Genomic DNA, 72089 nt, shown 5'->3' with positions numbered 1-72089 from the left:
AGCTGAGGTTGGCTAAAATTTCTTTTTGAAAAAAGCAGACTACCTGATCTGGGGGGCTGAGTGGATAAGGTAGCCGTAAAAACTGCTGCTCCCATGGGCCGCAATGGCCCACTGCAAGGAGAAACTGTGTGTCTCTCACAGCGTGCAGGGAGGCGGGGGAGCGGCAGGGGGCGTGGCCGGGGAGAGAGAGCTGCCCGATGGCAGCTGGGAAAACCCTGCAGGAACGCCCCTGGCAGGCATTTTAAACAGGGAATACCTCTCCCCTGCATTTACCTCCGCGATAGCGACAATTATTTCCGCTAATCAAGGGCCTAGCACAGTGATGGCTAACCTTGGCACTCCAGCTGTGACAAAACTACAAATCCCATCATGCCTCTGCCTCCCCGAGTTATGCTTAGAGTTTTCAGAGTATTGCAATGCCTCATGGGACTTGTAGTTCCACCACAGCTGGAGTGCCAAGGTTAGCCATCACTGGCCTAGCACATTCCTGGATCAGCTCTTACCTGTCTGGACGTTCCTTCATGGTCTCCTATGCCAATACCAACTCCTCTCCGCATATCTCCCAACTTTTTGAGATGAAAAAGAGGGACACTTAAGCCACGCCCCTGCCAGACCCCTGATCACACCCCTGTCACACCCCTAGTCACGCATTCCATAAAGACTTCATAAGAAAAATGTTGTTTTATAATTGAAACCACACTGGTCCTTTCTATCTTGGTTCATTTTCCTTCATAGTAACATTTTGCAATTAGTAATATATCAATTTAAAGGATGGGAGTCAATCAAACACATTTTTGGTATAGAAATATATATATATATATATATATATATATATATATATATATATATATATATACTATATATATATATATATTTACATAGAAAGAGGGATAAAGTCCTGAAAGAGGGACAAATGAGGAGGAAAAAGGGACAGAGGGACAGGGCTCCCAAAAAGGGACTGTCCCCACGAAAGAGGGACAGTTGGGAGCTATGTCTCGGTGCCCAATACAATACAATACAATAACATTTGTAAAGCGCTTTTCTCCCATAGGACTCAAAGCGCATACAAGATGTGGAGCAGCTTGAGAGAGCTGCAGCCCAGCTTGGGCGCGCTCAGTGAACCCACTGTCTGTGGGAGTACCACAAGGCTCTGTCCTTGGACCCCTCCTCTTTTCCATTTACACCCACGGCCTGGGACAAGTAAAAAGCTCTTTTGGTTTTCAATATCACCTCTATGCTGATGACACACAAATGTATTGTTCTGCCCCAGACCTCTCCACGCTACTATCAAAAGTCCCTGAATGTCTATCCACTGTATCTACATTTATGTCATCCCGCTTCCTTAAACTCAATATGAGCAAAACAGAGATTGTGATATTTCCACCTTCGCTCTCTGTTCCACTTCCCATAGTCACAATCAATGTAGATAACACCCCAATAGCATCAACCCTCAAAGGTCGTTGTTTGGGGGTAACTCTGGACTCTGAGCTCTCCTTTATACCACATCGTCAACACATTAACTACCTCCTGCTACTTCCATCTCAAAAATATTTCCAGAATCTGTCCCTTCCTCTCACAAAAAGCAACTAAAATGCTTGTGCATGCCCTAATCATCTCCCGTCTTGACTACTGTAACACCCTACTCTGTGGTCTACCAAAAATCAGACTGGTACCTCTCCAATCCCTACTAAACTCTGCTGCCCGTCTCATCCACCTCTCTTCTAGATCCTCTGAGGCAGCCCCTCTCTGCCAATCCCTCCATTGGTTACCAGTTGCCCAAAGGATCCAGTTAAAACTTCTCACGCTTGCATGCAAAGCTCTACACAAGCTATCGCCTCCATACATTTCCTCTTTAATCTCCAGATACCTCCCCGCCTGGACCCTCCGTTCCTCACAGGAGACCCTTTTATCCTCCAGCCTAGTCACCTCCTCTCACTCTCGCATCCAAGACTTCTCACGGGCTGTCCCTTTCCTTTGGAATTCTCTCCCTCAGCCGGTTTGTCATGCCTTGGGTCTGGAAACCTTCAAATGTACTCTGAAAACACACCTGTTCAGACAAGCATATAATTTGCTATAGGCAGCACTGAAGGCACACTGCCTTACTTACCCACCCTGTGTTTCCTCGCCACAACCCTCTAGATTGTAAGCTCGCAAGGTCAGGGTCCTCCTCCTAGTGTTTCTCATATTGCTGTAATTTTAACATCTGCACATGTACCAAATACACATCGACTATGTATGTATTTGTATTTATTCTATTCAATGTCATGACTGTACGGTGTCCTGTAGTTATTATGTATATTTGTTCCCCTTTATTTGTTCGAACTATGTACAGCGCCACGGAAAATGTTGGCGCTATATAAATAAAAAATAATAATAATAATACATGTTTTCTATCTATTTAGCATCACAACTGTTATTTGAATTTTTCTTGTTCTATTTGGATTTTCCTTTTCTGTGTAGACTTGGGCTTTAACAAAATTGTAGTTCTTTTAATAAGTGCCATCCTGTCGCCCCCCCCCTCCCCCCCCCCCCAGTGCTGCTTGTGGCTGCCGGGACTCTCCCTCCCGCCTGTCCTTCCTGCGCCGTGCTGACAGACATGCTCCGCGAAACGTCTGTTTTATCGGAGAGATTGTAATCTTTTAACAGATTCCGTCTCAGAATTCTAAGAATGGCCGGCGTGTACTTGTGTTGTGTCTCTGCGCTGCGTTGTCACGGCAACTGTCACATTGTACGTTTGGTGAGTGACACCCCGCACAAAGGCAGAGCGTCTGATTTAAAGGCACACAGACTGGATATTAAAAATAAGTTTTTGATTCTGAGCACCGATTCAGATTTCATCTGCGGCCTGTATCTGGGGGGAGGGGTCGGGGGATGGGTAGGAGAGGGGTTGTCAGCGACACACTCATGAAAAAAAGGCGCCTGAAGAAAAAAAGGACACGGGTTTACTGCTAGTAGAATATGGCTGAAATTAGCGATATTCTACTGCTGAGCCTAACCCTACTCTCATACAGAACCCTCCACTTTCAATGTCTAACCCCAACTCCCCCCTCCTGGTGGTGCCTACCCCTAACCACCACCACCATCCGCGGCAGGGCCGGATTTGTACTCTTTACCGGCCAAGGCCACTGTCACCAGCCCCCCCCCCGCCTTCACTATAGGCAGCCAGATGGCCCCTCCCTCCACTATAGGTAGCTAGATGACCCCTCCCTCTAGTATAGGTAGCCAGATGACCCCTCCCTCTAGTATAGGTAGCCAGATGACCCCTCCCTATTATAGATAGCTAGATAACCCTTCCCCCCGCTTCCAGCATAGATTGAGGAAACCGCCTTCCTTCCAGTAAAGGTAGCCTGATGACCCCTCCCCCCCTTTTCCTCTAGTAGTATAAGAAGCAATATGACCCTCCCCCTATAAATAGCGTGATGATTCCCTTGATCCTGTGGTGTCCTAGGCTATGGCCTATGTGGCCTTGGCTTAAATCCGGCCCTGCTTCCCGGTGCCTAAACCTTAACCCCCCCTCCCTGCCCCAGAGCGGCTATTTGTAACAAAGAAAGTAAATTTGGGCACCCAGAGGTACCAGCGCATAGCCGTGATTTCCGGCAAAGGAAGTCAACTTCACGCTCGGAGTGCTTTTCCCGTGGTCAGAATACAGTGTATTGTTGTTTGAAATTTTTATTGTAGTTTGCTTTATAAGACTCCTCTCTCCTCCTGGCCAACCTGCATTCCTCACTGAGGTCTCTTTTTGGAGCAGAACACAAGAATGGATATAAACACATTCTAACATATCCTAAAAAAATGTGGATAGGTTGACTGGCTACCCCCAGATGGGCCATAGAGTATGGCAGGGACATTAGACAGGGGTACTAGATGGTGAGTCTCTGTGACTGAGTGGGTTTCTAAAAGCCCCTAAAGGTGCCCGTACAGCCATCGATTTTGGCAGCCGATCTACCAATAGATCCCTGGAGCGGCTTATTAATATTTTACCTGTCCGGTCTCCTTGTTCATGATTATGGCATGCCGTTCCTGCCGCACACCCTAACTAGCATATCAGCCCAAGATTTTCCAGCATGACCGACAAATTCCGGTGCTTTTGGCGGCACCGATTTTCATCCGATTCAATAATAATCCAATTGGAGGGTCAATCAGCCGCCAAGTCTACAGATGTATGGCCAGCATTACATTGTTGCATCTGGTAGCAGATCGACCATTAGGTAGATGCTTCAATGATTGAATCTGATCAGAGAGGGATCTATGGCCTGCCCACCCACTGCATACCGATTTTAAACATGAAATCTATTGCAAATCCCCCTCCCAAGTCCCAAGGCATACGTGTGAAATCGACGCGGTAGACTTGGGCGCAGGATACAGCCAGTATACGGCTTACCCTGCTGCTGCACAAGTCCTGGCGGCGTTAATTACTATTCCCCCTCCAGGTCCACGTGGATGGTAGGAAATTATGTAATTCGGCTTCCAGCGATTGCTGGCGGCCCGAATCACAGCATTTTACAAGTAACTTCAGCTCCATCTTCTGACGCCATAGTTAATCATTGTGCGCCGTTTAGCCGTAATTCCTATTACGGTCTATGGGGGCGCCGGCTGCGCCCAAATCTCCTGTGCTGGATTCAATGTGCTCGCTCCCAAGTGTATACGTGTCCCCTCATGCTTGTGCTCAGTGGTTTTTAACTGACTCCTGGCCTCCAGTGTTACCGAGAGTGCTGGCACCACGTGACTTGGCACAGGATGTGACATCACACTTGCAGCAGTGGCACGTGGAAGTGGCGGTGGTGGTGGACACCGAGGGAGGCCAGGAGTCCCGCCGGTGCAGAGGAGAGAGTTTAAAACACTGAGTATGGGGCACCGGCTGGAGATTAGTCTGTCATCGTGATATTGATGGTGGTTACCGTCGTGCACCCAATCAAGCCCTTGCACCATTGATGCTTTTCACCGATTTCCACTAGAAATCTACTGAAGGTCGATTGGGTGTCCATATTGTGATATATCAATTCTCCTCCGATCTGATAAAATTATTGAATCAGAAGGTTGATCAGCACACAAAACCAGTTGTCTATGTATAGTTTTTCCGGGGATTATAATAATAATAATCCGAACATTTGTATAGCGCTTTTCTCCTGTTGGACTCAAAGCGCTCAAGAGCTGCAGTCACTGGGACGCGCTCAGGAGGCCACCCTGCAGTGTTAGGGAGTCTTGCCTTGAACTCCTTACTGAATAGGTACTGACCCTAGCCAGGATCGAACCCTGGTCTCCCATGTCAAAGGTAGTGCCCTTAACCAGTACTCCATTCAGCCACTCATTATGCAAGGAACCCAGTGAAAAGTAGACCTGAACTCAACTTCCTCTCTGCCCTAAAAGATAAGCAACAGCATAATAACCGAGAAACTTTTATTCATTGCATAATTGTGTTCCTTTCCTATAGTTTATAGGGCATTCCTCAAGCCAAATACTTTTTTTTATTTGTTTAAATACTCTAATTCCCTATAAACTAAACAAGCCTCGCCCACAGCTTCTCCAGTGCCTTGGCACTTTCAGACTCATGTAGCAAGGGCTTATGGGAGCTCAGTCTGAGCAGGAGGGGAAGGAGGTGTTACTAGCTAGAGATTGCAGAGGCAGAGGGGAGGAGGAGAGGGGAGTGAAGTTTTCACAGGTTGAGGGCTGGAGATGCAGATCAGCTTGCCTGTGTGTAAAGTGACAAACAGAACATAGCTGCCCTGTTGAAGCTGTTTGCAGCTAGATTTGCTGTGTAAACTATCTAAACTTTAGATAAGATATATAGACTTGTTATAGTTTTTCATCTCGGATCCACTTTAAAGAAAAAACATTTCTTTGTTGCAGCTGATAGAAATCCTGCAATAAATCTGCAGTGTGTCTACTTCCTGCTTTCATGGAAGCAGGCATAGGGTTTACATGCCGTGTTTACAAATTAGCTGCTCTGCCGAGGCAACCAGCTGATACAGCTGAGGGATTAAATTGCAACTTGTAATTAGTCACAGATGAGGGGGGGCTAGACAGGCTAAACTCTCTAAATACATACAGGGTGCATTTCTCTATGTTTTCCTTCTGTCCTGTGCAAGAGTTCAGGTCCACTTTAATGTTGTAAAACTATCACAGACTGCAGTGTGCTTTTGCATGGACTGTTGCTACCAAGGCTGTAGATAACACTATCAACCAATTAGTGATAAGGCTACAACCCATTCCTTTCTTTCTCAAAGCGCAATCTGAGTCACTGAGGGCATGTCCTCACCAGCGGTTCACGTACCGCGACTGGCACCGGCGTAACGTTCAGTGATTCGTATTTAAAGTATAACTGTCCTTTCCATCTTTGGCGAAACACACTATTGAAATGAAAGGCCTCGTGTACATGGAGGGCGGTTTGAACGCACTGCAAACACTATACGTGAGCGCATTATGCTTGCCCTATAATTGTATCGCCGTCACGGCTTTCAGGAACTAACAGGATTAGTGCATTGCGAGTACAGAAAGTGTAAATGCAAACGGGACTTATTCTTACACTCGCCCTCCCTCTACTGAATGCTTAACCCTAACAAACCCCGCCCCCATTGATGCCTATCCCTAACCGACCCCAAACCCATGCCTAATCCTAACTGTCCCTCCCCCAACTTCCTGTTTCAGCACAAACCCGTAAAGCCAACTTGAACTCAGAACTTCCTCTCTGCTCCAAAATATAAATAACAGCATAACCACCTTTAAAGAAAAACCTTTTTATTGTTGCAGCCGATACAAATCCTGCAATACATCTGCAGTGCGTCTACTTCCTGCTTTCATAGAAGCAGACAAAGGGCTAACATCCTGTGTTTACAAAACTAGCTGCTCTGCCAAGGCAGCCAGCTGACAAATCAAATTCCACTTGCGATTAGTCACAGATGAGAGGGAATTAGACAGGTTTAAACTCTCTGAATACATACAGGGTGGATTTCTTTCCGTTTTCTCTTTCTGTCCTGCACAAGAGGTCAGGTCCACTGGTGTTTCCTACATTATAATAGCCTTTTCACAGCGGTGCTGCCAGTTCTGCATTACTGTGGGCTTCAGTCCCTTGTTGTTTCATCATAAACGTAAGAAATTGCTCCACTGCAATTGCTCCACAGGAGACCAGTACACACTTACTGGATGAAACGATCAGGACCGATTGCTCAGGCCAAGGAATTAAGAATGTAGCCTTCAGGCTGGCTATAGGGTATCGAGGTGTCAGTAGAACAGTTAGGTGTCCAGCAAGCAAAGTTTTTGAAGTGTCTCTGTAGGGGGGAAAAAGTTCCCCTAATTGATACTCACCTTTAAGTGGAGCTGAACCCTTGCACAGGACAGAAGGAACAGAAAGAAATGCACCCTGCATGTATTTAGAGAGTTTAACCCGTCTAATTCCCCTTTATCTGACTAATCACAACTTTAATTTGATCTCTCTGCTGCAACAGCTCAGCAATCTAAGCAGCCTCGGCACAGCAGCTAATGTGCAAACACAGGATGTTAACCCTATGTCTGCTTCACAGGAAGTAGACACTGCAGAATTACTGCAGAATTTCAGCTGTAACAAATGTTTTATTTTAAAGTGGATCAGAGATATACTTTTACTCATTGCATAATTGTGTTCCTTTCATATAGTTTATAGGGCATTCCTCAAGCCAAATACTTTGTTTTGTTTTAATACTCTAATTCCCTATAAACTAAACAAGCCACGCCCACAGGTTTTTAGAGTGCCTTGGCACTGTAGCAAGGGCTTATGGGAGCTCAGTCTGGGCAGAAGGAGGGGGAGGTATTACTAGCCATTGATTTCAGAGGCAGAGGGGAGGAGGAGAGGAGACTGAATTTACACACAGGCAAGCTGACAGCATCTCCAGCCCTCAGGCCTGTGACAATGTGACAAACAGAACATGGCTGCCCTCATTGTATCACAGGAATAAATAATCAAACTATTGAAGCTGTTTGCAGCTAGATTTGCTGTGTAAATTATCTAAAATTTAGATAAGATATGTAGACAAGTTACTTGTCATAGTTAGTTTTTCATCTAGGATCCGCTTTAAATGTTATGCTGTTGCTTATCTTTTAGAGCAGAGAGGGAGTTCTGAGTTCAGGTCCACTTTAAGAAACGTTGGATAACTATGGATGATCCGAAGGCTTCCTCCGCTCCCTTCCGTCGCCCCTGTCCCCTCCGCAGAAAACACTCCACAAGGGCTTGACAGCTCACGCATGCGTGGTAGCCTGGACCCGATCAGGCTCGGCTTGTTCCATCGCTGCCCGAGTAGGTCCGTGCGACTGCGGCGAGCCTTCAGGAGGACAACGCTGGAATATCCTGATGGAGGAGGATGGGGGAAACCTCTGGGGTATTCGGGGGGGGGGGGGGATTATAGGCAAGGGAGCAGTGCACAAGAAGCACCACAGACCATGTGGTGTGGCATACACTTTGTATTACATTTTCATGCAAGCCAGAATTATTGGGTTTTCATTGAATAGCTCCAAAGGCCCTTTTCCAGGCTTGCATTTTATTTGTGATGATTCCCAGCTCAAAGCCTCAGTTATATAAATGACTGACACAGCATTATTTTAAATTCTGCATTAAAAAGTTTTGTAAAAAGATACCCAAGTAAACTACTGACTTCAGGTCATCAGTGAACGACAGTCGCCTGTTTCCCACTCTGTGCACCCAAACCACTCCCAGCTGAGGCCAAGCCTCCCCCTCCCCCTGCAAAAGAGCTTCTGTGAGCTCTGCGACTTTATAAAGTGGTGGACAGCACTGTCTGTTGAAGCATGTATCTCAACTGTCTCATTGTTTCTTATTGGGTAATGGTTTTTCTGCAGAGAAAAGTTCAAAAGGTCAGCAGCCTGCTCTGTGAAATCATTTAAAATGCTGAGAAAACTGCAATTATTAGAGAATTATATATATATATATATATATATATATATATATATATATATATATATATATATATATATATATATATATATATATATATATATATATATATATATATATATATGCTATGTACCTGAAAATAAAAAAATGACCATTTCCTTTGCTACTCTTAATATCTGTACTACACATACAATTAATTGTATCATGAGTTTTTTATTTTGCTTCAGAGTAAACTTTAAAAAGGTATTAAAGAGGAACTCCAGTGAAAATAATGTAATAAAAAAAAAAAGTGCTTCATTTTTACAATATTTATGTATAAATGATTTAGTCAGTGTTTGCCCATTGTAAAATCTTTCCTCCCCCGATTTACATTCTGACATTTATCACATGGTGACATTTATACTGCTGGCAGGTGATGTCACTAGAAGGAGATGCTGCTTGCTTTTTGTCAGCTGGAAACAGCCACTTCCCACAATGCACTGAAGTTCACAGACAGGAAACTGCCAGGACCATGGTCCTCACAGTTTCCTGTGGGAGGGGTTTCACCATAATATCAGCCATACAGACCCCCCCCCCCCCCCCCCCCCGATGACCCGTTTGTGAAAAGGAATACATTATTCATGTAAAAGGGGGTATCAGCTAGTGATTGGGATGAAGTTCATTTCTTGGTCACAGTTTCTCTTTAAAACGACTTTTGTTGCTTTCACATTTACAGGGGTAAAAAAATGGACACATGAAACAACTATTGCAAATAATATAGTATTCAAGGTAAAAAAAAAAAAAAAAAAAAAAAAAAAAAAAACACACTTCTGCAAAATTTGAATTCAATGAGCCGAATCTAGAAACCGTGACAAATTAAAAACCTCTTGCAGTACGTAAAGGACATCATATAATGAAAACAAGACAAGATTTAAATTTTTGATTTTTTTTTAATTTGGCATTTGTTATTTGCATTTATATTAAGCAAAGTGCATCTTTTTAATTTTTCTCGTTTATACACATTGCACAATACATAAATAATGAGGCTTATAAAACGTCTTTTATATTTACAAGTAATAATATATTTATATATAACATAAAATACATTTTTCTTTAATAAATCTCAGGGTTTTGTTTTTTTTCTTTTTCATTTTTTTTTTTAAAGGAGTCCGTTTGTGTTTCCGTTTTTTTTTTTCCTTTGAATTTTTTTTTTTTTTTTTAATTTCCAAAGCACTACATTGCTTTAAGTTCCAAAGAGTGCCCTCCCCACTCATCTCTTGTTCATCTAAACTTCGGTACTTAGAAAAATAGCTTATGATAAACATGCTCACTGAGCTATAACCAATGTTAATGTATCATACGCCATGTATGATATAGAGAAGAGAAGGTTCTCTGTGCATAACTTGTACCTTAGAAGGAGGAAAAAAATATTGAGCAAATACTGTATTGTTTCAGATATATCGTCTTTAGACGCATGGCTGAGTTCATAGGTCGCCCATTTTAGCCTGCACAGAAGACAGACAACCCTATTGGACCGATGCTCGTGAGAATGGGACCTGCAGGCTCACTACGGCCTATGGCAACCCTTCTTGTGGCCTACAATGTTTCGCGCCTTCGTGTTTTCTGCGGGAGCCCATTTTCACAAACCTGGGTTTTATTATTAAGAGGACTGCCCAAACAAAATGGAAATTTCAGTCATGCATAGCTAGTGACAAGCTGAACCTAGTCGGTCTTAGGAACCCCATTTGTGAAATAGATAGATATCCCCACCAAACTTCCCCTCCTTCCAAACAGGCGGACATTATGAAGGCCAACATGATGGTGCCACTCTCCTGCAACACTAAATGGTCATGTAGGCCGAAAACAGCCACAAAAAAAAGTGTTACATCTTCATAAGAGCCCAAAGGGAAGTAGGGGTAGGCTGGCAAGGATAGCTCACCACTGGGGCCTCCAAGACCAAAGATACAGCGGAATCAAGTAGGTGATTAGGCCCACCCGTGCATATCCAAAATTTAAAGCATCACTACCGTGTAGAGATTTTTTTTAAATTTAAAGGGCACATTCAGGAATTTATACACTGTGCAATGACATGTAATGTTAGACTTTCCATACGATCCCTCAAGCACACTTGGACAATATAATCTCAGAATATAATGATAAAGTACATAGACCTACAGTGAAAACTGCAATATCACATGTGCTGGGGTCATATTGTGCAAGGCTACTGTCAAAAATATATATACATACATACATACATACATACGCATATACATATATTTTATATATACACACACACACACACACACACACACACACACACACACACACACACACACACACACACACACACACACACACACACACACACGATAGTCTTACATATTCATGCCACTTGCTCCTTGTTTTGTTTTTTTTAAAAGAGCATGCACATTTTTTTTTTTTTTTTGCCAATTTATTGTAAAAATGTAATATATTACAATTGTTGATCTCTGCTTGCTGGTTTGACTGGCCGCTACTAAGCAAAAAAACTACATTTATTGCTGCAGTAAAAAGTTCTTTAATATTCCAGAGGCCAAATTCCCTATCGATGTATTTATCACACAGCAGTAAAAGGAGTAGGTCTTGTGCTTTGACCCGCCAGGCTAACCAGCAGGTGGAGCTCTTAATAAATAACATTAATATATTTTTGTAAATGCCCTTTGAAAAAAATAAAATAAAATAATGAGATGGAGCAGCAACAGTGCAAAACACCTTTTAGGCTCTGAATTTTACATGACTCATGGCAGTTACAAAATACAAAAAAAAGGTTTTGACGATATTCTGTGCATGGCATAGACACCTATTCATCGAAATATAAGTTAAACCATTGACCAACCAAGGCCCTTCAGCTTAAGGGCTTGAAATTTCATATATGTATTCATTTAAGTTAGGTTTACATATATCACATAAAGTGAAGTTGTCAGTTTGTGAACAAGGTTATTTACGTTTTTTTAAATATTAAAAAAAAAAGGGCAGCTGTAATCTATTTTTCTTGCAGCGGCTTATTTAAAACAATAAACCACATGCTCAGCCCCTTCTGGGAAAAAAAAAAAAAAAAAAGTCTGCATTATGGTGAAAAGGGGGGCCAGGAGGGTGAAATAGGCAGTTTGGCAGTTTTTGGTTTGGTCTTTTGTCATTGTGAAGCATGATCAATACACTCCAGACTCGAGCACGTATTTCTCTGTACAACTTGCCTGCAATTGAAAGTCAAATTGCATATCTACCGGTTGTGAAAACGGGGACTAAGGTTAACCATTCCATCCTGCACCAGAAATTCCTTCACTGTAGCCCTTGATCATCTGTTTGCAGCAATAAAAAACAAAAAACAAAAAAAAACCCTCAAAGTATAAGAGCATCTTTGCAAAAAATGTTTTTAAAGTAATGCAGTTTAAGCATTTCTAGCAAAGTGCCTGCGATGAAGTAATTGGAAGCATGTGCAAATAGGAACTGTACTGGGGGAAGGCCGAGGAAAGAAAGGACATTTTTTCCTGTGTTCTATGGAAGAAAAAAAATCCACAGCTTGATGTGCAGTGTAGATGAGCAAAAAGTTTGCTTTCCATGCAAATTTCCATTTGACCAGGTTGGAAAAGTAAAGGGGGGGGGGGGGGGGGGGGAGGGGCAAATCAGTACTAGGAACGGCTAGCCGATCAACCAGCAACTGAGTACATTTTATCAGCTGCCAGTTAAGCGATCCCAATTCAGGATTAGCCCTGCCACATTTTTAATTTAGTTTAAAACGGAAATTTGCATAGATGCCAAATTTTTGGCCCTCGTCAATCTGCCAACCAGTTTTTGCCGACAGACGAGAAGGGGCGCGTCTAAAAGGATGCTGGGATGCATTATTTTCTATAATTTTTCAAACTATCAGGAAATGTAAAAAAAATAAATAAAATAAATACATTTTAGGATGAACCAACTGAACTATGATTATATCCATCACAGCTCACAAAGCTCTCCAAACAAAGCAAGAGAAAAGTGGAAGGTTATATTTGCACGCTTCCTTGATATATAATTATTCATATTTATAGCAGTTAGGGAGTTACAAAGATGCAGTCTTTTAAAAAAAAAAAAGTTGTACTGTCTACAGAGATCAAGGGCTGCAGTAAAGGTTGCCATTGGGATTAATTACTAACCTTTTGAAAAGAGCATCAAGGTAAAGAATTTAAGAACCAACAACTAGTTTGTTACTACAGAGTACAGGACTTACAGGTGAAACTCAAAAAATTCGACTATTGTGCTAAAGTCCATTTATCTCAATAATTCAGTAATACTTGAAAGGTGAAACTAATAGATGGAATAGACTCCTTACATGCAAAGTGAGATATGTCAAGCATTTTGTTATAATTTGATGATTTATGGCTTACAGCTTATGAGAACCCCAAAATCGAAAATCTCAGACCATAAGAATATTCTGAAAATGTTCAATATTCTAAGCTCAAAGTGTCAGACTCTAATCAGCTAATTTTTCAAAACACCTGCAAAGGGTTCCTATTTCATATATTAGTTTCACCTTCTAAGTTGAATTACTAAAATGAATGGACTTTTGCACAATATTCTAATTTTTGAGTTTCACCTGTAGTAGGGCAAATTTATCAAGAGCTTCAGTTTTCTCTGCACTCCTCTCGATAAATCCCCTTCCCCTATGCTCTTCATTAGTAGGTTAGTATTTAAGCTTCCAGTTGAAATCTTCAGTCAAAGCTAGTCATTCAATATGGTGGGCGCAGGGCAAAATGGTGACCATCCCCACCTTCTTCATGCCTGCCGCTCCCAGCTGTCAGTTGGAGAGTCAAAAAAACATTTATCCATTGTTGGGGTTATTGGCCTTTTTTTGTATCCAGACATCCAAGAGAATGCAGAGCAAGGGAATTGATATATAAAAAATAAACACTGGATTCTTTCTCCCCTTGCCTTATGAGACGATGACTCGTGTCGTCATCACAAGAGGTGCCCCGTCCTTCACCTTCCTCCTGACAGCTTTTTTTTTTTTTTTTTCCTTTCTCCATAAAACATCATTCACACTTAAGAAAAAAGTTTTTGAAAAATAAATCCTTGACATAAGCCATTTCTCAAAAACAAACAAAAACATCTGAAAAAAAAAAAAAAACTATGCACAAAGAAGCAAGCACTCGGAAGGAAATTTTTAGCAGCAAGTAGTAGAGAAGTCCCGTAGTCCACTTGAGTCCGAGTCATCGGTTATTGAATATCACCTCCAACCAGCAGGGGCAACTGCTGATGAACTGTCTTGTGTAGCATTGTCCCCAGCCTTTCACAAAGCTTATCTGTACAGTGTACCCTGTCCACGGTTGTTGCATAAACTCATGGTCGTTGGGCCTTTGCAAACTGTAAGCCTTCTCATAGTCAAAAGCTTTGATGGAAAATCCAGGAAACACTTTATGGACCAATAACGTCCTAGAATCGGGGTTGTCCAGTGTGGCCGACTTGATGAAAATCGGATAGCTGCTGCGATTGTAAACCCAGACGCCGTCCACTTCCTTGGTGAGCTGGATGCCGTAGCCAATTTTACTACGGACTTTTTGCACCAGCGGGCTCCTGTTGTCCGAGTTCAACTGTCCTATGCAGAAGCCGTTCCCCTGAGGTAGATCATAGAAGATATCCAGGGAAGGTTCTTGGACAGAATATAAACGACCCACCCGCGTTTTCTCTTCCCAGTACGCTACCACGCACCAATGGGATGGGTCCCCAGACTCCTGGAGAAGTTGGGAATCTGTCGAGAAAAATAAAACAAAAATTAGCATTGTGATCTTTCCATATTTCAAGTAAAAATACAGTAATTTTGACTTAAACACACCAGCTCAACAAAAACATATGGAATTAGTAGGAGAGGTCATATCAATATAAAATCACCATTACCAACAAACAAAAAAATTGCCTAAAATTAAACGTAAAATGTGATATTACTTTTAATTTTCAGCAACTTTTGTATTGTAGGTCATTAGGGACTTTTGTTTTTTTTAGCACATTAGATGAGAAAACACCTCCAGAGAGAAAAGTTTCAGGAGAAGAGTTTATTGAATCAGGCCCATATTGTAAATGTGGCCACTAAGGATTCAAATTCTAGCAAAAAATTGTTTGAGCGATCAGATAATTCTGAACGGAAGTGAAATGTTGTAATACTGTACATCGTTACTACACTCATCAACCAACGTTTGCTTCCCATCTACCACAACCAATAAGAAAATCCAAATTTTTATTTGAGAAAAATCCAATTGGACGTTTTTATAATGGTTTGTAATCGATTGTGCCCATCAATGATGATTATTTGCAACCAATCCGATCACATCTAATTAGTATTATCTGATTGCTTGAACGATTTTTTGCTAGAGAGATTGGACCATTAGTGGGCACCTTTAGTGTTTGCCATTCTGCAACAGTGCCACCCACAGGCTATGGAAAGAAACTGCGGCAAAAAAAAATAATTCAAAATTTTAGTAACAACTTTTAATAGGTAAAACCATAACAACCAGTGTGCAGTCATGATAACTGGACAGAAGCAACGCAGCTGGAATTTTAAAATGAAGCTAGACCGTTTCATAGAGGTACTAAAACTGGAGACATGGAAATCTCATACAGCAATAAAGACTGTTTTATATCACACAGGAAGCCGTTGCAACATGTAGACAGACGGTAAATGTAATTGACAGGAATTATTTTTTTATGTAGCGCTGACATTTTCTGCTGAGTAATTTGCATGAGTCTAAAGCTTGCTTTGAAAATGCCGTCTACCATATTCAAACACGATGTCTGGATTAGCCTTATTTTTTTGGGAGAGGGGGGGGGGGGGGGGGGGGGGGAGTGTTATAGAATGAAACCATATTACTGATGGATTCAAATGTCATGCACATGGTGGGCCTTTTGGGATCCCCAAAAATCCCTACCGCTTATAAGGGATCCCATAAATCTGAGTTGGTAAGAGGAGTAGTATGTGCCTTTCGAACCAGAGTTTTCTGTTATGCTGCTCATACCTTCTGGAATGCCTTGCCACACCCAATCAAGACAGCTCCAACCCTGGACACATTTAAAATCAAAACTGAATAGCCACCTGTTTAGTCTGGCATTTATGATCCCCTAACCTTTTTCCCCTGTACACATCACTATGTACTGATCTGAGTCAAGCCTATGCACTTTGGGTCCTACAGGAGAAAAGCGCTTTATAAATGTTTTGTTGTTGTGAATTAGTGGTTGTGTGATTGCAGTTGCATGCAGTAATCGAAGCAGCAGGGACATATGCATGAGACTGCAATCATTCAACTGCTAATTAAATGGCCAGGGCCGCAGAGTCGAAGTCTGCTTTCCTAAACTGAGGAGTCGAGTCATATGATCTTTGTACCCATTCTATAGCCCTGTAGGAGTTGTGGAGTTGGAGCAATTTTGGGTACCTGGAGTCGGTGGTTTCATAATTTGGAGACGGATGACTTTTGTACCAACTCCACCGCCCTGCTTTTGGCTACCTTTGCCATGCTTTGGATAACTAATGATATCCCACCTACTGGAGATTCCATAGTATATAAGGCCCAGTGGTTTTTTTGTTTTATATTTGTTTTATTTTTTAGAGTAAAAAATCTCACCTCTATTAAATTTTTCTAAGTGGGGCGATCATTTCTAAAAAGTTTTTAATGAAAGTGCATGATCCGCAACCATTATTATTTTTTTATTCTTTACACGACCGTGTAGCGTCTTCGTAACAAAGTAAACGGCTTGTGTTTCAGCCTCTCCCCGCCTCATCAGTCTGTGGTTTTGTGGCGTTGCAGGGTGGGGACCGGAAGTATAGCAGTGAAGCATTAATTGTACTATTCTGCTCGCAAACACAACCACTGCCACCCACTACTGCTTGCAAAGGGAGGCCGTTTGTATTGACTGTGCACCTCCCAGCCACAGCTATGGGAAGGAACAACAAAAACCAAGGGGGGGGGGGGGGGGGGGGGGTTGACAAAAAGGTTTGTACAGGAGTTAGAGAGAAAAAAAAAAAAAGTTAACAGTATTTTGGCTGTGAAATTATGCTAAGGGGGAGGACTTGATATCGCTGCCCCTCCAATTTAAACATTAGGGGGGGGGGGGGGGGATAGGAGCAGGGTTAGGCGCAGTAGTAATTTTTTTCTTTATTCTGAAGAAAAAAAAAAAAAAAAAAAAAGTCAAGCGATGAAGTTATGGGCTTGTAAGCCGATATGCTAAGTAATTACTTTTTTTCCCCCTTTTCTTTCTTCCTAGGCAATGGGACAAAGCAGCGCTGATGTTCAAAAGGGGAGGGAAAAGAATTCTACGAGGAAGGAGGGGTGTGTAGAATATTCCATATCAAACAAACCGGGAGGAATTTGGTGGGGGTGGGGGGAGCAGCTTAGGTGTGCTCTCCTAGCTAGAGTATCCCCCCCTTTCATGGTGCCTCAATTCTTTGCTCAAATATCTCTATCCGACTGAAACCTGGCACCAAAAGGAGGCAGCGAACAGGGGAGGAAAAAAAAGGGAGGGTTGTAAAAAAAATAAAGGGGGGGGGGGGAGGGAAGAGGGGTGAGGGAGTGAGAAGTTAGGAAACTGATCAAATTACCTTTCACCTAACCTTTGCAAACTACAGTACATTCATGCAGAATATCTGAAAATCATTTGTTAAAAAAAAGGATGCAGTGGAGGAGGCCGGCCGCTGGATTTTGGGGGGGGGGGGGGGGGGGGTGAGTGGACATTAGTTGTCAAGTAAACAAGCAGTATCCATGAGAACTTTATGTACAGCACTGAAGTTCTAAAACTAAAAGTTTTGGGTAAGCATGATGATGGCATATTTTTTGCCCGAATCCAGAGAATGAAAATGTAAGCATTGAAACCGCTGCAGAGATTTCACTCTTTAAGCTTAAAAGTTTATAGTATTTCTAGCATTTCTAACCCCCCTTCCCCCCCCCCCCCCCCCTTTCTTTTAAGGTTTACAATAAACCATAAGACTGACGGCAACTACAGTACAAAACATTTTAAGTAGAGGAAGACGACAGTGTATTGAGAAGTTATGACTTTTGTAGACAACTTAAAAAAAATAAATGCACAAGAAAAGAATCTTGACTCCAGCTATTTTTTTTAGCAGAAACTAATAAAAAAGAAAAAAAAAAAGTCAGGAAATGTCTGTAAAATGGAGCTGTATAGTCACCCTGTTGCGTGAAAGCAAATCCTCAAGACTGCATTTTTCCCTTTCATCTCAAGGGCCCCGCCAGTACACCCAGCAATTTTAAGACAGACGTCAGTAAAGAGAGACGTTTCTCAGATTATGGTAATTACCTAGCCCAAATAAATTGCAGGCTTGGTGAGTAGAGCTACTTCGCGCTTAACCCCTGGCGTTCCAGCTGCTGCGAGACTGCTCCTCCCAGCACAGAGAGGCGCTTCTACTCAGCGACTAGCAGCTTGAGGGGGGGCAAGTAGTCCAGAGCTACATTTCAAAAATCGATTGGCCCAGGGAATGTTAGCGTTATTTTTATTTAGGTTTTTATTCTGCCTGAAGGGGGTGAACCTGACGCCCCCTACTGGTGAAGCTAATTAAGTGCAGTGCATATGCAGAGTTCAGAAGCTGCTTGAGCAATGGAGAGGGATGTAAATGTGTAAATTCACTAAATGGTATAAATAATATATAATGGGAAAACATATTACACAAGTCCAAGAAAGGAAGATCTGAAGGCAATGCATGATACGATCAATTAAATGAAGTTATTTGCAGCTAGGCAGCTGTAATTTGTCTTTCATCTCCAATGGCCAAAAAAATGGCTCCCTTTATACTATTGCTTTTGTAAGCAAGTGTGTCATGTCAGTCACAGGGGGGCGCCGGTTCTCACATCATGCTGATCCTATGGCTTTACTACCTGATGAGCCGCTAGCTCAACACAGGTAACTGTTCTCACGGCGCTGCAGTGTAGAGAACGAGCTCACGCCCCTACCGCAGTCTATGTCCAATTTGTTTTTGGAGGACACCATATAAACCTATCAATATGTATTGAGTTACATGGAGGAAACACAGAAAGAACATACAATTTCCACGTGGCAAACTGATGCACATTTCTGACATGTAAATGACCTTAAAAACAACAGAGGCTTAAAAAAAAATACAAAAAAAAATGCTGAAATTTAACCCCTCCCCTTTGTGAAGCAGAACTGAAAAAGGCAAATAAACCTCAAATACAGCAGCAGTAATACCTTTTGAACTCCTAGCTGTTAAAATAGCAGTTTTCTCTGAGTAAATGTGCGCAAGTACACCTACTGGCATTACTCTGCATTTATCTGGTGGGCAAGGCCAATACTGGAGGCCCAGAATAAAAATCACCAATATCTCTGCACAGCCATGGTTCCCACATGACATCTCAGTAGAATCTCCCCTCCGCTCCTTCCCAATACAAGTTCCGTAGGTTTCTGCTGATAAAATGGTGAGCGGCAGTCTGCAGTAGCAGAAGATTAGCCACTTGGGTTGGTTAAAGTTTAGTTCTGGTAATACAAATGCATGAAATGAAAGTGGACCTGAACTCAGAACTTCCTCTCTGCTCTAAAAAAAAAATAAACAGCATAATAACCTTTATTTGTTACAGCTGACACAAATCCTACAATATATCTGCAATGTGTCCACTTCCTGCTTTCATGGAATCAGACCTAGGGTTAACATCCTGTGTTTACAAATTAGGTGCTCTGCGGAGGACTGCTGAAATTCCTGAGCTGACAATTGAGAGATTAAATTACACTTGTGATTAGTCACAGATGAGGGGGGAATTAGACAGGTTAAGCTCTCTAAATACATAAAAGGTGGATTTCTCTACGTTTTTCCTTCTGTCCTGTGCAAGAGTTCAGGTTCACTTTAACTTGCGATCATTACAGTCAGACCCATAGAACAAGGAGGATCCCTATCGTCTGTAGGCCGCTCACGCTACCGCAGAAGCTCAGGAAGAGACTTTGTGAGCGGTAAGGCACGATGAAATTCTTCAGAACGGCTAAAATTCCTTCAAGCCTTCTCTTTTTTTATTTATTTTTGTATTATTTTTTTCTCTCTACACCCCAACATGAAAGGGACCCTTCCAGGAAGGCAGAAGCGGGGGGAGAGCCAGACGAGCCTGCGTGTGTTTGTGTATGCCTTCGTGAATACCACATAACAGACCGCTCTCTCGCGCACACAAGGGCCCATTTAATTGGCAGTGTGTATAAAACGTACCATCCTGGCTAGCAATGAACGGCCCCAGTGATGGGAAGCGCAGCTCCAGTTCATGAATGAACCTTACCAGTTTCTTCAATGACACTGGACTCCAGGAGATTTTTTTTTTCTCTCTCCCTCTCTCTCTAAAAGGTAATTTGCCAAACTTTTTAATGGTCCGAAGCCAAGGTACACTATAAATATGTCGACTAAGTTCCGTTTTAAGGGACAGCGGTGTTGACTGGATGTCTAGTCATTAAATCCATAACAATGATGGAACTGTGATTTGTTTCCTAAAGGAAAATATAGCCTGAGTTATATATGAACGTTCGCGTGTAATTTATGCCTCTCAGGCCTTTGTGGGGACCGGATGCTTCCAGAAAGCTGAGGCCTGGCAACCTCTCTCTCTCTCTCTCGCTCTCTCTCTGCAGGCAGCACAAAGCGCAGAATAAAAAAAAATAGTTTGCAACTATAAACGGGCCATTTCCAACATGTTTTACTATAAAACTTTCACAAGAGATGATTTGCAACTCAGGCAGAGGAAGTCCGGTCCCTGCGGGCAATCCACCAATCACTTCTCAGCTTTCATTTCCTGCAGCGATACAACATGGATTCAGTACGGTTATCCGTTTGCTCGGAATGCTGGGTACACGATGCAATTTCCTTGTTCGATCAACTGCTAATCTGACAGTTGCATCGTGTGTACATGTCTGAAACTGCTCCTGATCAATAACAGTATCGATTTTCCAGCGATAACTTTGGAATATCGATCCAGTTATTGAACAGGAGCAGAACGGACATGATGGAAATAATCGTCTGATTCCCGCCGATCGGACAGGAAATAGCACGGGTGTGTACCCAGCATAAAATGCATCAAAGAAGCAAACAAACGGTATATCCAGGATGCTCAGATACAGAGATCTGGTTACGGCGGCCTAGTGAGCCTATCCAATCCATGCTGGATTAGTGATGTCATATCCTGCTTAGACAGGAGGAGGCGGGACTCCTGGTGGCAGGGAGCGAGCATTCTGGTTGTCAGGGAGCATAATGCATTATGTATCATGTATCCCCCCTGCCACTACCTGTATCCACAGTGGCCCCAGGCACCACTAGCTCCCTCTAAGGAGCAATATCCCTCACTTCAGGTTTCCTTTAAGTGCTGCAGGAGATGTCAAGCTCTATATAAGTACACCATCCTGTTATTCCCATTGAATGCCTGATCCGATGACTCTTTGTGAAGCTGCCCTTTAAGTCGGCCATTTTACATACATAAGTAGTCTCAGACACTGTTTATTGTCACATACATAGATATTATTCATAACAAGAGATGACTCAATCATCCAATGACACTCACAGGCCGTACAAAGACTGTAAGGTGAACTTATTCACCTCCTGACTGCTTTTTATTTATATATTTTTTTTGCCACATAGGAAAAAAAAACAAAAACGGCAAGGAGCAAAACCACCACTCCGGTCTTCCCGACTCCAGCGGTTGGAAAGAAGAAGAAGAAAAAAATCCCCGTCCCAGAATGGAGCCTCATCAGCCATGCAAATTATAGAGTGGCCTTTGTAGGCTGAAGTTAAAAAACTCAGCTTAATAGCAAAATGCCTTAGAGGAAGGGTGGGATTTCCAAGGGAGGCCAAAACCCAGTCCCATTGTGTTTACAGTGTGTGAGATGCTCAGTGTTTGTTTAACCCTTCAGAAAGGCCTCCAGCAAAAGGCTGGCTCCCCTATAGAGACAACATCTCAGGATCTGACACCCTCCATTCATGCCGGCAAGTCACAGAACACACAGGAGCCGTCTGATAGGGCCGGACGGTGGGGCTACTGGGCCAAATCACCTCTGTGGCACTTACATCCCTATCACTGTGATTGTTCTGAGGCGTCTTGCTGGACCCTCCACTATTTAATCACCGAAAGCATTGCATAAATCCCATCCCCAAACACGTCTATATACTCAGAGCTGAGGTAAAAGGCCTCACGTCCTAAGGTGGCAATACACTGATAGATTTGAAGCGGATTCGACCATCAGATAGATTTCTGTTGGATGCCTGTCAAGTCGAATCTGACAGGAATCTGATGAGTGCCACACACTAGGAACAGATTTCCAATAGATTTCAGAATGAAATTTATTGGAAATGTATTGAAAATTGATCTAATCGATCTACTGCGCCATTAGATCCAATGCAACTCTATGGGCCATTGATGTGTTACCAGCAACAGATCGACCTAGATTTTCCATCCTGACAGATCAAAATCGATCGCAAATTGACCCTGCATCGATTGGGAGTCGTCATCTTTAAAAAACACACACAAACACAATTCTACAGTTCCATATATAAAAAGATTCCTTTAACCAGCTGAGCGGTCTGGACGAGCTCAGCTCGTCCAACACCGCCAGAGGCTGCCGCTCAGGCCCTGCTGGGCCGATTTTGATGAAATAAAAAGCAGCACACGCAGCCGGCACTTTGCCAGCCGCGTGTGCTGCCTGATCGCCGCCGCTCTACGGCGATTCGCCGCGAGCAGCGGCGAAAGAGGGTCCCCCCAGCTGCCTGAGCCCAGCGTAGCCGGAACAAAAAGTTCCGGCCAGCGCTAAGGGCTGGATCGGAGGCGGCTGACGTCAGGACGTCGGCTGACGTCGATGACGTCACTCCGCTCGTCGCTATGGCGACGATGTAAGCAAAACAAGGAAGGCCGCTCATTGCGGCCTTCCTTGTTTATTCTGGGTGCCGGAGGCGATCGGAAGATCGCCTCCGGAGCACCCTCTAGTGGGCTTTCATGCAGCCAACTTTCAGTTGGCTGCATGAAATAGTTTTTTTTTTATTTAAAAAAAACCCTCCCGCAGCCACCCTAGCGATTTAATCAGAACGCCAGGGTGGTTAAGTGTGTGTTTTTTTACACAAGGAGAAAAAAAAAAAAAAAAAAAAAAAGAGAAGAGAGACAGGAAGTAATGTAAATAGCCCCTCGAGGGAATCGTAGCATAGTAACAAAAACAAGCGCACACATTGGATACTAAACATGGTTGTGCTACACTGGAGCAGTCAAGCCTGCAAAAAAGAAAGATTCAAAGAAAACCAAGCATTTTTTTTTCTTCTCGTCATGTTTAAAATGAAATCTTTTTTGCTTTTAGGAGGTACTGAAACAATTAGCTATGTTTTATACACAATAGAGAAACCACTCTGACAGATATTTAGTGCACACACAAAAAAAGAGATAACTTCAACAAAAGGTCTAAAATAGGAACAGCAGAATGGCAGCAGTCAAAAATAGCACAAACAGACCACACAACAACAACAAAAAGCAGCACAATGCTGCAAACGCATTCCAAAGGTCTTCTGATCACGTGACTGAGCCTATATCAGTGCTATAATCAAAACAAGATGGCCGCCGGGAGCGCTTCAACTTTTTACAGAAAAACAGATACTTTTTTTTTTTTTTTTTTTTTTAACATACAGGGGGAAAAAAATGAAGCAAAGAAGAGAAACTTCGTGCAAATGAGAATATTTCCCTGAAGGAAAAACCATGTCTTTTTTTTATTGCAGTACTCTGCCTGTGGTTAAGCTGTTTTATACGGAAAGACACTGTTGTACCTCAATAAGTGTATTATCGTGCCAGTGTGGTTAGCTGTTTAAAGACAACTTCAGCATATAAAAGGCCTTCTAAGTACAAATTGTCTGCACACACACGAAAATGAGGTCTGGAAAACGCCAACATGAGATGTGGCCTGCCTGAAGGGATTCTCCAGCCTGTAGGCCGGAATGGAGGATCTATGAAAGTCAGCACTGTTCAAAGTGTTGAGAAGTGTAGTACAGGTTCTCTTTTATCCTCTGTGAGAAGGTGTCACTGCACTAGGAGTGGCCAGTTTTGCATGAGGAGTCATGGCATAGGATGGCCATATATCATGGCCCTGTGTTCATGAGGTAATTTTCAGTATACAATGGTGCCTGTGTCACACAGAACAATTTGGTTCATTCTATTTTGCTTACCAGAAAAATGAAAAAGATGAAAGTGTTAAATGCTCAAAAATCAATGAGACAGGCTGCCACCTTTCTTTCCTTCAAAAAACATTGAGGCTTGCTAAAATGACTCCAACAAGATGGCTGCCACAGCCAGGTGAGGAGGAACACTTAACTGACCCAAAGGACACATCCTATTTTAGATTTACAAACAGACACTCAAAGAAAGCTGAAAATGGTTTTCCACAGCAAACCAGTTCTGCCTTTTCATAGTTGAAAAAGAAGTGCCACTTGAGGACAAGCTGCCCCATGGTGACCCAACTATTCATACAACAGCCCAGTCCATCTCAATCTTTAGACGTGGACCAGTCAAAAAACACAGAATCCAGCATCCACATCAGGCAGATGGGCTACTTACTACAAGCATTACACAACCGAACTTCCATCTTGGCATTTTCCCACCTGAGCATGTGTGGATGACACAGTTGGAAAGTTATACAATTTTGCCAACACATGGCCACTTATTTAGGCCTCCAGTGACTTCAGCAAGTGCTTTTAGCTTCCAATTTTTCGAAAGCTGCAAGCTTTGATTTTCTGCTCGGTGGCAAGCAATAGGTTTAATTAATCTACTAACACCCGCTAAGATTGTCATCACACGAGATAATGGTTCATGATCATTGCGTGAAAATGTAGGAGTACATGTATCCCACAATGTGAAGTACCTCTTCAGGGTTCCAGCCTACTGGATTAAAGTTGGGCGGCCCTATTGTAGCTGTCACGGCAGGAGACCTGCTGCCTCTTATACCACCCGAGGCCGGATTTATATTTTAAGTGCCCCTAGGCCAACTTTCTCATTGCCACCCTTCCATGTGCTGCAGTGTCCTTCCGTTCTATGTGCAGCCTCCTCATCCATGAAACATCCATGCACAGCATCCCCTCGGTTTCATGTACAGCTCCCTTGTGCAGCAGCAGCTCCCCTCTTCTAGGTGGTGATCCCCATTTGCAAACCTTTCCCTTCAATTTGCACCCTCCTCCTCCTCCTCCAAATGCAGCAACCTCTGTTCAATATTCAGCCGCCCAAGACCTAGGCCTTAGGGGCCTTCCCAGAAATCCAGTCCTGGCTCCACTCCCTCACCATAGGACAGAACATACTTCTTGTCTGACAGCATAGCTGTGACTTGTATGACCATCGTGTGACCCAGGAAGAATTGAGAACGATGGAGAGGGGAGATTGCCAGCTGACGGGCAGTTTTTGAACCATTCAGCTTCATGCACCCCAGTTTTCCCCTAGTAACAGGAGTGCTCTGCCAGGACCAAGATTGCTCGGTGTCGCCCCCTTTCAGCGCCTGAGGGATATTGGCTTTCCATAAGCGTCCCCTCCCCCATTCCTTTGGAGGATAATAAAAACACTTTGCATGTGAGGACATTTTGCTGTGTTTACCGGATTCCACTCAAATTCCTATGCTGGATCTGATGGAGGAGAGATAAAAAAAAACTCTCCCTCTCCTTTTAGTTCCTTCCCGCTTCTCTCTGTACAATTCTCACGAGCCGTGCCACGACAGTATTGCCGTCACACGACTACAGGACTTTTAGGAGGGGGGGTGGCGGACGACGCGCACAAACACGCCAGAAGCGGCCGCCGAAGCTGCAGCAGCCACATTGGAGACATTGTGCAGACTGAAAAAGTTAATCATTACTTCTGTCTGCCTTTATAATCTAATCACGTCTCCCGAGCACATGCTAAACTCACATCCACACGCACACAAATAACTTACTGCCTGGAAAAGTACAGATGTGTTTTAATTTCTGTATACGTGTTAGAAGGGCAAGGAATAAATACAAATAAATGTGTTTTCAGCTGTGCCCGACTGGCCTCTGGTGTAAAATGGAAATCACAGCGTGAACCAGAAGAAAAACACAGGAAGTGAGGTGCGCACCCTCCTTCTCAGGTACTCGCCTGGCAAGAAAGGGCAACCAGAACTCACACTTCCATCGAAAGATCCCCGGGCCAAAGTCACCATGTTGTGTTACCCTTTATAGGTCCTCCATATTATGCATCTGTTTATTCCTGGCACCTTCGCTATAGCCTTGTGGGCACAACCGAACATACATAGTCAAAGGGTTGGGAGGTGGATGTGGCGTTTGTGCCACCAATGCAACTCCGTATGCTGCCGATTCGATGGAAGCAATCTCGTCCCCAGTATGTCCACTGGCGTTTCTCCATAAGTTATGCTGTGGGGGGGGGGGGGGGGATGTGTGCTTAAATTAGGGGCTAAATCCAGGACTTTTGTGAGGACGACGATGAGGGTTATAGGAGTAGGAGGAGTTAGGACAAAGTCAATTGAAGCCAAAATTGCCCCAAATGGCTTGGAAGACTAGGTGCGTCTAGCACAAGAGGATTGGATTATGGGCCTCTAAACTTGAGGACTATAAAGTCGAGGACCTCACCCACTCTGAAATCGGGGAGGAGTAAGCAAAGATACGGACAGCGTGCTTATTCAAAGGCAATTTGGAAAACAGCACTCAGAACATGCAACCAGAATTTTCAGGCCTGCAAAAAGAATTTGGGCATTATTTCTACAAACGTGGGCTATTTAGTCTGTATGGGCAGAGAGGAAGGGAAGACACCCAAATCCTAGAAATCTTCAAATCACAACAGGAAGCCCAATGAAGTCACGCTACACTCTGATCTGCGGTTCCCACGCATCCCACAATCGTCTCTCTGCCTGCAACCCCTGCATGCTACGGTTTACAAGGGGTAAATGCCACCACCGCCGTAATCAAAGCTTTAACATTCAGGAGACACGACTGACCAGATCAGAAACACACTGCGGCAAGCAGATAAATGTCTAACCAGTTAGGACGTCAGCGGCGGGGTTAAAGTACAACCAGTGAATTTGCTTTGCTGCTCTTCTGAACTCTCCCCGTCTACCACACTTCCAGAACTCAGACAGGCTTAATAAATGGAGATGAACGGCCTTGATAGGGTGTTGCACCACGGCCATAAAACCGGCAGAATCACCTTCGCTTGCAGAACCTCAATACTATCTCCTAACCATCATAATGACTTCCTATAACCAACTGCAAAACAGCCACGCTATCCAACAAGGCACAGATGAAGAGGCCCGGAGACTTTATCCAGCGGGTTAGTCATCGGAATGGCCTTTATGAGGTCACTTGGCAAGGCTAAAGTGGAAGCTTTTGGATTAAAAGGCCAACTCCGGAATATGAAAAAACATTTCAAAAGAAAAAGCTGTGGGACGTGTTAAAACAGCAATTCATTTCTGCCCACTGCTTTCCCCTGCCTTATATAATGCTTTGAAATACTGCCGAAAACAGCATTTTTGCTACTGAAAACAGTGTGCATGAGAAGGTTTGTTAACATTGATAAGCTGCCTTTCTCAGGCACTGCACTGTGCTTAAAGATGACAATCATCTTTGAAGCTGCAATGTAAGTAAATGGTTTCCTTGCTTATCTCATGATGCGGAGAGCGTGAGAAACTACTGCAGCTGATCATGTTAAAAATGTATAAAAATTATAAATTACAAATGTTATTCCTAATGTCTAGTCACACTTCCTTTCAACAGTGTGGCAAACGATTAAAAGCTTTTCTGCGTTTTTCCTGCCCCCTGTCTCTGGGAACGTTGTGGATCTCTACAGCACTTACATGGAGCACAGAGGTCCTAGGAACAGGAAATGAGAAGTAAGGACATGATAATTAGGGTTAACATCCTGTGTTTAAAAAATTAGCTGATCGCCGAGGCAGCCAGCTGACAGCTGAGAGATCAAATTACAGCTGTGATTAGCCACAGATGAGAGGGGGGGGGGGTAGATAGGCTAAACACTCTAAATACATACAGGGTGGATTTTTCTATGTTTTTCTTCTGTCCTGTGCAAGAGTTCAAGTCCACTTTAAGTATAAATACCCCATTTAAGAGACATAATGGCACTGGCAAAACAAAGAACTGGTGACATCATCATGATAAGTGCTCCTAGTCAGTTGGCAGGACTGTCTCCAAAATCACTTCCTGTTGAGTCCTCGGAACCACTTCCTGTTCAGTCCTCAGACACTTTCACCTCAGACATGTGCCTCAAAAATAACTGGTCCTGGATGAAAGTAGTCAGAATACTGCTAATTCCCTGCCAGACATTTTGGATATACAAAAATACAATAGCTCAGATCAGCAAAGTAAAAATGGAAATTCTGAGAAAAAATAAAATACAATTAAAATTCAAGGGATCCCTTTGACTAGCTACTCTCTTGCAGTAGGATGTGCCCCGCTCCTCCCCCCCATTCCACTGACCTGAACAAAATAGAGCAGAGGTCTACAGCAGCCAATCAGGTTCCAGCAGCCACTTGTCTCGGGCAGGTGAGGGCATGAAAACAGATTGGCTGTAAAGCAGGCAACAGTCCTATTATGGCTTTTAGATTCTCTATAAGGAAACGTCAGCAATGTCTTCATGCGGCGGGGGCTAACTGCGCTCTCACAAAGGCAACAATACACAAACGGGCCCACGAGTACAACCAAGAGCTTGTTGTATACCGGGAACAAAACCCCAGCCTCATAATCTCCTTGCAGTAAGGTTACTAGGTTAAATAGGCTCTTTTCTTACCCAGAGCACGTGTTCCGAGCAGAACGCCATTATCTGGTCAATACTCTATCAGAGCGCTGCATCTCTCCTAGCAGGCAACTCCTTGTGTTTCCAAATAAATGAGAGACCCCCGAGATACACAGAACAGCAGGCCTGCCGGGCCCGCTTGTGCCAGGAACAACGGCTGGCAGGACTTGAAAAGCCCAATAATCTTGTTTTTCAAGAGTTTATTTTACAAGAATATTTTAATCCTGCTTTGTAGCTGGATAGATTTCTGGCTAATGCAGCGTACTCTGAAGGCCAACTACACCCAAGACTGAAGAAGGCAAATTCTAATAGGGAATAGAAGGCAAAGTACTGGACAGCAAGCAACTGCAGTGCAGCTCTTTTCCTCTCCCTTGTGGGTGCAGCTGGTGGGTGGGGCGATCAGGTGTGAACATGTGACACACAAAGTAAGAGGTGCAACAGAGGTCAGACTGCATTACAGTAGTTTGCTCCAGGAAACAATGTGATTGGTTAGTTGTTGTCAGGCACAAAAGAGAGTCATCCACAAATATCTAAACAAGAGCAAGCAGCACTTCTGCAGCATATGGTGAGCATGCTTTATACAGAACAGACCGTTGTTTTGGCAGAGAAACTTACAGGTTTACTTCACAGAATATGGATAGTTTCCACCACCACCAAGACACAATTGCAGATCTAAATTCTATTTTAGTGGCTGAAAGTTTTGCTTGATCTTAGCACAGTAGGGAAAAGGTCGGAGTGAGTGTACTTTCTTCTCTCACCAACTCTGCTCCCCCTCCCACATTAAAAAGGAGACAGCAGTGAAAGTCGTTTAAATAAATAAAAGTGTTTAGATGTGAACACAGCAGTGCATCTCTCTGACCTGAAAATTTCTTAAGGAGCAAAGGCAGGAAGTTGGGTCAGCAAGAGGACACAGAAGTTTGAGACCAACAAAAATATAGGATGGCAATAAGCAAATGGTTTGACCACATGGAAAGTTTAATGCAGTCCGATTTCTGTTAGCAGAAATTAGCGTCTGTCACTAATATGCTAGAGGCAAACCTTATGACTCCAACATATTTGTGTAGTTCAAGGTAATGGCTGCACATTTTCCTATGAACATCTATCATTGTGGATCCCTGAGCGAAAGGACTATATCCCCCCACAGGCTCCACCGATCCAGTCACAGCAGATTTTACTTCACTTTAGCGCCACCTTAGTGGAAACACAAAAATGACTTTAGCCAACAGAGCCCTGGCAAATGTCTGGATGCAACCGCAGTGGTGGTAATTTTATGTGCTAAAAGAAGATTTCAGACGCGTCACACCTACATATCCTCCAGAAAGTACTCATTACTGCTGGACTACATGTCACAAGGAGCTCCAAAATGGTTGCCGTTACCTCAGAACTGCAAGAAGAGCGGGTCTTGTCCATAGGACAACTGAAGCGAGATGGATTTGGAGGCTGTCACATGTATTGCCTTTTAAGCAATATCAGTTACCTGGCTGTCCTGCTGATCCTCTGCCTCTAATACTTTTAGCCATAGTCCCCGAACAAGCATGCAGCCGATCAGGCGTTTGACAGCATTGTCAGATCTGACAAGATTAGCCGCATGCTTGCTTCTGGTGTGCGATTCAGACACTACTGCAGCCAGAAAGATCAGCAGGGCTGCCAGGCATCTGGTATTGTTTAAAAGGAAATAAATATGGCAGCCTCCGTATTCTTCTCACTTCAGTTGTCTTAACAAGGCAGGTCACTGAGATGCTAATGATTCAGAGTTGATGCAAAATGTATGCTAAATTTATGAAGCTTAGGAATGGACTGTCTGCTGCATTTCATTGGTTCCAGTTTTCAAGCTGTTCATATTTGCAAAAAATAATCTCACTGACCACCCCTCATCTTGTATACTTGCAAGAATGCTGAAGAAAAAATTCTTAAGCCTAGTACACACTTTCAATTACGATTGGCCAATCACTGCCCACTTTTACCACCTCCACGTAGTATGAGGGTGAACAGATATTGAATATTATGAGCAGATTGTATAGGTAAACCTTTGTACTACATTCAGGTGGTAAAATTGGTCAGTGGCTGTCCAATCATAATTGAAAGTGTGTAGCAGGCTTTACCCTGGCTGCCTACAAGGCCCATCATGCAAAAGAAAAGGCCCATCGCCTTAAAGGGAACCTTAACTGAACGGGGGGTATAGAGTTTTACTTACCTGGGGCTATTGCCAGCCCCCTGCAGCAGTCCTGTGCCCTCGGCGCCGCTCTGGAATCCTCTGGTCCCCCGCTGTCACTTAGTTTCGTTTTTGACGACTCACCAGTCGCCGGCCGCCATGCGTATTATTGGACGCATTCACGAATGCAATTAGCGCTATTGCGGACCGCAACGCGTACAAAAATGGCGGCTGGCGACTGGTGAGTCGTCAAAAACGAAACTAAGTGACAGTGGGGGACCAGAGGATTCCAGAGCGGCGCCGAGGGCACAGGACTGCTGCAGGGGGCTGGTAATAGCCCCAGGTAAGTAAAACTCTATACCCCCCGTTCAGTTAAGGTTCCCTTTAAATACAGCCTCCATAAGGAGGTGAAAAGGCGAAACGCAAACAAAGTATTTAAAAAGAGAAAAAAAGTTGAATTTTTACAAGTTAAACCCGAGATAATGACGTTGGGTGGGGACCAGTGTGAGAGCTGCGCCGCCAAAACCAAAATCAGCTCGTTGCCAGCAATCCTCCTTGGCCCCGCCGCGAGGAAGAAAAAGTCACAAATTCTTCAGCTCAGGGCGGCCGGAAGACTTCCCTCTTTATTTTATTTCACCGGGGGCTCAGCCTCCTATTATATGAATAAAATGCGGAATCTATCAACATACTTTTTCGATGACGAATCAAAGGGTTTTTTTTTTTCTTTAATTCTAAAAACAGTCCTCCTTGAAGGTGCTCCTTGGCAACGCTTTCACAGAATGAACAATGCAGTTTCCTGTCCTGGAAGAGTATTTCCTGCTCGCTAGTAATGCGAGCGTTCCTTTGCTGCTGCGGCGGGACGTGCGAGAAGACCAGTGATGCCAGACTAGGAGACCGCGAGACGCACTGCACGAAACTAGGCTGTCTACGTTATTTACAAATGCACAAAACGTAGCGTGCAGATAGTTTGGCGCTGGAGGTCTTTGTGCAATTTAAAGCGGACCTGAACTCAAAACTTCCTCTCTGCTCTAAAAGATAAGCAACAGCATAACCTTTAAAGAAAAAAATGTCTCTGCTACAGCCGATACAAATCCTGCAATAAATCTGCAGTGTGTCTACTTCCTGCTTTCATGGAAGCAGACATTTGTTAACACCCTGCGTTTACAAATTAGCTGCTCTGTCAACGCAACCAGCAAATTACAGCCATGATTTAGTTATATGGGGGAGGGGGGGTTAAGAGGGGAGTAGACAGGCTAATCTCTAAATTCACAGGGTGCAGGTCTCTCTACTTTGCTTTTGTCCTGTACAAGAGTAAATTCTACTCAACTACTGTTTATCCCAGCTCTATTCACTGGCCTGATAGTCGACTGATACTGAAAGATTTATCAGACTCAGGTGATGTGGACTGGATAAGATGCAAAACAACAAAGTTTAGAGGAGAGGTTCTCATGACCCAGTACAAAATGAGGCCAGAAAAAGTTTAATGGTGGTCAGGCAGCATTTCGGTCTGGCCATGCAGAAATCTTCCCATGCAATAGATCCTTCATGTAAAAATGGTAGAACAGACTAGGTAAGTATTTTTCAATGGGCAAATATTGTCCAATTTATAAATTAATGCCATACATAAAATAACTTTGTTCATTAAGTTATATATGCCGGGGGGGGGGGGGAGAAAAACCTCTTCAAGTGTTTCAGATCAGGCTGAAACTGCTGTGAATTATCTCTGTTCAGTGCAAAGTGCGGACATCGCTGTAAACATGGCCGCTCCAATGCAAAACAAGGAGAAAAAAAAAAAAAATCTCCGGGGTGTCCATTGCTGCAAGATGCATAAAACGTTGCGTGTATTTGAGGTATACAAGTTTAGTTATTAGGGCAGCGTGGATACACAGTCTTGTAGTTTCACAGCAAAAAGAACAGGAAAAAAAAAAAAAAAGGGGGCGTTCAAGTGAGCCTCTTAAAGGGAAGGTCCAAGCAAAATAAAAAAAGGAGTTTCACTTACCTGGGGCTTCTACCAGCCCCATGCAGCCGCCCTGTGCCCTCGTAGTCACTCACTGCTGCTCCAGTCCCCCGCAGGCAGCTTGCCGACCTCGGAGGTCGGCGGGCCGCATTGCATACATTTTTACGCATTCCCGCTAGTACAGGAACATTAACACATACATTTTTACGTGTTACTGGTTCAATGCGTAAAAATTTACGCATTGAACCAGTAACGCGTAAAAATATATGTGTTAATGTTCCTGCACTAGTGGGAATGCGTAAAAATGTACGCAATGCGGCCCGCCGACCTCCGAGGTCGGCAAGCTGTCTGCGGGGGACCAGAGCAGCAGTGAGTGACTACGAGGGCACAGGATGGCTGCATGGGGTTGGTAGAAGCCCCAGGTAAGTGAAACTCATTTTCTTTATTTTGCTTGGACCTTCCCTTTAAGAGCAGAACAGGCGCCCACCCTCCAGTGCGAAGCCTCGCTGGGGCTGTGTGTGTCACGACTAAATGGAGGCTGCGGATCAGAAGCCCAAATCTTCGCAGCTGAAAATAAACTGTTAGGATTCCGCCGGGTGACAGTAGGCAGTCAGCCAGACGGCACTGTGGGTTATTTAATCCCGCTTGAGAAAGATGGTTGTGTTGGCAGTGACCTCGGCGTGGCCTGTTACAGTATTCTCCTAGACGGCTCACTCTCAGGTCACTGGGAGCCGGCACCAGCAGGAATCCAATGTTCACTTCTCAGGACTCTCAGCAGTCATGTAGCCAATAATGCAGGCGGCAGCCCGATACCGGCCAGCGAGAGGGGACATGAACTGCGCCAGGGGGGCCGAAAGCGACGCTCCCAGACTGCCACACCCCCCCCCCCCCCCCCGAGTGGCACCATGCGTTCTTGTGATGTTTGGAATGACAACAACCTCAGGCCTCTGAGAATGCAGTGCCGCCATGCAAAACACAACAAAACCAACAGAGACGAGGCATGCAAGAATAAAACAGTACAAGATATACAAAGTGCAGTGAAACATCATATTAAATATTAAGATAAAATAATCATCCAATGAGAAATTACTTTATAGCCTACCTAGCCTGTAGTTTTTAATGTTCACCGTCAGATTTAGGAGAAAAAAAAAAAATTCTGCTGGTTTCCATCTTTACTGTTTCTCAGCTATGCCAAAAGTGACATCACTTCTGCCCTTTTTTTTCCTCTCTCTCTCTTTCAACTCCGAGTTAATATGCCCTCCCTCCTTACTGCCACAGCTTACTGTCCCTCTTACAGCAAACACCACCTAGACAACAGGCAACAATCACTGCCTGGTACACACCATGCAATTTCCCATCAGACTGGTTGAATCAATTATTTCCCACAGGTCCAATCTGATTTCTGATCGATTTTGTATAGAAGTGATCTCTGGTCTCCGAAGTGAATTTTCAAATCAGAAAAAGGATTGGAAATTAGATCAGACACAATAAATAATCGATTCGACCAGTCTGACAGGAAATTGCATGGTGTGTACCAGGCATAAACTTTTCAAAGAGGGGGGGGGGGGGGGGTTGGGGAGTAGAAGAGATCCAATTACCTTCTTCGGGTCATAGTGTCCTTATCTTATCCGTAGGAAGCTTTCTGTTATTTGTACGCTTAGATAAGTTTGATGCTGTAGCTAAGAGAAAAAACACTTCCCACAATCCCGCTAGCACTGCACAGTTCCCGAGACTAAGCAAAGGCACCCAGACCAGGTAAAAAGAAACAATTGGGGCGATATAGGAAGCCATTTTAGAAAAAAAAGTGGGCTTACATGTATATTAGGGGCACTAACTTTTTCTGGCAATTTTTTATTTTTGGATGTTACAACCCCCTTGAACTGCGATCTACACATGAGCGATCACAAGAGGCAAGAATCTGTTGCTGCTGCAAGAATCCGATCACTAGCCCCCCTCAATCTCGCTGAGCCCACCCTAGCTGTTTGAGCGAGTTCTCTGCCAGGAAAGAGGCCGACAGAAGAGAAAGCGTCACAGGCCAAAAGCTACAGGCGGCTCGTGCCAAGTCCCAGTTTCCCTCCACTTCACCGGGCTGGCCTCTCGCAGGCACGGTCAGATGATGTGTACTTTATAGCAGTACACCCAGCCTGGCAGGCGGCCTAGTCTCATCCAAAGCCTTCGCGCTGTCGTCTTGCTATTAACCCCTGACGATAACCTCACTTTGCAAGGCCCCTATGCAGCGCTGCTCACGTAATCTTTTATTAACAGTCTCCTTGGCTGCCAAAAACATACCAGGATAAGCCTGCATTTGCAGTCGCACCCTTTCCGCCTCTCGCGCGCACGACAAAAAAGAAAAAATGACATGTTTCGCAAAATTTAGGACACGGCTTAAAGGGGATATAAAGTAATGGAGGAGGATACAGAAAAGATCACTTCAGCTTTGTATCTGCGCCCATTCTCCCATTCATCTGAACCATACACTGACATTAACAGCGCACAACCTACATCTAGCAAGCAGCAGCTGCGCCAAGACTATCTCGCCAGAGCAGCAGGCGCTGAACTTGGGCAGGAAGATGGCCAAGACTAAAGTGTGGTCTAATGGTCGGCAACAACGACGCCTAGCAGTGCCATACAAAATCATACACATTGGAAAAGGTAAAAAAAAAAAAATCAAAAAGCTTCACTTACTCCTGACACTGGGGTACATTCTCCTGACTCTCTTAGTGTTGTTGCTAAGGGCAACAGAACTTTTTTTTAACAAACCAACTCAGCAGTTGAGCTAGGTAGCGTTTAAAGGACAACTGAAGTGAGAGAGATATGGTAGATAACATTTATATCCTTTTAAACAAGGCTCATTGCCTGGCTGTCCTGCTGATCCTCTGCCTCTAATACTTTTAGCCACAGACCCCAAAAAAGCATGCAGCAGATCAGACGTAGGACTGCGTTTGCTGCATGTTTGTTTCAGGTGTGATCCAGACACTACTGATGCATGAAAGAATCAGTAGGACAGCCAGGCAACTGGCATTGTTAAAAAGGAAATACATTCGGCAGCCTCCTTATTCCTCTCACTTCTGGTGTCCTTTAATGTTTTTTAGATGAAACCTGCTCAGAAAAGCACGTGACCTGAAGACTTAGTGATAATGTGACAATGACAGGCTGTCTGAGAGGCAGGCGTCTGTGCAGAGGGCTCTCCGTGACTCTGCAAGCTACCAGCAGGATCAGAGACGCCGGGAACCATTTCAGGCCTGTGTGCTATGCCAGTCTGAGAGCCGCAAGGTCTTTCCTAGCGACCGCCACGGACCGAGCGGCACCACCACGCTAACCGTGCTGAAAATTGATTCTCACAGCTTGGAAGAGACTCGACAACATGAATTAGCTGCAGCTGAACTGTAAGACCTTTAGATAACAAAAGTCTTTTCTGGCTTAGAGAGACAAATAAGAATGTGGGCTTAATGGTCGAGACAACCCTAAGTTAAAGGGAACCTGAAGCGATAGGGATATGGAGGCTGCCATATTTCCTTTTAAACAATGCACATTGCATGGCCGTCCTACTGATCCTCCGCCTTTAATACTTTTAGCCATAGATCCTGAACAAGCATGCAGATCAGGGCTCTGACTGAAGGCTTACTGGATTAGCTGCATGCTTGTTTCAGGAGTGTAATTCAGACACTACTGCAGCCAAATAGATCAGCAGGACTGCCAGGCAACTGGTAGGGTTTAAATGGAAATAAATATGGAAGCCTCACTTTGGAATCCCTTTAAGACTTCACAGCTATTAGCCTATGGTTATAGATCATTGTTTTAATCAGAGTATCTGTAGCATACATACATACATACAATTTTGATTTGCCAATGGCTTGGCTGTGCAATTTTACCATCTTCATGTAGTATAAGAGCTTATCTACACAAATCGCTTCAAAGCACTCAAAATCTGCTGGACTTCATACAACACGAAGGTTGTAAAATTGCCCAATCAAAATTGGATGCATGTACCAGGCTGAAGTAATGCCTGATAAATGCTGCAGACATCTCCTATGCTAAGCTGTTCAACGCCAAATCCCAGCATGGATAGCTCCTGCAAAATAGAGGTCAGGCCTCTGCAAACGTAGGCCTCCAACTCGACTGAAGCCATGAGATCCCAACAGCCGGTCTATCAGCATGCTCTTATTTAGAAGCAAAGATGGAAGCCGACAAAATCACTTCAAGTTTTCTTTTAAGTACACTTAAAGTGAGAGGGATATGGAGGCTGCCAGATTTGTTTCCTTTTAAACTATACCAGTTGCCTGGCAGCCCTGCTGATCTATTTGGCTGCAGTAGCGTCAGAATGACCTCAGGAACAAGCATGCAGCTAATAATGTCAGAAACACCTGATCAGCTGCATGCTTGTTCAGGGTCTGTGGCTAATGGTATTAAAGGCAGAGGGTCAACAGGATAGCCAGGCAACTGGTATTACTTATAAGGGATATAAATATGGCAGCCTCTGTATCCCTCTCGCTACAGTTGTCCTTTAACATCTATTTTGTTGAGTCCTCATGACAGATAAAGGAAAGCGCTCAACGCCATCACATAATTCACTCAGGCCAAAACACCAGGATGTGTACAGCACCATTTTTCAAGGGAGAACTACAACTTCCAGCATGCCCTTGTCATTTTTCATTAAACAATGTCCGAATGGCCTTACATCACAAAGCTGATAACTACATTTAGAAGGGTCCGGAAGCGAGATGGGATGTGGAGGATGACATTTAAATTGTAAACAATGCCAGTTGCCTGGCTGTCCTGCTGATCCTCTGCCTGCAATACCATTAGCCATAGCCCCTGAACAAGCATGCAGATACAGGTTTCTGACTGACGTCAGAATACATTAGCAGTATGCTTGTTTCAGGTGTGCGATTTGTGCACTACTGCAGCCAAAGAGATCAGGACTGCCTAGAAACTGGTATTGGTTAAAAGGAAATCAATATGGCAGCCCCATTATACTGGCATATTTTTTTACACCTATTTGTTATCTCACAATTTAGTTTTGTTAATTATTATTATTTTGAGAATAAAGTAATGAAAGCTCCTCTAGAATACGCCAGGATTATACAGAACTGACTTTGGTGTGCGGTACCCCGGGGACCGCTCTGTGCTGTTTCTGATAAGGCAGATGTATCGCAGGAGGGGTCATTAAGTAAAATTACCCACGAAAGTTGTTTCTGCGCCAAGATAGATTCTTTTAAGGAAAAAAAAAAGGGGGGGGGGGTGTAGAGGGGAAAGAGTTCTATATACAACATGAAAGGGCAGCTCATGTGAATTAAAAGGTCATCGCTATGCTTTGCGGGAGGAACTGGGTCTTTTGTGAGAGGCCCCTCTGGGGGATTCCAATTTTTTTTTTTTTAGCATTTACATTTTTTCTTCTTCTGCCAAAGGAATCAAATCTCTGGCTCCAGCCTTCCAAGTACGACCTCCATGCCACCCCCCTGAACTGTGCCCCATTCATTAAGCCATCTCACTACAGCAGAGGCCCAGGCCAGGAGAGGAGGAGGAGGAGGAGGAGGAGAGGGGGGGAGAGGAGGGACAAAATAGCTCTGCTTGCAAAGAGAACTGCTTTCTGATTGGAGGAAATATGAGACCTACAAAACTCCACTGTGCATGGCAAGAAGGCAGGACAAAAGGAAAGGATATTGTGTGTCTTCCACAATGCAGGAGAAATGCCACATCTCACCGTCACCTGCCAGACGGTAATGCCCATACACAGGCCAACCCCCGAACCATGAACAATCCACGTCTGCCTGACTGGAATGCTGATCTATGTGTCAATCAGCACAATTCAGAGCAGATATTCCACAAGGCCCAATAAATAGGTATCAGCACCACAATCTGTATAGCTCATGCCTTCATATACCTGACCGCACTATATCAGTACAAAGGCGGCAGATAAAAATGGTCTGATCCGTCTGGAGTCGATTGCTTCAACTGAATCACACAACACCCATGCAAGACGCAAAACCGATCATAAGATTCCCTACGGCAACTTTTTGATATAATGCCAACCTAAATCTTGTACAGTTAGTCATTAAGGTACAACCTAAACAACTTTTTTTTGTTATGCCTTCAGAGTCTCTCTATGCCTAATGCCGGGTACACACAATGCAATTTTCCATCAGACTGACGGTGGAATCCACAAGGTCCGAGCTGATTTCCGATCGTTTTTCTGAACCATTTTGTATAGAAGTAATTAGAAAATCAATCAGAAATAAGATCCGACTTGTCGGAAAACATGATTTGACTCAATCTGACTAAAAAAATGCATCATGTGTACACAGCATAACACCAGACCACATGCAACTGGCCTTACATACGATTTATGCTATTGTTTGCCAGAGGAGCTCACAATTAGGGATCATCATTGAGATGCAAATATTAATTTCTCCTTGAATGCAAATTTTACATAAATAACGCTTCGGTCAATATTTATTCAGATCACAGTGGTGGAAAATCGTAAATGGGTCACTACTTCACAATCCCGATTCTTGGTGAGGAAGGGTAATTTGCTCGTCAGATACAGATGGTTTTAAGCCGTTCCATTGTCAGCTTGCCATCGTCTTCTGTCTCCATAGCGACAGATTGTGTCATCTGGCAGTTGCCAAGGCACACATCTAGGCTCTAATCTAGTTTAGGGGACCAGCAAGAAACCTCATAGGGAACATTTATCCAATCACAGCACCCTCTACAGCACGAAGCTTTCCGATAGGTTGTAGTGAACCACGCCTACACTGTTCACCCAATCTGTAAGCTAGCAGTACGAGAGGGTGAAGTCCACCCAATTACATTACCGGACTTTCCCTATGAGGTTTCCTGCTGGGTCCCTAAATTAGACTAGGGCCCACATCTGTACAAGCTTGAGGCCAGGACCATTGCCCGAGGAATCGAGACCCAATCCAACCATTATTGACAGTGTGTGTGGAGCTTCAGAGAGCTCGGTTTCTAGCCCTGCTCTGTGAACTGTGATATTTCTAACAGCCCAGGCATTCTCCAATTATAAACTAACATGAGATTCATCAACAGAACCATTTAAGTCCCCAGAAAGTACAGAGAGGGAAAAAAAAAAAAAAAAAAAAAAAAAAAAAAAAACACACCAGGCTGAAACATGACACTGCATTCATCCCAGCCTCTCGGCGGCCCTGCGCTCATGGGGGCTGGACATTAAAGCAACGCAGGGCCGCTAGTAAACCGGGCTAATGAAAAACAAATGCTCCTTCATGTTAGAGGCTCTTGGCTGGGATTCACAGCCTGCGTAGCTGAGCTTGCCTCATTCTTCATGAACCAACACTTATCACAAGCTCATTAGGACAGAGCTGAGGTTACACTCTTTTTCTTCTTTCCTATTTGGGGGGGGGGGGGGGGGGGGAGGGGGATAATTGGGGTCACTTAACGGCAACATTCATTAAAGTGGACCTGAATTTGGAACTTCCTCTCTGCTCTAACAAATAAACAGCATAATAGCCCTTAAAGCAAAACATTTATTTGTTACAGCTGATATAAATCCTGCAATCAATCTGCAGTGTGTCTACTTCCTGCTTTCATAGAAGCAGATAAAGGGTTAACATCCTGTGTTTACAAATTAGCTACTCAGCTGCGGCAGAGGAGATTCCTGGGCTGACACAGGTGAGAGGTCAAATTACACTTGTGATTAGTCACAGATTAGGGGGCATTCGACAGGCTAAACTCTCTGAATGCATACAGGGTGGATTTCTCTAGGTTTTCATTCTTTCCTGTGCAAGAGGACTTTAAGGCCTCTTTTCCACGAACTGTTGATAGGCAGTGAAATGCCTCTCAAACTCACAACTGCTCACTGCTGCCGCCTGGTAACTGCTCACTGCTGCCGCCTGGTAACTGCTCACTGCTGCCGCCTGGTAACTGCTCACTGCTGCCGCCTGGTAACTGCTCACTGCTGCCGCCTGGTAACTGCTCACTGCTGCCGCCTGGTAACTGCTCACTGCTGCCGCCTGGTAACTGCTCACTGCTGCCGCCTGGTAACTGCTCACTGCTGCCGCCTGGTAACTGCTCACTGCTGCCGCCTGGTAACTGCTCACTGCTGCCGCCTGGTAACTGCTCACTGCTGCCGCCTGGTAACTGCTCACTGCTGCCGCCTGGTAACTGCTCACTGCTGCCGCCTGGTAACTGCTCACTGCTGCCGCCTGGTAACTGCTCACTGCTGCCGCCTGGTAACTGCTCACTGAGCAGACACTTCATTTGTCTGTGGAAAAGAGGCCTAAAGCTAAACAATACAAATTGCCTGGCTGTCCCGATGATCCTCTGCCTGTCATACTTTTAGCCATAGACCCGGAACAAGCACGCAGATCAGAGGTTTCTGACTGAAGTCTTACTGGATTAGCTGCATGTTTGTTTCTGGTGTGTGATTCAGATCAGATACTACTGCAGCTAAATAGACAGGCAACTGGTATTGTTTAAAAAAGGAAATAAATATGTCCGCCTCCTTATACCGCTCGCTTCAGGTTCCCTTTAAAAAAGGGACCAAATTATCAAAGCCTTCATCTGAACATTTCCTCCATATTCCGTACCAGTTGACTCCAATTTCCCCTGCGCTAGCTGTGATAAATCTGCCCCACTGGGGTGTGCTGCCAATTCAGCTTTTCAAATCATCTGCTGGAGAGCCAGAGTTCGAAAAGGTGATGCAAACTCCACCGAAAATCAAAACCTGAGGTAAAAAAAATAAAGAATAAATAAAATCATGCGCTGCACTGCAAGGTTTACAAACTCTCAACTAGGCCTCTGCTGACTGGTAAGGCACAGGGTCTCCCCTCCAGCACTGCAGGGCCAACTGGCAACCGTAAAAGTTTGTCATGCTACACCCAGAACTTAGCTAATAAATGGTATAATCCGATTTAAAACTTCTAACTTCCAGCAATGATGGTGAATTCCGCCTACAATGACACCTCCTCAGTCCACCACAGACTGTAGAGATACACATTTCTGCTATAAGACTTATTGCATTCGTCAGGCTCATCCACCAGGTCGGGAGGGAGAGGACTCTTCCCCCTGGAGGTATTCGGAGGCTGGCTGGGCTATTTCCTGTCGCTCAATCCTCACCTTTGTCTCCATGGCTGGGCTAGACAGACAGATCTTATCATGAATGCAGAGAACCAGGGCAGGCCTCTGCTCACTCCATGTGGGACGGCCCACCTACAGAAGCCACAGTATGGGGAGCTTCAGGGCATAGGTAGCCCGAGGTGGGAGAAGGCCCAGCATGCAGGCAGCCAATGCTCCTGAATGCACACCTGAAGCGATAAGGAGATGTAGGCCGACATGCATTTCCTTTTAAAAAAAATGCACATTGCCTGGCTGTCCTGCTGATACTCTGCCTTTAATAGTTATGACAGCCCCTGAACAAGCATGCAGATCAGATGTTAAAGTTCAACTGGATTTGCCACATGCTTGTTCCAGATGTGTATTTTTGACACTATCAACGCAAAATTAGCAGGGCAGCCAGGCAACTGGTATTGTTTAAAAGGAAATAATGGCAGCCTCCATAGGTCTCAGTTCATTTGTCCTTTAAATACTATAAACTTGAATTTTTCTCTGCCTGTTGACAATGGAACTGTTTGCTAAAAGTTTCAAATGGCACCTGAATTTAGTATGCATTTACCCGGCCCTGACTTAGATTATCCAAGCATTAGGTAGACTTTAAGTTCCAGCTGCCATAGAGAAAAAAAAAAAAAAAAAAGTCTAAAACAGACGCACATCCAATAATCAGTTCAGCCCTGATGAGCCGATCACTGATGTGCAAGTCAGGTAGGCAAGTCATGCCGTTACAGGATTAGATACACCTATACAATCGATAACCGGCAAGTACTAATATCTCTACAAGGAAGTCAGTCAGCTATGCATTACACACGCATTATTGATGAGAAGGTAATTTGGAATTCATTTAGCATATTCATAATTTACGTATCCTTTAAAAATTGCATCTAAAAAAAAAAAAATAATAATAATTTAAAATCACACCAGATAATCTTCAAAATAAAACACCCCGAATACACCAAAATCCATTATCAATGCAGATCCTTTGCAGAGGCGTACAACAGCTCCTTTTTTCATCCCCACTTCATGTGTACACTACACAGGGGATGTCAGAGAATGCTTGCGTGTAGCAGAAATCACTGAGAATCAGAGCGGTTTGATCATGCGATTTCTGAGGCTCTGATTGGCTGTCATCACTTATCCTATAAAAGCCTATCCGCTTGATCAAACGGATCGCCTGTTTCTCGATGTGTTCTGCTACATGCAAGTGATTCTATTCAGCAACTCACAAAGCAGACATTAAAATAGAAAGAAACCCTTATTTTTGCTGACATGCTGAGGTGGCATAAAACAATTAAGCATGAAAACCGTGTGAATTCTCCCTGTTCTTTGCAAAGTGCGGACATCATTGACAAAACTTAATGACAGCTTTAATGTAGAGAAATGAAAAGCAAAACAACAACTACAAGAAACAGACTATAGATGTCAGCTATGGAAAATCCCTCATGTAGAGTTTTGCTGTAGGCCACGCCTAAAGCGCTCAGCAATACAAAACAACAAAATGGAGGCTGCATGGTCTCCATTCCCACAATGCACTGCACCCTGGATCCGCTTGCCCAACACTATATTTAAAGTAGGTTTGCTTCCTCCTCAGCGCTAATAAGACTCTTATGACATCTGGAACTGAAAATATATGGACTGCTGAGGCCTCCTGGCTAAATCCTTAATGAAGACTTGAGAGGAATGTACTAGCGATTTCTGTTTTACATTTTTTACCCCCCTCTCCCTGCACCCCCCCCCCCCTTTTTGCTTTACAGATGAGGGTCTGCTTGCCTATAACAGCCCAATTAAGAACTGTTCAGTCCAGCTTTAACGACCTTCGTTTCTACAGCATGATGGCATGTTTGCCTAGTAAACGCGCAAGATTTTCGTTAACCGTACCCACAAAAACTCATTGAGGCCAGGCAAAGAAAAAAGGGGCCCCTTTCCTCACATCAACACAAGCCAAGCAGCAACAAAAACTAACTATTCACCGCTGGAAAATATTTACAACAACAAAAGACCAAAAGCAGAACGAAAAAAAAGGCTCACAGCAACGATATATTATAAAGAAAGTTTGAGAAGTTGGTATGTAGATAGACGGCTCACCTGACAGCCCCTCAGGGGCCATATAATTAGATCCCCCTGTCTCTGTAGAGGAAGGCACGAAGTCTGGAGGATCCGCTGAAAGAGGAACAAAAAAAATCCTGGTTAGTTCAGAGGTATTACTTCATATTCATTATTATTTCAATGCCACTGGCTATAGACAGCATACCACACACACCAAGCAAGACTAGCTGCAGACTTATCTTACAGACCGCACATTCACAGACTGATTCACTGGAACCAATTTACGGGACGCGAGGTGACAGAACATGGAGATCCATCTCCACAGCGAGGAAAACCGGTCTGGGCAAGATTAATTCAACATATGTGTCTTGAGATTTTTATCACCTGAAATGATCATGCATGATGGCTACGAATACAAATCTAGAGTGAGATTAGGTGTTCCCTACACGGTTGACCTCACTTTTAGTGATTGGGCACATTGGATGGACGTCAACCAACCCAGTGTTCTGCTATTGAAGGTCCCACAGCAGGACACCCAATGCTTACCCTCCCCCCTTTCCTCCCTATAGAACAGAACACGCTGCTCGCAGATAGCCAAGCGGTGTGCCTGTGCCACAATCACTCTTGCTTGGTCACCTCAAATGGTCATGAAGATTTTGTTTTGGAAGAGTGAACGTAGCTTATGAACTTTTCTACAGAGTTCCATGACTTAAGTTGTGGATGCATAAGAGTTCTCAGCTGGAACATGTATAGGATACTTCTACAGGGAAGGAAGGCATCAGCTCCTAAACTGCGTGGAGGAACCAGAACCTCAACAGCTAGGGTAAAAAGGGAGCCAGAACTCCAATGTGGAGTTCAGGAGTTTTATACTAATGTCAACACATGGACACACCTCAACACGTTACACATCTAAATCCCAATCATGAAAACTAGGAAAGATGCCTGCTTGACGTCTTTTGAACATCGCATCTCAAGAGCTCGCAGACCTTATGGACAGGCACTACAACATTAACTTCTATAAGAATTGTGTTGTCTAATGACTTGAGGTTTCTGAATTTTCCAATTTTCACAATCATGGCTTCAAGGAAGTTTAAAGTAGAAGAGATATGGAGGTTGCCACCTTTATTAGGTTTAAAAACAAATAACTGACGCTTGCCTGGTTGATGTGCAGATATGGTGATACTGACCCAGGAACAAGCAACCGAGTACCAGAATCACGTCTTATGACTCAAAGACGGACTACGCTGGATGTGTGCATGTTCCCCGTGTTTACTGACTATTAAAGCAGGATGAAACCTAGGGACTCGACTTACTAAAGCCGAGAAACATGACAACCTTCATATCGCTCTGCTTAAGGTTCCCTTAAGCAGAGTATGAACCAGCCAAGTTTTTCTTAGAAAGCGAAGATCTTTGAACAACCATGTATGTTCAGATCAGAGTAGCTTCCTTTGGAGCCTTCCTATCAGCAGATCACTAGTCCCCTCAGCAAGTTCCGTCTATCTGTCCAAGATTTCAAATACAACCGTATAACTGTCTGATTCAGAGCTAGACAATTTCCTGGAGGAGCTGGCCAGCCAAAGCTCTTAATTATCTTTCTGAAGTTTCCTGCTGGACAAACTGGTTCCTGGATACCACAACAATCTGTCCAGCCCATATTTAACTCAACATGGCTGCCCTGCTTCACATGATAAATAGTTAAAAGTAGGAAGAGTAACGTGATTGGCTCCTTCACCGCTCAACGAATTATACGCAAGCCCACCTTCAATTCTCTCTAACGGGCCAACAATTGCCCAGGAAAGGACTAAAAGCAGCAGCCAGGAAATCAAAAGCCAACGATAGATCTGCCCCACCTCACGTCTACAGGCATGTGGCCTCAACCTCGGTAAGCTTCCTTAAATCTACACGATCTGAGTGAGCATGTAGCGCAATAAACGCCTAGCTCATGCCATTGCAGCAGAGGCCAGCGGGCGCATCTGGGGGTTAGCGGCAAGTGTTTCTTCAAACTCAACTTAACGAAGGGAAAAGAAAAAAGGGAAAAAAAAAAAAACATAAAATGATTAAAACCGAAAGATGATGGCAGAAGAATCTCTGTTTTCGTGGAAACATGAAACAGAACACATTTAATGAATCCTGGAGGAGCAGCAATATGAACCATATGTTGCAATGTCTTCTCTACATTAATGAGATCCTGAACAACACAGAAAAAAGGAGCCCTGGGGGGCCGCTAGCTACAGGCCGAGGACCCTTTTATGGGTTTAGAGGGGATAAGAAAGAACCATGGACTGTGGAAAACAAAAGGAATTAAAGGCCAGTCTCCACTCAAATGTGGCCTTTCAATAGCGAGGCAAGGTATCGCCCTCCGGCATCTATCATCTCCTCCATGGGGTCTGCTGGAGACCCTCCCGAGACATTCGAAGCCTGCTAGGAGGGATGCAACCTTACCAGCCTCCAATCAAAGCTGCAATATTAAAGTGGAGAACTGACCTATCGAATCTAAGGGGGAATTAGGTGTATAACCCCGATCTGTTAAATCATCAGTCCTTCAAAAAAAAAAAAAAAAAAAAAAAGGCAATGTATAAGGTTCTGAATGTCCGTCATGCTCTCTCCCTCTAATCAACACTGGCTACTGTCCTGAGAATGAAGCAAAGTACACTGGCCCGATAAAAAAAATAAGTCAAAGAACCACAATCCGTAGACGATATGGCATGCAGCGATTCTGTGTGCTGCAGTGACGTGGCCACGAGCAAAGGTGTATAGAGTGCAAATAAACCGGGGTCGTTCCTTTTAATGTTATGAAGTGGTGCACTTCATATTCTTGTTATTATGCATATATACAGCACACCTTTATTATGGAGTACATTGACCAACCCACTTTATTGTTACTCAATGGGTTCACATTGAGTGACACTCACTGCTAACAGCAGGAGATGTAAAACACCTTCTAAAAGTCCATTTTAAGTCACAGGAGATGCAAAGAAAACTGGAGCAAACAGAGCACATGCTGCTCATACCAACCAATCAGAAAAGGTTTGGACAACTGAAACAAATGGATGCTGTGAGCTACTCCTGGATTTGTTCCGGGTCTTTCTGCATCAGTCTTAATTTGGTTTCGAGGACAAAAAAAGAAAGATTTCAGTGACCTTTCGAAGCAAAAAATCCAACCTAAAGGAGAATACTTATAATTTGATGCATCTTGAAAATCTCCTTGGGCAAAACAGATTTTTTTTTTAACTGCTTAGCCTGCTGGGAGTTGCAGTTCTGTTGCCCAGTAAACTGATGAAACAGCCTTGAGGAGCACTTTGGGAAACAGGAAAAAAAAAAAATCTAAGAAAAAACAAGAAAAAAGGACATACAAGTCTACTGAAAGTTTAATTGGGGCGAAGTATGAGCCGGGACAGGAATATACAGTGTAACAGGATGCACTTCAGACTTCAAACAATGGAGGCGACAGGAAGTGGACACACTTGTGAAATGGTGCGCCGTACACTTTCTCAGCGGCTCCAAGAGATTTTTTTTAAATGCCCTTTAGGAAATTCCTTCATTTTAACCCTTTAGTTGCCAGCGGGGTGAGTGACATAAGCCTTCACATGGCAATCCAAGGGGGTGAGTAAACCGCGGGAGCGTTGAAAACCTGTAGCGACAGAGCATGGGGGACGCAGAGGCCCACTGGCAGCGGAGAGCAATGCCAACCGGTAGCAGCAGAGCATGGGGACGCAGCGGCCCACTGGCAGCGGAGAGCAATGCCAACCTGTAGCAGCAGAGCATGGGGGACGCTGACGCCCAGTGGCAGCGGAAAGCAATGCCAACCTGTAGCAGCAGAGCATGGGGGACGCTGACGCTCAATGACAGGGGAAAGCAATGCCAACCTGTAGCAGCAGAGCATTGGGGACGCTGACGCCCAGTGACAGCAGAAAGAAATGCCAACCTGTAGCGGCAGAACTCCGGGGGACATAGAGGCCCAGTGGCAGCGTAGAACATTGCACCCCACGTCTAACGATCACTCGGGTTATGCAGGAAGCCGGCAGTAGAGCCACACAGAGGCCACATCAGGAAATCGGGGCGGCCCGCTCTACTCTCTGTGCCAAACGGTTTGCCTTAATACAGAAGAATCTACAGTTCCCTCCTTGTGCAATGCTAACTGTCGGCCATTTTTAAAAGCCAAGTTCTTGCAACTTTTTTTTTTTTTTTTTTTGGATACCTCATATACTAAGGATAGGAGACCAAACGTTAACAAAAAGGTTACATGCCCTGCGTTTGCGATTTCCAAAATCGCAAGTGCTCCAACACCAGACTTGCACTAGCAAAGAGTTTTTGAAAAGCGCCGATGATTGTGGGAGCTTTAAGAAAGAAAAAAAAAAAAAAAAAAAAAAAAAAAAAAAAAAAAAACACGTCCACACTTGCTCGTGTGCTTCAGTTTTGTTCATTTTTATTTTTGTAAAATGTTCCACTATATCCACCTCAGTCAGCATTCGCCAGCTGCCTGCCAGCTCCTCCAAGCACTGTTGCTCCCACTTTGAAGCTATAGATTATAGGCTGGTCTGTCAGCGGGAGGCGTGGCTTTAGCAGACATGGCAAACAGTCTTCCCACAGGGAATGCCAGCCTCAGAGTCAAGCAAGAGGAAAAATTGCATCAAGCAACGTAAATACGGTTCTATTACGGTGACCAGAAAACGCACTCTAGCTTCTTGCTGGAAATTGCCACCAATTCCTAGACACGACACATACAAAATGGCTGCCCTCACGCCAAACACCACAGGCAGGAAAGACCCGCAGCCCCCTTCCTCCAACTCACAGCAGCTGAGCAGCAGCGCCTTAGACACCTCCCTGCCCCTCACAGCGGATATTTCTAATAAGCTGCCACATTCAGCTAAAACGTTTTTTATCATTAAGAACAAGGAGGGTGACTACACGCTTTCTTCTTGTTAAACTGGTTATGATGTCACAGTGTTCCATTACAGAACCGCGTTCCTGGTTCTCACCTAGAAACGCAGCATAAACAGATGGAACACAGAGCGGCCCCTGCCCAAAAAGAAGGGGGGGGGGGGGGTTGTGAAAACTTCTCCTCTGCAGAACAAACCTCCTGCATGGACTCCAGACAGGACTGGGCCTCAGGGTGCCAACAGCTACAAAGCAGACCAGCGACCGAGCGTGCGCTGTGACTGGGAAGGTCACTGGCGGATACAGTACAACAGGCAGTGCGCTGTGGACTAAGTCAGTCTATCCATATTCATCATCCACATCCCCAGTCCCAGCAGTTATTGCTCACCCATCAGCACTGCAGTATGCACAGAGCTATGCAGCCATCCTGGCAAGTTCAGATTTCCTCTTTTTACTGGATGCTGTAAGCTCAGGGACTTATCACAGTGTATGAAGGTTAGAGGCAGAGAATGAGGTCTACCCAAACAAAAGAACACTATTAGGCAAAGTTAGTGGCGCATTCCTTTGACACTAAACTTTTCAAAAGGAGCAAAGGAAGAAATGGCTTGCAGGCAAGAGGAGAGGGAGACAAAAAAAAAAAACAAAAAAAAAACACACAATTTGGGATATACTAGAAAACTATATAATAATAAAACAACAATAACAACAACAAACAAACAAACACCAACAACAACAGAAATTTCAGCTTGACCACATGGAAAGCAATGCTGTCCTGTTCCCATTCCCAGACATACACTTTAAAGTTATACCAGAGTCAGCTTACTAAGCCATACTACAGCACCTCCATCTGGATCATCGCATATTTCCCAGCATAGATCAATCGATCGATCGATCTACAGTGCCACAGAACATGCTGGTGTGATAGAAATCAAATATAGTAATAACTAGTTGTAGAAGTGCAATGAACTATATTGTTTAGGCACTGCGTAGCCTTTCTTGTTTGCAGAATACAGATAGATGACATGGCGCCCTCTGTTTTGACTCATGGAGGGTAGGTGAGGGCAAAACGTAAACATTTAAGCAAGCTGACACCCCCAAATTTTCTTTACAACCACGGCAACAGTACTGAGCTCTCTGTTTGAAGTTCTGTTGCTATGAGACCTTCTGCAGGAGCAGTAAGTTGCAGAGAAGAAGCTACACCTGCACTAACCATCTGACTGGCAGCAGGCAGACTCTCCCATCTATCTCCAAGCATCTGCTAGAGACACTGCGGAGCAGCTGCATTTTATAGTAGCGCGATAAAGTAATTGAGCGGAAATAAGGTTTGCCATCAATTCTTGCCACATCTATAGCAAAAAGTACTGAGGATTATCTGGGCAAAATCGGAATGCCCCTTTAAGGGCTACAAAAACCAGCTAAGGCCCCAGCATATGTAAATAGTGTGACTAAGGTCTGAGGTCAGGGCTGCAATAGGACAATATATAGAAAATAAAAGGGGGAAAAAATTCCTGCAAACAATTCCTGTCCGCATTTTCATCCATTCATCTTTACGACAATGAATCCCTCCCCTTCCACCCAACAACAACTTTAATGGCTTCATCTCTAATTTGAGCAAAAAATCTTTCCCCTTTCCTAAACCCGCCAACCAATGCTGTGATAGCAGCTCTGTACCAATTGCCCTGCATATACCAATCAGGGAAAGAGGCATTCAGCACTTTCATGTTCTGAACTGCTCCACAAATGTTGCACAAATGCTAGTTGGAAGCAGATTTCTACAACAGAAAACTTTGGGGGTACATTTACACATAATGGGAGCAGCTCCCCCTTCTGCACCAAACGGGAACTGCTTTGAACACTTCCCAATGGGCAGTAATGAGATCTTTAGCTAGTGGGTGGAGATCCCCATTTGTGGGGTGACTGCAATGCAGATAGGAATGTGGGGATGTTTGGAAGAAAAAACACCGCACTGTAGCATTAATGTCTACAACACCATATATAAAACAAAATTCACAAAATAAACCTGAGGTGAAAATAAATGTATAATTATCAGCTTAAAAAAGTAGATTTAAAATGTTTTGTCATTGCTCAGTGACACAGTCTTTCCATGCCCCAGAGCTAAAATATATGAACTATTAACTTTTTTTAATCTATCCCCTGCACTCAGAAGCTGCTCTCTACCAGGCAACAGCTTACAACTGTAATTCCTTCTCAGTGTTTCCCACTACGCACACTACTAAAGAGAAACTGTCACTTGCATATCTAAATGTTTTAAGTACACCTGAACTGAGAGGGAGTCACACTGTCTATACACACACGTTTATCTAATGTCATCTATAGACCGCTTCCCAATCTTTCTCGGTCTCTCTACAAAAGTATAAAATTCCACTTATATATGTTCTAAATCTTCAGTTCATGATCAACACAAATCAGCTTAACTCAGCCAAACTAAAATCAGGACAATCCTGAGCCCTCTCCTCACCGCCAATGTCTACTAGTGCCATGCCAGCCTCATAGAAAGTTAAATCTTAGGTAAACAGACACTGGAGGTTTATCAGACACAGGTGATGGGAAGAGAACCTCTTAAACAAGATATAACATTCAGACTGTTCAAGTCAGCAACATTCAAAACAGGAATTAATTCACTGCGATTTGCCCATCCAACAAAAAGACACTAGGGAAAGAAAATGGGTCAGGCAGGGAGACAGGGGACACTCATACATCAATGTGAGTGAGTATTAACATTACAGAAGCCAACAAAATGCAACATCCAATATTTAACAGACTATCAGATTTCAGCCTGACCACACAGAAACCAGTGCTGCTCTATTTCTGTATGCGCTGCCACACTTTGGAGGACTACTAGTACCAGCATGCCTGGCACGTGTCCTGGGCGTTGTCATTCCTTAGCAGCCAGGTAGGGAGATCTCAGTTCTGCTGAATATCCAACCATGATACGGCCTATTAAACAATTTACCGCACTGAGAGTGGGTGGCCAATCAGAGGGCTCCATTTAGCTGCTGGCTTCTGATTGGGCGGTTGGCAGTTGCTCCAAATACCTGCATAATGTGCAATATAAACAATAAATGGCTTGTCACTTGGGCAGTTTGGTGTGCCCATTCTGTTGCAAGCTGCAATCAGTGGGACAAAACAAAAACAACAAACAAAAAAAAAACAAAAAAAAAAAAAAAAAAAAAAAAATTCTCATTGGCTTGGGCACAATCCACATTTGATATGAAGAACTGGGTTACTTGGAGTTCTTGTACCCTCAGGCTCCCGTCTGTGCCCACCAGGGAAGAGGTGATATTTATCTGGCCCAAGGTAAAGCGAAATGCCAACCAGGTCCATGCAGACGGCTCGCCGGTGCCAGCTGAGAGCGGGCCTTTGCCCTGGCAGGCAGCCCATTCATTAAAGGCAACAGGAGTGGCGGTGGTACATTTCACAAGTTCATGGCCAACAAAATGCCTCTAGCGATCCTCGGCCCATCCTTGCTGACCCTCTTCCAAAAACTCCACAACGGGCATAATTCCACAGGACACATCCGTAAAAATTCCAGCACCTTTATGAAAGCCATCGCCGAAGACGCCCAAAGGCTTCCATCAATGCAGGAGAGAATCCTCTGCCGCCCAATCAGATTCCAGCTTACTGGAGGTCACGCCGGTCCAACCAAATTCCTATTTCTTGATCATGAATGAAAATAGTCCAATAGTAAAACGCCAAGCAGCATCACAACCTTTTAGGAAACTGAATATTCAAACTTTAAAAACAGCAGAAGCACAAGCAGTTAAAAATTATATATTAAAAAAAAAAAAAAAGTTAAAAACATTTAAAGGAAGGGTTAACCACTATGGCAACTCCTTGGAAATTCACTGCACCAAAAAGCAAGAAATAATTCTTAACACTGCAACACAAATCAACAAAACACAAAAAAATACAAAGTAGCAACATAAAAGAATAAACATTTCAACAAATGAAGTAAAAAATTAAAACCAGGAGAAAATACTATTATCCTACCATTCAAACTGCACAAAGTATTAACTAATGTTACATAATAGCACTAAACAAAACGAATAATATAACTAACTCTGAAAATTAGCAGCCCAGGATGAAATGGAGATTGATATTACACAGGTCAGCTGACACAAGAGTTTGCTAAATGCTAGACAGGAATCCCAGTGCCAGGCAAGAGAAATAATACAAGGCAGGAGTGGACAAATGAATATAGAATCAGGAGGCAGTCTGGCCAATCTGGGAGCCAGCTCTATCGACAACAATTAAGAGAGAAAACTCAAAACTCAGGCGCCAGCAATAGCAGCCTCCTCCTGGGACTTGTCCAGCCCTGATAAAAGCTTAAAAAGTACTAAAGCAATAAAAGTAGAATAGTATACTATTAGGTAAGCATAATACAACCTCAGAATATAACTTCTCAACTTTTTTTACTGAGGTGTAATTTTTTGCTAACTGCTAAAGAAATAAACAAAATATATATTAAAAAATAGAAATTCAAAAAAATATAATTTTAGATGAATTCTATAAAGTTAAATAAAAAGCAAACATTCAAAAAATAATTAAAAAAAATCATGAAATGCATTAATAAAAAAAAAAAAAAACTCAAATAGCAGCCAGACTTACACAAAAAATGCATCATGTCCAAAAGTTTACCCATTTAACAGAGCAAACACAGCAGACTGGATGTGGCATTGAAGCTGTCAAGAGTGCAGCAGATCAGAAACAGACCAGGATACTTTAACTCAAGAAAAAAAAGTTGACTGAAGGAAAAAAAAAAAAAAAGTTTTCAGAACTCACCAGACGTTTTGAGCATATCCATTGGGTATCTGGAGTAGGGAGGTGGGGGGGACTCTGCAAAAAAGAAAAGAAAGGAAAAGCCATGAGAAATAGAAAAAGCTGCGAGGAGGGAGAGAGGGAAGGGGAGATAGAAACGTGCGATAACAGCGGCATTCTTTCAGCTGAGCTGTTTGTGTAGCTCTGGGGGTTGGAGGCAGGGGCAGCGGGCGGCGACTGCCTGATACTAAGCAGTCTGATAAACAAAGAAAGGACAACTGGCGCCAGACTCCCTGCTATCAGCTCCTCTGGCTGTCTGATCTGGGATCTCAGAGTCTGGTGCAAGCCAGCACTGCCTGATAAAGCTTCCCAGAGACACCCTCCCCTCTGCCTGCTCTCAGGGGCCCCCCGAACCTCTGCCAGGGGGCACCCCACTATACATACCACCCTAACCTCTGTCTGCTCTCAGGGGGCCCCCCGAACCTCTGCCAGGGGGCACCCCACTATACATACCACCCTAACCTCTGCTCTCAGGGGGCCCCCCGAACCTCTGCCAGGGGGCACCCCACTATACATACCACCCTAACCTCTGTCTGCTCTCACAGGGGCCCCCCGAACCTCTGCCAGAGGGCACCCCACTATACATACCACCCTAACCTCTGTCTGCTCTCACAGGGGCCCCCCGAACCTCTGCCAAAGGGGCACCCCACTATACATACCACCCTCCCCTCTGCCTGCTCTCAGGGGCCCCCCGAACCTCTGCCAGGGGGCACCCCACTATACATACCACCCTAACCTCTGTCTGCTCTCACAGGGGCCCCCCGAACCTCTGCCAGGGGGCACCCCACTATACATACCACCCTAACCTCTGTCTGCTCTCAGGGGCCCCCCAAACCCCTGCCAAAGGGGCACCCCACTATTTATACCTCCCAGAGACACCGACTCCACTGCCTGCTCTCAGCCCCCCCCCCCCCCCCCAAACCTTTGCCAGGGAGCACCCAGCTATTTATATCACCCTAACCTCTGCCTGCTCACAGGCCCCCCACACCCGGCCAGGGGACACCCCAATATTTATTGGTCACAAGGGCCCCCAAAGTCTGCCAGCGCGCACCCCAATATTTATACCTCCCAGATGCACTCAGAGGGACCCCCCCAAACCTCTGACAGCACCCCACTCATATATACACACCACCCGAAGCTGCTGCAGCATTCTACGGGGGTTCACTACTACTGCACACAGAAGTCCCCCAAAACTCAACTTCTCAACTTATTATTATTGCATGCAAACCCCCCCAAACTTCTGCAAACACTAGCATTACGCCCTGTCACCCTGAAGGGGGGCTGCTTTTTTTTTTTTTTAATTTACTACATTGCACACAATACCCAACATTAATACTTCCTTCAATCCTACTGCAAAGTACAACCAATATAACTAGATTTAGAGGTTTAAAATGCAACAGAAGTATAACCAACATTAGATATAAAAAAATAAAAAAATTAAACCCAAAACAATACAAATTTGTAACAACATACACTGACATACATTCGTGGAAGCATCCCACAATGAAGGCCCCTGGTAGCAGGGCAGGAAAGGGCACAAGGCTGGGGGGGGTACCAGAGAATATTAGACAGACAACTGCTGCGATTAATGCAAATGACTCACAGAAAAGTACAGCAAAAAAGAACAATGATCGAGTACATCCCAAACAAAAAGCACAATAGAGTCATTAACCCACAAGCTGCCGAGACTTGGTGACACTTAATTGAGTCATCTGTCAGTTCTGTGTAGTAATGAGACGTGAGGAATGAAAGCAATATAGAGTAACAAAATACAAAACTAAATATACTATTAGTTTACTTAACATACCCCCTTATGTGCAGGCATGGCACGTAGGGTGCCTCCGTGGGCACGGCTATCCTATATCATCCCTCAGGGCGCCCTGGGCAGATGCCAAGGGTGCCCACTCCATGTTCCTGGGTGATCAGTAGGACTTAACACACACACTGCCTGTAGCAAGGCAAGCCATAAATACCACAGGCTCGTAAACCGGGGCAGTTAGCTAATGGGACCTGTAGAGTTAACACATGCTTGTAAAATGCAGCATTACATTCTGCTAACAATCTCTAGACGTGGAGCGAGATAATCAGGGAGAGACAGAGTGACTCCAGTACGGCCATTACTGGAGTCTGCAAGCTCTGAACATCTGGGCGAGAGTTCACAGGAGAGAGACAGGAGACTGCTGACTGTCTGACGGGCACCCTAATGGCTGCAGCCCCCTGACCCCTGCCCTGAGCAGCCCCCCCCAAACAGCCCTGAGCAGCCCACCCCCCTCCTGACCCTAGGCCCTTAGCAGCCTCCAACCACTGGCACCCCTGAGCAGCCCCCCATCCTTTGGCAGCCCCATTACCCCACCCCTGAGCAGCCCCCCATCCTTTGGCAGCCCCCTGACCCCCAGCCCTATGCAGCCCCCCTGACCCCCAGCCCTCAGAGACCTTCATGTGATCTTATACAATAATCCTGATCCACATAAGAAAATAGAAAGAAGAGGATTAGCAGCACTAGAGAGATTAGTATGTGCACTGTGTCTGAGCATTACATTAATGGGTATAGGGACAGCCATACTATGACACTCGTGTACATACAGTAGTACTATACTAAGTGCACCCTATACAGTCATCATATGTTCTAGGCTAAGGACTAGCACCCCTATAATAGAGGATTGGGGGGAGAGATAAGGCGATTGCGAGCTTATGGACACAGGACTCCTCCTGTCAGTTGTTTTGGGGTCTCATGGTGTATATTGGGGAGCAAAGGTCACATATGACGGGGTACAACGAATATTTAGGGGTACGCCATAGAAAAATAAACATTTTCTATAGACTAGAAGCACTATAGTGAGATGTAAATGGACGCCAGAGATATTTGGGGGGTACAGCATACACAGTTCATTGGGGATGACAAGACATATATGGCATATTTCCATATGCTCTATACGTTTTACATTATAGAATACAGGAAAAAAAAGGTGTATATTGGAAGCTTACAGATTGACATGCACGATATAATATAGAAGACTGTAGGACATCCTAATACTCATGCATCGGAAGTGTTTGTAGTTTGGGGGTGCAAGGATATATATGGGGAAAAAACAAAGCCAAAGGATGCAGGATGTGCAAAGAATTTTAAGATTGCACCCAAGATTGCAGGGGGGTTCTCGATAGAGGGCAGAATTGACAATTTTTCATTTAAAAGGGTGCAGGTTGGGGTGCAACGCATAGGCAATAGCTGAACCTACACAGAGGAAATACACAGCCAGGGGTGTAACGTAAATATGGGGTGCAGTATACTTTGGGGTGCACAGTGCTGTGAAAGGTTATAGTGCAGAGTACATACAGTGCATTTTGGGGTACAGGGTCTATGGTGTTGAGGCTACCATGCATAGTTTGGGGGTGCAGGTAGGTTCTACATGCTAGTGTGCACAGCTATAGTGTATGTCTATAAACTATATGGTTATACTATAGTGTATGTCTATAATATGGTTATACTATACTGTGTAGTGTATTTTTATAGCTGCACAGCACAGAGGTGCAGAATGTTACCTTCCCTATAGGAATTTTCCAGCAGACATCACAGTGCAGTCTATAGAAAGATGCGGTGAATATCTGAGGGGTTATACTTCTCGGGGTGCGGTGTACATTTTGGGGTGCAGATAGCTGAATACGCATGCAAGCAGCACATCTTCGGGTGCAGTCTACAATAGGGGGTGTAGATGCGAGTGTTAGGAGGTATGGGGTGACAATTTACATCTATATTTGGAGGTGCAGACATAAGGCTGAAAGACCCTCTTGGGGTGCAGTCTATAGGTGGGTGCAGTGTACATTTAGGGGGTCCATATAGAGGAGATAAGGGTGCAAAATATAATGATAAAAAGGGGCGATAGCAGATTTCAGGGTGCACAGTACAAAAGGCTACATTGCATAAGTGGGGGTAACACTACATCTTGGGGTACAGTCATAAGGCCAAGTCAAAAACTGCTGTTTAATAGGAGGTGCAGGGTATAGAAAACTGGGGTGCAGAGAATTTAGTAGGGGGTGCAAAGTACACGTCTTGTGCCCCTGGACCGGCCACAAGCGTACTTATCGCGCACAGTCTGTCATTATTACACACACCGGGGGATGCAGAAAATATATACATATATTTTAGAATAGGGGGTGCACAGTATATCACAGAGACTGGGGGTTACAGCGGAGGCTGGGGGGGTGAATGACAGATGGTGCCCCCTGGCACAGGTGGTATACCTCGCTCGCACAGAATTGGGGATAGATAGATATATCTCTCAGTGGACCCAGGTGGTGCACCATTGGCACATAAGGGGCACACAGTACATATACATCACATACAATCCAGGCCCCCCTGGCACAGAGTATGACAGATTGGGGTGCAGAGAAGAGAGAATGTGGGTACACAAACATCACAGTGGAGGGCGCACAATGCCAGTTCCCCCTGGCACAGTTGGCATAGCTAGCTGGCACAATGTACAGAACAGGGGGTACACAGTACATACACAATCACAGATAATGCCGGTGCCCCAGTATATGACAGATTGGGGTTGCAGAGTACAGAATAGGAGGTACACACTACATATACATAAAACATTGGAGGGCACCCAAACCCGGTGCCCCCCTGGCACAGGTGGCATACCCAGCTGGCACAGTATGACAGATTGAGGGTGCAGATTAGAGAATAGGGGTACATATACATTAATATGAAACAGAGGAGATACAATTCCGGTGCCCCCTGGCACAGGTGGCATAGCCAGCTGGCACAGTATGACATATTGGGGGTGCAGAGTACAGAATAGGCAGTACACATCACATACAGTCCCCATGCCCCCCTGGCACAGTATGACAGATTGGGGGTGCAGAGTACAGAATAGGCAGTACACATCACACACAGTCCCCATGCCCCCTGGCACAGTATGACAGATTGGGGGTGCAGAGTACAGAATAGGCAGTACACATCACACACAGTCCCCATGCCCCCCTGGCACAGGTGGCATAGCCAGCTGGCACAGTATGACAGATTGTGGGTGCAGAGTACAGAATAGGCAGTACACAAGACATACATAACACAGACAGTCCCCATGCCCCCCTGGCACAGGTGGCATACCTAGCTCGCAGAGGCGGCTGAGGTGGTGCGGGTTGCAGCACAGCAGCTCCGGGTTGCTCTTGCCGTAGGACTGGCAGCAGCTGAGCCGCTTGAGCTCGGCGGAGGGTCGCAGGTCTGGCCAGCGGAAGAGGCGGCAGAGTAGGGCTGGCAGAGGCAGGGGGCACAGGCGCGAGTCCAGCTTGGCAGCGGGCAGTAGCAGGCAGGGGCTGCGGGCCCCCCCTCGGGACTCCACCGCCTGCAGTAAGCCCTCCAGCTGCCTCTCCTTCAGCCTCCGCAGCACGGAGTGGGTGAGCGCCTTGAGCTCCGCCTCGGAGTGTGCCCGGGGCAGCTTGTGCTGGGCGGGGGGCAGCTTGTGCTGGGCGGGAGGCTGGTTGTGATGGTGCTGCTGCTGCTGGGCGGCGGGGGGCTTGTTGGCCAGCAGGCAGCAGCCCCCATGCTGCTCCCCGGCCTCTCCTTCCCCCGGCTCCCCCGGGGCTCGGCTCCTCCACAGGCGCCGGACGAGCAGCGAGCGTTTGGTCCTGAACATGCGGGAGGAGAGCAGGGCTTCCCGGCTACAGAGCGCGCATGCCGCCCGCAAGTCATGAAGGAGCCTGGATCCGAGGCCGGCCAGAGACCAGCAGCCTGGCGGGGGGGAGCGGGGAGCATACGCCAGTCTGCGGCCACTCCAGGAGACTCCGGGAGACGCGTCCTGCCCTACAGCATGCCGGGGAGAGGATAGATCCACAGCTCCGCGTCTTCTGCCTGATCCGGCTGCGAGAACACAATCCCAACACACAGATCCGCCCGACCGCACGGCAACTACTCAACAATGATGCGCCCGGCCGCCTGGCAGCTCACAGGGAAAATAACGCGTGTCTGCGCCTCTCTCCTGCTCACAGGCTGCGGGGCGGGGCGAGAGCCCGGGGGGCGGGGACCAGGGGAGGGGCCTCAGCGTGGGCAAGACTGGGAGAGCTGCTTGCTTCTCACCTGGCTGCCTGTCACTGCTCTGCTGATGCTGGTGACACTGGCTGCTTCGTGTGCCTGAGGGGGACACATAGAAAGGGCTCCTAATATAATATATATATTGTCTGTGTGCCAGTCTATAGTCTCCTGTCAATGTATACATGTGCCAATCTGTAGTCTTCTGTCATATGCATGTGCCAGTCTATTATAGTCTCCTGTCATATACATGTATCTGTGTGCCAGTCTAAAGTCTCCTGTCATATACGTTTGTCTGTGTGCCAGTCTATAGTTTCCTGTCATATACGTGCGCCAATCTGTAGTCTGTCATAAACATGCGACTGTGTGCCAGTTTATAGTATTCTGTCATATGCATGTGCCAGTCTATAGTCTCCTGTCATATACATATGTGTGCCAGTCTATAGTTTGTCATATACATGTGCCTGTGTGCCAGTCTATAGTCTCCTGTCATATATATGTGCCTGTGTGCCAGTTTACAGTCTCCTGTCATATACATGTGCCTGTGTGCCAGTCTATAGTCTCCTGTCATATATATGTGCCTGTGTGCCAGTTTACAGTCTCCTGTCATATACATGTGCCTGTGTGCCAGTCTATAGTCTCCTGTCATATATATGTGCCTGTGTGCCAGTCTATAGTCTCCTGTCATATACATGTGTATGTGTGCCAGTCTATAGTCTCCTGTCATATACATGTGCCTATGTGCCAGTCTATAGTCTCCTGTCATATACATGTGCCTATGTGCCAGTCTATAGTCTCCTGTCATATACATGTGCCTGTGTGCCAGTCTATAGTCTCCTGTCATATATATGTGCCTGTGTGCCAGTCTATAGTCTCCTGTCATATACATGTGTATGTGTGCCAGTCTATAGTCTCCTGTCATATATATGTGCCTGTGTGCCAGTCTATAGTCTCCTGTCATATACATGTGCCTATGTGCCAGTCTATAGTCTCCTGTCATATATATGTGCCTGTGTGCCAGTCTATAGTCTCCTGTCATATATATGTGCCTGTGTGCCCGTCTGTAGTCTCCTGTCATATACATGTGTATGTGTGCCAGTCTATAGTCTCCTGTTATATATATGTGCCTGTGTGCCAGTCTATAGTCTCCTGTCATATATATGTGCCTGTGTGCCAGTCTATAGTCTCCTGTCATATACATGTGCCTGTGTGCCAGTCTATAGTCTCCTGTCATATATATGTGCCTGTGTGCCAGTCTATAGTCTCCTGTCATATATATGTGCATGTGCCTGTGTGCCAGTCTATAGTCTCCTGTCATATGCATGTGCCTGTGTGCCCGTCTGTAGTCTCCTGTCATATACATGTGTATGTGTGCCAGTCTATAGTCTCCTGTTATATATATGTGCCTGTGTGCCAGTCTATAGTCTCCTGTCATATATATGTGCCTGTGTGCCAGTCTATAGTCTCCTGTCATATACATGTGCCTGTGTGCCAGTCTATAGTCTCCTGTCATATATATGTGCCTGTGTGCCAGTCTATAGTCTCCTGTCATATATATGTGCATGTGTGCCAGTCTATAGTCTCCTGTCATATATATGTGCCAGTCTGTAGTTAGTCATAAACATGTGCCTGCGTGTCAGTCTATAGTCTCCTGTTTTATGCATGCATCTGAGTGCCAGTCTATAGTCTCCTGTCATATACATAAGCCCTAGTGCCAGTCTATAGTCTCCAGTCATATACATGTGCCAGCATGCCAGTCTATAGTCTCCTGTCATATACATGCCAGTCTATATTCTCCGGTCATATACATGCTCCTATGTGCCAGTCTATAGTCTCCTGTCATATACATGCCAGTCTATAGTCTCCTGTCATACACATGCCAGTCTATATTCTCCGGTCATATACATGCTCCTGTGTGCCAGTCTATAGTCTCCTGTCATATACATGCCAGTCTATAGTCTCCTGTCATACACATGCCAGTCTATATTCTCTGGTCATATACATGCTCCTGTGTGCCAGTCTATAGTCTCCTGTTATATACATGCCAGTCTATAGTCTCCTGTCATATACATATGCCTGCATGCCAGTCTATAGTCTCCTGTCATACACATGCCAGTCTATATTCTGTGGTCATATACATGCTCCTGTGTGCCAGTCTATAGTCTCCTGTCATATACCTGCCAGTCTATAGTCTCCTGTCATATACATGTGCCTGAATGCCAGTCTATAGTCTCCTGTCATATACATGTGCCTGAATGCCAGTCTATAGTCTCCTGTCATGTACATGTCAGTCTATAGTCTCTTATCATATGCATACGCCGGTGTGCCAGTCTAAAGTCTCCGGTCATATACATGTGCCCGTGTGCCAGTCTATAGTCTCCTGTCATATACATGCTCCTGTGTGCCCATCTATAGTCTTTGTTTCCTTCCTTATACATCTGTCTATTGTCTACGTGCCAGTCTATGCCCCCCTTGTGACATTCTCTCTCTCTCTGCTCCCTATGCCAGTCTATGTCATTAATGTCTACACCAGATTATCTGTTTGTACCATATGTGCCAGCGTAATCCTTGTCTGTCTGCGCCAGCTGTCTCTTACACATGTGCCAGCCTCTGGGCTCTATCTGTCTGAGCCCTGTGTGCCAGTCTGTGACCTGCCCTGTCTGCGCCAGCCTGTTCAGGCCTCACCTCCCTCTCCATGCCTTTTATTTTGTGTATAACAGCTTGTATGCCAGTCTATGCCCCTGTCTAGCCCAGCCTGCAGTATTCACCCCCTGGCTGTGCCAGTCTGCCCGCCTATCATCACCATGTGCGTGAGAACATGAGTCTTCCCTGTCTATGCCAGACTGTCATGTGCCAGTCTCTGTACACTTCCTCTATTGCTGTGCCAGTCTGTGTGTCATTGTGTGTCACTCTGCATAATATGTGTCACAGTCAGGGAACTCTCTGAGCTCCCCCACTGTGTGGTGTTTAGTGACAGTCTCCTTTTTTGTGTTTTGTGTCACCTCTACTGTCTGCCCCTCCCAGTGTTCCCAGACAGTCTCCTCACATTCCTTGGGGGTCTCTCTGTAAAACTCTTTTCATGTGCTGTCTCTCTACTCTTCCTTTCTTTTGTCAGCTGTCTCTGACACCAGGGACACACAGCTATATTGCAAATACAATTCACATTTGTAGGAATGATTGCATAGACCATTGGATCTCAAACTGGGTGCTGTGGCACCCTGGTACGCCTTGAGCACCTGCCAGGGGTGCCTCGGTGTTCATCCCCATCCTTTGGGCGGTGCTGCTAAAGAGGAACTGTCACGAAAATCTTAAAACCTAAAACACATACAGATAGTACATTTCTCCCAGAGTAAAATGAGCCATAAATTACTTCTCTCCTATGTTGCTGTCACTTACAGTAGGTAGTAGAAATCTGACATTACCGACAGGTTTTGGGCTAGTCCATGCCTTCATGGGGGATTCTCAGCATGGCCCTTATTCTTTATAAAGACATTCCCTGAAAATGATTAATACAAAGATGCTGGCCAGCATCCCTGCTCGATGCACACTATTTTGGCAGTTGGACGGAGCAACTGTCATTCACTAAGGGCTCGTTTCCACTATTGCGGTGCAGAATCGCCTGGATTCCACCGCTGTTGAAATTCCATGAATTAGCATGCGGATGCGAATTTTTGCACGTTTTTTGCCGCGAATTCGCATGCGAATTCGCATAGGTGAGGGTATATGCGAAATTAACCATGTCACTGCCTGTTTGAATTACATTGGTACCTATGCGAATTCGCATGCGAATTCGCATGAAAATTCGCATACCATAGCCGCATGCGAATTTCCTATTAAATACATTAGCGGCGATTCGCATGCATTCCACTCGCAGGCGAATTCGTTGGCTCTTTTGTGCGTTTTTTTACCGCTGAAAAAAACGCACCTCAACAACGCTACAGTGGAAACAGGCCCATCCACTTGCATTACATGTGCGAATCTGCATGCGTTGGACGCATGCAGATTCGCGATAGTGGAAACGAGCCCTCAGTGCTTTTTAAAATAAAGAAAACCCTGAGAACCCCCCTATGAAACGATGGGCTGGTCCAAAATCTGTCGGTAATGTCAGACTTCTTCTACCTACTGTAAGTGACAGCAACATAGGAGAAAAGTAATTTATGGCTCATTTTACTCTGGGAAAAATGTACTTCCTATTTGTATGTGTTTTAAATTTTAAGATTTCCGTGACAGTTCCTCTTAAATAAGGGTCAAAACAGCATTTCAGTAGTTATTTTTACCGAGGGGTGCCTTGAAAACAATTTCAGAGCCATCAAAAGCGCCCTCACCCGCAGGGCCGGGCTGAGGCATAGGCTGGAGAGGCTCCAGCCTCAGGGCGCAGTGTAGGAGGGGGCGCAAAATACATTCAGCTGTCATTCCTAATTGTGTTTGAAGCAGAAAGAAATAAGAAAAGGAGGTACATGGAATTGACTACAAGCCAGATAACTAGAGATTAAGGTGTTGGGGGCCCTGGGGTGCCTCTTAGTCTAATAGCAATCAGTGTGTGACGGCTGGGGTGGGAGGGATTGAGGGGCGCACTTTGGTGTCTCAGCCTTGGGTGCTGGAGGACCTCGTCCCGGCTCTGCTCACCCGAAAAAGTTTGAGAGCCACTGGCATAGACCGAAGTAGTCAAAATGTATGAGGCACCAAATTCCCGTACACTGGATAGAGGAAACTAGGCCGAGGTGATTGGTCGACTTCATCGCTTCAAATTTCTTTTATTTATTTATATAGCGCCAACATATTATGCAGTGCTGTACAGAGTATATTTTCCTGTCACTAACTGTCCCTAATGCTGGGCATACACAGCTCGATTTTGCCACTCGATTCCGCAGTTAATTCTCTAAACTTCCGCTCGTTTTTCTTATCATTTTTCATTCACTGCTATCCGGAATCGAGCGGCAAAACGATCGGGTGGGAGATCGGACATGACGGAAATGATCTATCGAGCCATCTTAATGGCTCAAAAACGAGCCGTGTATGCCCAGCGTCAGAGGGGCTCACAATCTAATCCCTACCATTATTTATTTAAAGGGACACTTAAGTCAAAAAAAAAAATGAGTTTTACTCACCTGTGGCTTCCAATAGCCCCCTGCAGCTGTCCGGTACCCTCGCTGTCTCCCTCCGATCCTCCTGGCCCCACCGGCAGCCACTTCCTGTTTCGGTGACAAGAGCTGACAGGCTGGGGATGCGAGTGATTCTTCGCGTTCCTGGCCACAATAGCGCTATCTATGCTGCCATAGCATATATCCTATGCCATATAGCAGCATAGAGGGTGCTAATGTGTCTGGGAACGCGAAGAATCACTCGCGTCCCCAGCCTGTCAGCTCCTGTCACCGAAACAGGAAGTGGCTGCCGGCGGGGCCAGGAGGATCGGAGGGAGACGGCGAGGGCAGCGGAGAGCTTCAGGGGGCTATTGGAAGCCCTAGGTGAGTAAAACTCATTTTTTTTGTTTGACTTAAGTGTCCCTTTAAGTATTTATATAGCGCCGACATATTACGCAGCGCTGTACAGAGTACATATTGTCTTGTCACTAACTGTCCCTCAGAGGGGTTCACAATCCCTGCCATAGTCATATGTCTATGTATGTATCATGTGGTGTATGTATTGTAGTCTAGGACCAATTTAGGGGGAAGCCAATTAACTTTTCTGTATGTTTTTGGGATGTAGGAGGAAACGGGAGTGCCTGGAGGAAACCCACGCAGACACAGGGAGAACATACAAACTCCTCGCAGATGTTGTCCTGGCTGGGATTCGAACCGGGGACCCAGCGCTGCAAGGAAAGAGCGCTACCCAATAATCTATTGTGTGTACAGTCGCCATGAGACACATACGCACAACCAATTTTGACTGGCCAATCATTGGCTAATTTTACCACCTTCATGTAGTATGAGGGACAACTAATTTTAAAGGATACCGTAGTGCAAATTGAAATTAAGAATGGGGGAAGCTGGCATGTTCAGCGGGCTCTCCTCATGCCCCCCCCCCCATTCTTCTCCATCCCCCTCCGGTACAGCCTAGTGACCTCCGGACTTACGTCCTTGTCAGGGTGGTTGCGGTGATGCACATCCTTGTTTCTGTGGTCACGGCCGGGAGTGCTCTGTGCAGGCGCACTATGTAGTTATGACATCACAACTACAAGTAAGTTTGGGGGGTCACTAGGCTGTACCTGAGGGGATGGAGGAGAACGGGGGGAGCGGTGGACGTGAGGAGAGCCCACTAAACATGCCTGCTCCCCCATTTTTAATTTCAATTTTGCACTAAGGTAGCCTTTAAATACTGTGAACAGATTGACCTTCCATTCACAATGAGTTACTGCAATGATTCTGATTCTGAGGCCTCGTTCACATCTGAGGAGCGCAGATGGCCGCGCATCCGATCGCACGCCATCTGCGCCACTGATCCCATCCATTGACAGTGATGGGATCAGCTCTGCGCTTGCGGGCAAAATGCAGGCAGCAGTACGCAAGCGCTTCCCAGTGCATTGTACTGCTGCGCAGCGCAGTAGATGTGAACGGTAGAAGGGCAGTCTATGTCCTTCTGCTGTTCCTGCGTTTTAGCACATCATACGCACTTCCATATTCGCACGGAAGCGCGTATGATGAGAACGAGGCCTGATTCTGATTCTGCAATCGATAAACAAATGTTGCAAAATTACCGACTGAAGTATGACCGTGTTCATATTCACAATGTTTTCCGCCTGAAATTACCATTTGTGGGAAAAGCGCGGTAAAAAAGTGATAAAAGTGCGGTAATATGTTATGAAATCAATATAGATTGCATTGTTTCATCGTTGCATTGTTTCATCGTTAATTACCGATTTTTTTATCACCTGTAAGTACCTGGCGCTATTTTTCACTTTACAGCCAATCACATGTAGTCTAGAGCCTTTCGATCTGTGTTAGCTGGACTTTATTTTTATTTTACACGCTTATTCTGCATATTTAACGAACTTTAGCGACATTTGTGAATGTAGAAAAAACAGTTACCGCTGATCGTAATTTTTCTTGACAGATTTCTTTATTGCATGTATATTGCGAATGTAGGCCATTGCGTAGGTAAGCCTCTCATACTACAGGGAAGTGGTCAAATTGGCTACAGCAGTGTCTGAATCACACCAGAAACAAGCATGCAGCTAATCTTGTCACATCTGACAATAATGTCAGAAACACCTGATCTGCTGCATGCTTGTTCAGGGTCTGTGTCTAAATGTATTAGAGGCAGAGGATCAGCAGGATAGCCATTGCTTAAAAGGAAATGAATATGGCAGCCTATTTATAACTCTCACTTCAGTTGTCCTTTAAAGAGAATCTGTAATTACAAAAAAAAAACCTCTTGGGGGGATACTTACCTCGGGGGGGGGGGGGGGGGGGGGGGGGAAGCCCTCTGGATCCTAATGAAGCTTCCCCTGTCCTCCAGTGTCCCGGCAAGTACAGGTTCTCTTTAAACCATACGCCCAATATAGGATGGCAAAGTGATCCAAGATACACTCGATTGCTCCAAGGCTAAAAAAATTGATTGGGGGATTTTGTATTGCCTTGAGGCCCTGTGCACACTGCATATCAAATTTTCGAATTTGCAAGTACGATTTTCCCTGGTCACTATCGAAACAAAAAGATGAATGCAGAACAATCGCAGCATGCAGTACCGATTAAAATCGCAAATCGGTATTGCATGTAAAATCGCGTCAAAATCACAAATCGGAATCGCATGTAGTGTGCAAGAGCCTATTGATGAGATTTTTGCAGAACTAAAGTGACTATCGCCAGTTCTGTACCACTCATTCAATGCAGAGCAGCTGTTAGGCTCCGCCCCATGGGCGAATGATTTACTGTAGATGAAAAGTAGGATGGAACAGAGATGATAAATGTGATGCTAACGACCGGTACACATGATGCAATTTTCCTGCCAGATCGATGAGAAATTTCCGTCTTTCAATAATTTCCAACATATCCGATCTGCTTCGATAGAGAAAAGGATCGATTTGGAGATCTGTACTGTACAAAATTGATCCTTTTCTCAAACGGAAGCAGATCGGACACGTTAGAAATGATCAAACGATGGGAGATTTCCTGGCAATCTGATGGGCACATTGTATGGTGTGTGCCCAGCCTTGGTTTCCAGAATTGTTGCAAATTTAGTATATAGAAGAGAAAAGCCATCCATATAGCATAAAGCAATCAAAAATTGCATACAATAAGTCCGTGAAAAAATGAACAATTTTATTGGGGACATATCCCTTTAAAAACAATTAAAACATGGCCAGGGATACAGGTCTGGCGTCATCAAAATAGTATATACAATAATATTCATCATAAATTACATTAAATGATATAGTATAATAAACAAGGATGATGAGGCAACAAATCCAAAAACACTCAAAGACCTACGCTCACCTGACACCATCTATATCTGGCTGCTCAATTGATAACTGGGATAAATGCCCGTCAATAGTGAGAAAATAGATAGAGTGCTTACCACCAAGATCCCCGCAAGACAGTCAGGCCAGTACCCCCCGCCGGATCTCACATGTATCGCAGACCCCTCTGCTTCGTCGGAGATATGTATCTCCGAGATAGGTATCTCCGACGAAGCAGAGGGGTCTGCGATACATGTGAGATCCGGCGGGGGGTACTGGCCTGACTGTCTTGCGGGGATCTTGGTGGTAAGCACTCTATCTATTTTCTCACTATTGACGGGCATTTATCCCAGTTATCAATTGAGCAGCCAGATATAGATGGTGTCAGGTGAGCGTAGGTCTTTGAGTGTTTTTGGATTTGTTGCCTCATCATCCTTGTTTATTATACTATATCATTTAATGTAATTTATGATGAATATTATTGTATATACTATTTTGATGACGCCAGACCAGTATCCCTGGCCATGTTTTAATTGTTTTTAAAGGGATATGTCCCCAATAAAATTGTTCATTTTTTCACGGACTTATTGTATGCAATTTTTGATTGCTTTATGCTATATGGATGGCTTTTCTCTTCTATATACTACTTTGGTAAATATTCATCCATGGCGTTGTATGTCATTACATTTTGGCTCAACTTTTACAGTTTGCTTGTTGCAAATTTAGTCCGTATAAAAGTCAGTTTGGGACTCAAACTCAGTAGCTGCTGATGTTTATTGGCTCAGATTCAAGAGACTCTATTTTAGCAACAAATTTGGAACATTAGCATCTCCTGTATCAGGTCTAGGTAGGAGTTTGCACTTTTTGTTTGTTTGTGTGTAATAAATGTATGTGGACTGACTAAACAATCTGATTGTTATCTTGGGGTTTCCTCTGTGTCTCAATCCCTTTCTTGTGCCTGTCTCATCATTCATGCCAGTCTCTCCTCTCTCTGCAGTCTCCCCTCTTCCTGCAGTCTCTCCTCTAGGCTGTCTCTTCCTTCATATCCTGTATGCCAGTCTCTCCTCTCCCTGCAGTTTGCAGTCTATCTCCCAGGCTGTAGCTTAATGTGCTCTATACCAGTCAGTCTCCCCTCTCCCTGCAGTCTCCCCTCCCCCCTCTCCTCTCCCTGCAGTCTCTCCTCTAGGCTGTCTCTTCCTTCATATCCTGTATACCAGTCTCCCCTCTCCCTGCAGTCTCCCCTCCCCCTGCAGTCTCTCCTCTCCCTGCAGTGTCTCCTCTAGGCTGTCTCTTCCTTCATATCCTGTATACCAGTCTCCCCTCTCCCTGCAGTCTCCTCTCTCCCCTAAGCTGTGTTCATTAATGTCCTGTATGCCAGTCTCTCGTCTCCCTGCAGTGTGCATCTTACTTCTGGGCTGTCTCTTCATTCATATCAGTATGCCAGACTCTCCTCTCCCTGCCGTCTCCCTCTCCCTACATTCTCGCTCCTGAGCTGTCTCTTCATTCATGTCCTCTATGCCAGTCTCCCCTCTTCCTGCAGTCTCTCCTCTCCCTGCATTCTCTCTCCTGGGCTGTCTCCTCATTCATGTACTGGATGTCAGCCTCACCTCTCCTTGCAGTCTCCCCTCTCCCCACAGTCTCTCCCCTCCCTACAGTCTCTCCTCCCCCTGCATTCTCTCTCCTGGGCTGTCTCTTCATTCATGTCCTCTATGCCCGTCTCCTCTCCCTGCAGTCTCCCCTTTTTTCCTGCAGTCTCTCCTCTCCTGGTCTGTGTCTCCTGTCCCTGCAGACTCTCCTCCAGCCCTGCAGTCTCTCCTCTGCCCGCAGTCTATCCCCTCTCCCTGCAGTCTCTCCTCTCTCTCTGCAATCTCTCTTCTCCCAGCAGTCTCTCCTCTCTCCCTGCAGTCTCTCTTCTCCCAGCAGTCTCTCTTCTCCCAGCAGTCTCTCCTCTCTGCAGTCTCTCTTCTCCCAGCAGTCTCTCCTCTCTCTCTGCAGTCTCTCCTCTCTGCAGTCTCTCTTCTCCCAGCAGTCACTCCCCTCTCTCTGCAGTCTCTCCTCTCTCTCTGCAGTCTCTCTTCTCCCAGCAGTCTCTCCTCTCTGCAGTCTCTCTTCTCCCAGCAGTCTCTCCCCTCTCCTCGCAGTCTCTCCTCTCTCTCTGCAGTCTCTCTTCTCCCAGCAGTCTCTCCCCTCTCTCTGCAGTCTTTCCTCTAGGCTGTCTCTTCATTCATGTCCTGGATGTCAGCCTCTCCTGCTCTGCCACTCAGTCTCCTCCCTCGTCCTGGCTTCCCTGTCAGCCCTCCTCCCCTGGCTCAGGCCGTCTCTCTGGCAGACTCTGCCCCCTCCCCTCTCCAGGGCTGTCTCTCTGCCCCCTCCCCTCTCTTCACTGTGCAGCGCCGGGCCGAGTCACGTGGGCGTCTAGACACCCTGTCGCTTTAAAAAAAAAAAAGTGATTGTGTTGCGCAAACAGCTCAAGTTACTAAAAGCACTTTTATGTCACATATATAATCAGAGCAGTACAGAGAGCGGCCTGTAGGGGCACTCTGTTCTGCCGAGTGCTCACACCTACTGGATATACTGTATACTGCTCATCATGCATTGTAACACTGACATTACACAGAGCATCACTCAATGCATCATATTAATATTACATACAGCGTCACACTGATACATTGTATTGAAAATATTACACAGCGTCATAGTGATACATTGTATTGATAATAATATCACACAGCGTCACTCTGACACATTGTATTGATAATATCACAGACAGCATCACACTGATACATTGCATTAATAATGTTACACACAGGGTCACACTGATACATTGCAGCAATAATATCACACAGCATCACACTGATACGTTGTATCAATAATATTACACACAGCATTACACTGATACATTGCATTGATATTAATGTTACACACAGGGTCACACTGATTATTATTATTATTATTATTATTATTATTATTATTATTATTATTTATTGTATTTATAAAGCGCCAACATATTACGCAGCGCTGGACATTAATTTAGGTTACAGACAATATTTAGTGGTGACATATAGTGTCACTGTTCGGGTTCTGCAGAACATCACCCTGTTCGGGTGATGTTCGAGTTCGGCCGAACACTCGATGGTGTCCGGCCAAACCGTTCGGCCACATGGCCGAACTAAGAGCGCATGGCCGAACGTTCCCCAAACGTTCGGCTAGCGCTGTGATTGGCCGAACGGGTCACGTGGTTCGGACCCGAACGTGCTCTGATTGGCCGAACTGTCACGTGGTTCGGGTAAATAAATACCCGAACCACGTCATATCTCCGCCATTTGTCTGTGGGTTTAGCTTTGGGTAGGCAGGCAGGGTAGTTCGCGCTCCAGCCACGCTAGCCAGGGTCCCCCCAGTCATTGTGTCGCTGCTGGGAATAGTAGTACACCGCTCGCTCAGCCACACTATATAGCATTCTGTTTACTGCCACTCTGTGTACCTCGCTCAGCCACACTATATAGCATTCTGTTTACTGCCACTCTGTGTCTGCTGGGAATAGTAGTACACCGCTCACCCGCCACTGTATAGCATTGTGCTCTGTGTCGCTGCTGGGAATAGTGGTACACCTCTCACCCGCCACTGTATAGCATTGTGCTCTGTGTCGCTGCTGGGAATAGTGGTACACCGCTCAGCCAAACTATATAGCATTCTGTTTACTGTTCTGTGTCTGCTGGGAATAGTAGTACACTAGTAAAACAATGACCATCTGTGATGGGTTAGCAATTCCGGTCCCTGTTTATTGAACCTCTCATCTTTATTACATTTATGACTGCATGGCGGCAAAAAGCATTGCTATATCCGCACGCTATTTGTCCTCATGCAAGTCCTGGGATGTTGTGTCTCAAAAAGCGTGGCCTTCTCCTCCTGCGGCTCCTCCTGTTCCCTCACGTGTGCTGCTGCTGCTGGGTTAGCGTTTTTCGGTCCCTGTTTATTGAACCTCTCATCTTTATTTCATTTATGACTGCATGGCGGCAAAAAGCATTGCTATATCCGCACGCTATTTGTCCTCATGCAAGGCCTGGGATGCTGTGTC

General features: G+C 45.0%; 1 protein-coding gene across 3 annotated transcripts; it reads right to left on the bottom strand.

Moving 5' to 3' along the window:
• Nucleotides 1–13239: 13239 nt before the first annotated feature.
• On the bottom strand, nt 13240–59530 carry SMAD7 (SMAD family member 7). Of its 3 annotated transcripts, none has more exons than XM_068251382.1 (4): nt 58702–59530; nt 53556–53609; nt 43914–43988; nt 13240–14621 (listed from the first exon to the last, which is right to left on the bottom strand). In XM_068251382.1, exons 1-4 carry the CDS (start codon nt 59225–59227, stop codon nt 14083–14085), a joined length of 1194 nt encoding a protein of 397 aa, XP_068107483.1. In that variant the 5' UTR covers nt 59228–59530; the 3' UTR covers nt 13240–14082. The 3 variants fall into 3 exon arrangements, with proteins under 3 accessions (XP_068107483.1, XP_068107485.1, XP_068107484.1); XM_068251384.1 differs by lacking the exon at nt 58702–59530 and adding an exon at nt 55399–55477; XM_068251383.1 differs by lacking the exons at nt 53556–53609; nt 58702–59530 and adding an exon at nt 53382–53465.
• Between the last annotated feature and the right edge of the window lie 12559 nt (nt 59531–72089).

Source organism: Hyperolius riggenbachi, chromosome 1 (genome assembly GCF_040937935.1).
Source record: "Hyperolius riggenbachi isolate aHypRig1 chromosome 1, aHypRig1.pri, whole genome shotgun sequence".
NCBI lineage: Eukaryota > Metazoa > Chordata > Amphibia > Anura > Hyperoliidae > Hyperolius > Hyperolius riggenbachi.
The sequence above is the reverse complement of the archived record's forward strand: the minus strand, read 5'-3'. Positions and strand labels throughout refer to the sequence as shown.

Coding starts and splice junctions, on each gene's coding strand:
- SMAD7 (XM_068251382.1), bottom strand. CDS start 59,227: ATGTTCAGGACCAAACGCTCGCTGCTCGTCCGGCGCCTGTGGAGGAGC. Junction 53,610..58,701: donor CAGCCGCCTCTGCGAGCTAG/GTATGCCACCTG, acceptor TCTTTTTTGCAG/AGTCCCCCCCACCTCCCTAC. Junction 14,622..43,913: donor GGCCCCTGAGGGGCTGTCAG/GTGAGCCGTCTA, acceptor TTTTCTCGACAG/ATTCCCAACTTCTCCAGGAG.